We start from the raw sequence: 72,089 nt of genomic DNA, 5'->3' as shown, positions 1-72,089 counted from the left end.
TGCGTAAGTGAGTTTTTTTTTTTTTTTTCATTTAAACCGATTGTCCCAGTTTACTTTGGACATATTAAATGCAAATTGGCTTTTATCGAAATAAAATATTTTTTCGGATTTATCGCGGTTTTTTATAGTATAATCATCAAAGTTTCAAAGACTTTGCAGCCGTCATGGTCAGAGGGGGAACTGAGATGTCGCTCGTCCGAAAAATCAACGTCACATGTTACATTTCACATTTTTTACTTCTTCGTTATTCACTGTACGATATAGGCAGTACCTAGTTTAGAATGTTTTGTTAATTCTGTCTGTATAATGCTGTTATTATGGAAATAATTTATTATTTTGCAACTACATAAACTTTAAAAATTTGCTGTGATGGTCCGATTTACACAGAATGAGCTCAAAATTTCTAGAAGACTGGCAGCTGGTCTTTTGAGTACGCTTTTTATTAGTTACGAGGTACCAATCAGTGGTTACAGCACAGTACTATCCCCAACGAATTGTCCAGATTTAAATATTTCGAAATCCATACTCCAACATGCATTAAAAATTCAAATGAGCCATTATTCGCAAGATTTAAGCCGTCCACTGCTCGAAAATATTCCATCTCCTTTATCCGTGAGGTATGCGGCATCAGAATTCATGTATTCAACTAGATGTTCCATTTGTGCGATTCTTTCTAAACGAACAAATATGTGTGCAATTTTTGGAATTCAGTTTGTTTTAATCGTCCGGATGTTCTTTGTTTGGGTTATGTTTTTTAATCTGTTTATGTATTAATTTAATGAAAAATGCAAGTGTATATTATTCATACTCACACGACAAAGTGACCTTCTGAACCTAAAATATATAAATAGAAGAGACGATGTATTTTTTCATACTTTCATAGCAAAGTGATACCTCTACACCTGAAATATTAAAATAGAATAGACGAAGTCTTCTTTTTCATACTTTCGCAGCAATATGACCCCTTCGCACCTGAAATATGAAAATAGAATAGACGAAGCATTTTTTTTTATTTTACGACAAAGTGACCGTGCACGTGAAAGTAAACGATATCCAGTTAGAATGTTGTCGACGAGAGATATTTAATCATCGCCAGTCGAAACAATTATGCCGGCCTGCTTGAAACCGAATGTGTTAGCGTCTATCAACTACACGACCGAATACCTAATCCCTCTCCACCAGGGCTACTATACTACTGCCAAGAGCACAGTACAGTGTATTAACCTCTTGGTACCTACCCACGGTTTAGGGCCTAAAAACCATAGCAGGCTTTCTTATTTCTCTTCAGATCGTGGGGAAGAAATAGAGATCCTCTCCCTTTTTCATCTGTACACACTAGTGTATAGTGGGGTGGAGTATCTATTTGGTTTAACTCAATCCCAAATGTGTTAAAATGCTTTTCCCCAGTGACATTTCAACAATATTCCAATGAGTACTCGAATATGACAATACAAAATAGACTTTAAACAATTCAGATAAAGCACATTCCCGTTTAATAGACAAAAATAGAATTGATTTTACGAGTCCCAGTTGATACCAAATATAGCACACATTTGCATATCTGTAAGTGTTAGCTTAGACGAAGTTCGTACGTGCCGATATTAGAATTCTAAACTAGATGAGATCTAGACCTACGCAATTCTGGCTATATTGCATAAGATATAACGTATTGTTAGATCTCACATTTAATTAAAAAGATTGTACGGCAAATTTGTAGTCGTTATTTATTTGATTTTCTTATATGACATGAAACCGTCTTATCAAAATTACATTTAATAATTTAATAATAATTATACACTAGAAACATCAAATTTATATTTAAACATGTTAACTACTCATAGTACACACGACAATGAAATCAACAGAGCATCCGCACGCAAGCAATTCTACGATAAGAATGAGCAATGAACATAGTGACAGCCATATTTATAGGAAAATTCAATTACTTCCCATTATATCTACCCTCGTTTTATGGACATTCCAACAATATTACAATTGAATAAAAAATATTTATCAGATTTTATTGTTTATTTTTTACTATTACGTAGTTGTGTAATTGTAAAATGATTGTGAGATTAAACATTCGACCAATACCTTAGTCTCCTTGACTATGAAGGCTGTAAAGTCTTCAATACGTCGTGTGTAAAGGTTAAAAAAAAAGCGATAAAACGATAATCCGGTTTTATATACCTCGAAAATTATACACCCGGAAAAGTAGGAGTTGGACTCGCGTTCCGAGGACTTCTTACAAGCCTGTAGGTAATTTTAAGGGTAAACTGTTCTCATTTAGGCTGGTTGATTCTCCTGCGTGCCCTTGCTCTACACCTGGTTACGAGGTTGAACAATCTGCTCATCACGTACTTTGGGAGTGTGGTCTCTGGCATGAAGAGCGCAACATCATGTTAAACAGTATGCAAATAACATCTGGGGTTGTATACTACATGGACCTTGTTGAGACTAGACGGAATTTCCGTGCTTTCCGGCGTTTTTGCCATGCCTATTGTAATCAAATCTAACAGCTCATGTGATAGGACCCTTTCATTTAATTTTATCCGTGGTGCTTTATAACTAGCTTATCTAGTTGTAAACGTCCCTATCCTTGAGGTTAAATCGCCTCCCTTACATCATGATTTTGTCACCCGCATTGCTCTGGAGGGAAGTGGACAATTAATATTTCCAACTCCTCCCTATTTTTCTATTTGATTAATTTCGTTGCGGGATAATGACATATTAGTTTTCCCTGAGACTCGCCGAGCTTCACTGCTCGGTGTCACAAAATGCGTGCCACTGCTGATCCTGGCTTACAGGAGTTGTAGTGGTGGGTGTGAGGGCGGGAAAGTCTCTAAGCCTGTAGGTAAGGAATCTAAGTACAAATTCAAACCTGAAAAGCTTAACTTTCTCGTCCGATCCCTGATCCGAAACGGTTATTGCTCAAACCGTAAATAATAAGTTTGTAACAGTAAATTCAATGATTTTTTGTTATTTAAATAAATATTTACAGTTTTCAGATTTTCCATTGCATGTGCGGCAAAACATTGCTTCTTCATAAATTTCATGATTCTAGATCAACGACAATAACCTTATAAGATTTGACAGTGACGAAGCGTCTACATAACCCAGTTCCTGTCGGCTTCTCTTTCGTAACACATGTAAAATTTATCATTAAAAAGAATTCCAAACAGTATTTATGCATATTATTAGTACTTGTATGTTGCGTCGGGTTCCTTTTCGGAAAAATTTACCCTTCGTCACTGAGATTTGATTCCTTTGTGATATCTCAAATTATGCGACATCAAAAGTCATATCTTTGAATCGCGTTGACCAAGTATTTGCCATACATTTTTATTTGACAGCCTTACGCGTACCTAAGAAAAAGGGTCCTGAGAGACGGACATCAAAATTATCTTTTAAGAGTTCTGTTTGAGGCGTGGAACCCTAAAAAATCACCAAACAGTAGTAACTACCTACCCCTAGTCACTATCCTCCACATTAAGCAAATTCAGGCATTTCAAAGTTACTAAATCCACCAATTCCGAGCACTTATGCTCATATAAATTTCAATTGGCACAATGGTAGCGTGCATTAAATTCGTCCGCTGCACGCGAATATCTTCGACAGCCCTGGTTTCAACTGATTTATTAAACCAAATTATAGTTTGATCATGGCTCAGTGACATGCAATGGTGAGTTTAAATCCTGTAGCGCTGACATTACATGCGCCGCGCAGACGCTGTTGTGATAAACAGTTCGTTACTATGAATAGGTTTTTTTTTATTGCTTTGAATGACGAGATGAGCTTGCCGTCCGCCTGACAGTAAACGATACGACCAATCATAAACAGTAGAAACACCAACACCTTGAATTACAAAGTATTGTTTGGTATTCCACTGCGCTCGCCATTCTGAGACGTGAGATGTTAAGTCTCATTATGTCCAGATACACTGGCTATATTGTCCTTTAAACCGGGACACAACAGTGACTACACACTGCTGTTTGGACGCAAAAATAGACATTGCGGTGGTACCTACCCAGGCGGACTCTCAGACATGAGAGTCCTACCACCAGTAATTTGGTTTAGAATTTTTCAATTATCGTTAAATGAACAAGTATAAAAAGTTTTGTATTTTACTTGCACATCCCTATCATTTTGGGATCATTGAAATTTTTCTTAAACATAATGTAGAAGTCTTTTTGGTTGTTACTTCTAGTCTGTCTAACTCCAACCCAGCGTTCTCAAAGCGTTTATACGTTTTCAACGTTTTATACAAAATATCACTAATTTCCATTTTATTTGTTTCAGGTATTTTGAATATTATCACATGTCATAGTTCCCTTGGTGCGGAGGTAAGGGAGTAAAAACGTTCTAGCTAGTATTAAAGGGAGCAAATAGGTCAAGAGGTCCTCTGGGACATGCGAATCCCAGCTCCAATGTCTTTGAGAAGGAAAATAAGACATAACAACGAACATTGAAATGTATACCATTTTTCTGACGCCGCTTGGTGCTAGCAATTTATATAATATTTTGAACATAGACAAATTTATTATTATTGCATATTTATTTATTTATGGCGGATGTCACCTGGATAGATTAATTAAACTTTTCTTTGCTTTGAATGACAATACGACCTTACCGTTCGCCAGTGGTAAGCGATACGACCGCCCATAAACAGTAGAAACACCATCCAACACCTTGAATTACAAAGTATTCTTTGGTATTTCATTGTGCTCGCCATCCTGAGATATGAGACGTTGAGTCTTAATATGTCCAGTAGTTACACTGGCTACAATGTTCTTCAAATTGGAACACAACAGTGACTACACACTGCTGCTTGGCGGCTGAATAGACATTGCGGTGGTACCTACAGACTCTCACATATGAGAGACATAATACCAGTGAAACGAAACTTTATGAAAACCTAAACGAAGTAAGTTTACGCACTCAATTCTTACGACTGGGATACCTATGTAAAAATTGGAGTATTGTTTTATGAAACGAGCTTCTTGTTTTCTAAATGTACTCAATGTAAGGCCCTCGATTATTCTGTCTTTTTTGTGTAGCGCTTTTACTGTCAAAACGTATATTGAATCTAATAATTATGTGTTCCAACTCACACAGTTATAACGATAAGAATCCTACGTATTCACACGACTCAAATTGATGCTTAAAGTGTGAATAGCGAGAGTCTTATTTCGTGTAACGCTGCCAGACACGCTATAAAATGAGATTATAATTCTTTATTACGAACTGGATTATACTGAGACAATCAAATTCACAGTAACATTGAGCAAAATTAACGACAAAATTAAATAAATAGCCTCTTAAGTTTTAGTGTAGAGTCAGTGAAAGGCTTTCGCGACGCTCCTTGGAAGCCTAATTAAGTTGGGGGACTTCACTTACAACTGGTGCATTTAACTGCTGTTATTTCTATCTTCATGCTAATGCTTGTGTCTAAGCAAAGGATAATTATGCTTACATACTCTACATAGAGATAAAGAGCGCCATGTCGTTTTAATTATATTAGGGAATGTGACAAACGGATTTCAAACGTATCATCTGAAGTATAGAATTCAAAATAGAAATATTGATGCGTAGAGTTTAGCTGTGTGTAGAATTGGCATTAAAAATCAATTAATTATTGTTATCGAATAATTTATTATAAAAATATTGTATATAAAGTCGATAAGTATTTATTATTATTGGAATTTGAGCTTCATTTTTATTGAACGTTGGTATAATCCTCTAAAAGTTTATAACACGTAGAAATTACTTCAAATTATTGTTCCATATTTATAGCACTTTAGAGAGACATTCTGATATGCATTATAATGATTAAATTTTGCCTACTTTTCATAAACATAAGTCATAACTATTCTCTGAGGCATTATGTTAATAATAATTATATTGTACTTCATTTTATTTGAATCTATGAAATTTTAAACATTATTTAGATTCCGAAAGTAATAACTCTATCACTAGTTCTATAAATACTTACAATCAGACAAGAACGGACAAGATACTCTAATGGTGCACTTTTTTTGTTATTATTTTACAATACTAAGTTTCATACATATATAAAATCTGTACTTTCTTCTATGATTTTTGAACTAGTTAAAATTTTTCGAATAAAATTGTCGCTAAGTCAATTAGCCTAGTTGGGTGTGGAACGGACTGCCGAGACGAATGTCCGCAGATTCAAATACCAAGGGCACACACCTCTGACTTTTCTAAAATCATGTGTGTATTCTTTGTGAATTTATCGTTCGCTTTAACGGTGAAGGAAAACATCGCGAGGAAACCTGCACATCTGAGAAGTTCTCTATAGGAATTTCGAAGGTGTGTGAAGTCTACCAATCCGCACTAGGCCAGCGTGGTGGACTAAGGCCTAATCCCTCTCAGTAGTAGAGGAGGTCCGTGCTCAGCAGTGGGCAAGTATATAATACAGGGCTGATATTATTATTATTATAAGTCAATTAGCCTTTCAACTGTCTATTTATTTCGTGACGTAGTGGCGAAGGGTGAAATTTTTCATAAGGGAACCCGACATAACAAATAACTAGTATACTTTAAATTAAAGTATACCATAACGCAAAAAAACGTGTTCTCCTTACAAGATCATAACTTACTTACAAAGGTAATACCGCCTCGATTCCTCTCTTCTACCAGCAAACCTTACTTTTTCGTTACCACTATAAACTAGGCAGGAAGGACAGCCATAATAATAAATCAACTTAAATATAACATCACACCACTCTAACTCGTTAAAAAATCACAAACACATCTAAAGTACACTTCGCGCCAACAAACTTAGTCGTTTTTCCGTTGTAAAGTTATTTATAAATGATGTACCGTTATGTTCAGTTGGCACAAGTTGGTTAGTTTCTCTTGAATTTGACTCACGGTGCATGCTTGCGTTTGTTCACTTATTTTGTTTGTTTATTTCGTTACCGACCTGTTTTGGAATGTAACCATGCATTTTGAAAAGGTAGGTAGTGGATTGTCATGTTGGTTGCTGCTGAGAAGTAATTATAATATTTTCTTACGTTTACGCGAATGTTAGTTATCGAAATAAAACTAATTTTCAGATTTGATCGCGGTTTGATGATGATTTTCTCCCGCCGTTTGACAGAAAGACATGCTGAGCTCATTTTACGTAGATCGGACCGTCAACAGCAAAAATTTCAAAAAAGTAAAAATAATGTACTTTGATATTGTAACTTTGATTTTTCTGCCGGTTGCAAAGTCTTAATATAAAAAACCGCAATAATATGTTAAAATATATTTTAATTTTTATGAAATAATTTTATATTACTACTTATTAATGAGTAGAGTTATTCCATTAAACATTTAACCGGTTTTCATTGCCCCACGTGGGAATTGAACCCATAGTTAATAGCTTGAGAACCATAACTAGAATAATCAATCCACTATTATTTGACCGGAAAAAAATATTTAAATCTTGGGTCGTTAAATACCAAAACAATAACTTTTTTGTGTTTAGTACATAAAATAATACAAATATTTTAATGCTTTAAAAATCAAAAATTTTATAAATCTGTTAAAAAAAAATACGTACGGTAAAACCAAGACAATTCAACTAAATATTGCATTTAATCTACTGAACCATTATATAATATTTTGTAAGAGAAATACAAAAATGCAGCGGCGAAAGGTCCATATAACCTCATTCCTGGCGGCTTCTCTTTCATAACTTATGTAAAACTAATTAACATTGAAGCGATTTGCAAACCGCATTTATGAATATCAGCCGTACCTATGTAATATGTCGGATTCCCATTCAGAAAATCTCATCCTTCGCCACTATAAAGATGTCAATAAATTACAATAAACCCCGACTAAGAGTGTGTAGTGCGTACTTGGCCGTGTATAGATAAACCACAACAAAGCTTGTCCTGTTAGTTATTATAAAGCACTAGTTGACCCGACAGACGTTGTCCCGTTTTAATTATGAATTTGCAGCGCGCATTCTGTCAATCGCTGACAGTTATTTCAAACAATTCACAGTTATATAAAATTAATATTTTCGTTAAGTTTTCTTAATTTTTCTAATTTTCCGCTCAATTTTTTGATTTTTTTCTTTCATAAGAACCTTCTACTGACAATAACAAACACAACAAAAAAAATAGTGAATTCGGTCTAGCCGTTCACGCGTGATGGCATGACCAAGGGAAATAGGGATTCATTTATATATATATATATATATATATATATATATATATATATATATATATATATATATATATATAGATGTGCAAGATACCTCAGAGCTAAGACATAATAGAGCATGTAATCTGTCTCAAATTAACAAATAAACAATGTTATATTCTTTTATAAGTCGTTTTCTTCATGACTTCTTCCCGTGCCCGCTTAAGTAAGTCTTGGTAGTGACGCTAACGAGCTGCTTATAGTATTAATAATAACTAGTACTTGATAATAGTAATCTATAATATCTACCATTTCTGTATTATATAGTGTCCCACAGCTGGGCACTGGCCTACTCTACTACTGAGAGGGATTAGATATTAGTCCACCGTGCTGGCATAGTGTGGATTGGTAGACTTCACAAACCCTCAAAATTCCTATAGAGAACTCAGGTATGCAAGTTTCCTCACGATGTTTTCCTTCACCGTTAAAGCAAGCGATACTTCACAAATAATATACATATCATTTAAAAAAGTCAGAGACGTGTGCCCTAGAGTTTGAGCCTGCAAACATTCGTCTTGGCAGTCAGTTTCACGCCTTGCTAGGCTATAACCCCCTTACACTATAATAGTGTTAATAAATTTCGATATTTTTTAAATATAAACACAAAAATTGCTGAATTTCGATGAAATACACAGAGGATCATTTCTGGGATTAACATATCAGATTTAGTACATCACAGGCGAAGGGTCCACAGAACCTGAGTCCCGACGGCTTCTCTTTCCCAATTGTGAAAAATAAAATTATTATTAGCGATAACGATTAACGATTTGCAGACCGGATTTATGCATGTTAGTATATAAGTATATTATGTTGCATCGAATTCCCTTTTAGAAAATTCCATTCTTCACCATTATATATTATTATAGTAATTAATTTATCTCAAGTTTTCACATGAGCAAGGACGTTGGCAAAAGCTAGTATATAAACCACAGTAGCCTGTCTTCCTATTTAACATAAAGCAAGTTCTTAGAGATATTCGACGGTCTTAGTCAAAAGACGCAGATTGGCTTGGCATCGGTTTCAATAATATAGATATTCAGAAATTGGTGGGAATACAGCAGTTCAAATATAAAAAATATATTATCCAGTAAATTGAATAAAAGTCTGCAGAATTGACGTTTATTGAAGAATGATAACTTAAATGATGAAGTTGGAACGAAGGAAACTGAATTTTACGAAGCTGTGCCCTAATAAGACGTTTCGATAGTCAAGTTAAATATAAGGGTAAACTGTAATCTAAAGAGTTATGCTGCATTGAATTTTGAAGAAATCAAAATATATCTTTTGTTCTAAAACCACTTCCAACGCACTAGTATTCACAGAATGGAAAAAAATGTACACAATCTACGTAACCGGAGACAAAATCTAGCTTGCTTACTTTACGAGAACCCAGTTTCAAACTTTAGCGGCGTTTCGTTGAACGAGTTTGTCGTCCGCTGACGATAAATGTAACCGCAAGTAAATACAGCAAACATTTCGCAACCGAACAAAGCAAATACGACAACTTTCAATATGCACTACGCGCACGACTACGGGCGTAGTAATGCTACGCCGCGTAGGAATCTGCTACGCTCGTAGCCACACGTCAAAGCGATCTATCAAAGCTTTGTATTGTGTTTCTTTTGACAATTTCTCGTTCTTTTTAAAATGGAATATTCTCGTAGTTCATTAATAATATTGAATAAAACTAAAGAGTTAAGTTCTACGTAAAGATAATAAATATTTTTGCTTATATCGAACAGTGTTTTCGACGGCTTATCCTTTTCTGAGAAGTAGGTAGTATTTACGTTTTAGTAGATTGTTTGCCAGCCACTACTAATCATAGATTTTTTGTTTTGTTATATATCTAACAATAAATAATATTAATTTTCATTATTAGGATGTTGATAATATTTTCTTAGTAAGCCCATTAAAATGAACGTAATAAAGAAAATCGTCTCTCTTTGAAAACAAGATAAGACTTAAAAATAGGCTCGAGATTAGTACTTCAAAAGCGAACTTGTTGGACATAACTTAGTTTATCACTTGACATGCAAAAGCTAAGTTAGTCGCTGTTCAAACTGAATTTCAGCTTTGATAAATACTGTAGCTGGCGTAGTCCACCATGAGCTCCGAAAGTTTCAGTCAGAGCCAAATTGACGTGGACTGAAATTGTTTTGAAGTAATTTGTGTGAAAATATAATTGTTTTGGTCATGTTGAAATTTCTAATTATAACGGCGTTTGCCGTTCAAACAGCGTACAGCCTTGGGTGACGTCTGAGTTAAATTGGGGCTACATTCCTAGACTTTAAATTAGTTTTGAATGAGAACTTATATTGGTATATACAAGTTCATTGACATTACGTTAGTAAATGAAACATATTCGTTTTTATATCTGCTAACATTGTGACAAAAATCATCCATGAATGAGGAACACTCACCTAAAATCTCAGTTTTACTTTTCTGATATTTTTATATTTTCTTATTTTTAGAATAAACGTGTGATGTCGCTGATGTTGCAGCGTTTTCTCTTAGAATAATAGTAGTGGCATTCATATTGAATTACTTTTTAATAATATGTATTATGTGCGAACGAGGTCGCTAGATGCGGACTGCGTCCAATAGGTCGACCTGAAAATCTTTGGGGGAGGCCGTATTCAATAGTGGCCATCCTGCGGCTGATGATGATGATGTGCAAAACTTCCATTTTCTTTTTTTACATCTAACGTTCGAGTACCTAATTGTTTTTTTTTTTACTTAATAACGCAACGTCAAAATGACCCTGTATAGTTCTTACTTCTCGAACCTTTACGAATCAAAGCATTTAAAATGACAAAGATTGATTTAAAAAAAAACTTAATTACATGAAATTTAATTAGTGATTTGGATTATTTTGATACATGAAGGAGAAATAAGGCAAACATGCCTAACCATTGTGCCTAACCTAGTACATTCCATATATGTCTCTCACTATATTATACTATACTTCATAAGCTGCAAAATGTACTGCAAAATAGCCACTATACTATGCTGAGATATAGAATGTTATTTAACAGCTCTCAGCACGAAACCTATCATCTTAAAATTCCACTCTCACAGAATCACCGTTTATAATATCCGAGAAAACTCAAATCGCATCTGCAGAAGATAAAAGCAGAATTATTTCACTCGACACATTGCCCGACGTAAGCAGATCTCGTAATTCAAAGCTGCAGTGTCTTGCGGTGTTGCAGACACGGCGCATGTCTAGAGACTCCACACGCTCTCCGCATATTATTATGACGTATTTGCTAGACAATGTTAGAAGAGTTAGGGCCTGTTTCACAAGCTTCAAGTAAATTTGATTGTTATCCTTTTAAACAACATATTTGCTGGTGTTTTATATCCGTCCGGATAGTAACCATCGTACACAACATGTTAAAACCCGTCATAGTGGTCCACGTTTCGTATAGTAAACATTAAAAATAATTTTGATATTTAATTCATTAGTATTAGCTCGGTGTCTAATTAGTTCTTGATCAGATTCTCTCTAAGTATTGAATCTCGTCTAAATCACGCGATTTATGCGTTTTTCGCATATAGAATTATAAACTTTGGTATTTACAATAATTAAGGAATTTATGATTTAAACTTTCTCTACTATTTTTAAACCTTTAATATATAGCTTGAATTTCCAAAGTAACTTTATTTAATTTTCAATTTATAATTCAATCGTCTTTTATAATTAAAAACGTTGTATGAATGCATGCATATTTTATATCGCATTATGCTAATGGACGGCAGCTTATATTGGGGATTACTTGAGAAATCATGAGTCCCGGTAACACTGAATAAGATTAAATGTTGCATTAAAGGGATTTTAAGACCATCAAACAAAAAGTAAAAAAAAAATCGCACTACCCTCGAAGACATATACAGGATCATTTTCACATTGCGTTACTAAATGAAACCACATACTTATCTATTTGAAAATAACATTTCACAATAACTTACTTGGGCCGTAGATGTAAAACAAAAAAGTGTAAGTTTCGAACAAAATAAATATTAATAAAAAGCCATTTTAATTTTACGCACCCTAATGCCACTACTACTATTCTAAGAGAATAAGTCGCCGCGGCAACATCAATCTTTCAGTCAGAAATACACTCACGCACACGCCATATTCACATTTAACTACAAAATGATAAAAAAAAAAAAACCAGAATACTAAAACCAAGATTTTTGGTGAAAATATTCATTATTAATGTATGATTTTTGGCACAATGTCAGCAAAGGTGAAGTCGAGTAGCTTTCAATTACTAACGCAATGTCAAAATGACCGCGTATATCTTCTTATTCTTCCAGCTGTCGTTATCCCAGTATAGTATCAAGGTGTTCAACAACACCGTCATTTCTGTTATAATGCACTATAAGTTTGTTACTAAGCGTAGAAGCTCTATCGATGTTTCAAACTTCTCTCCTTGCGGCGCTATGCACAAATTGAACGCAAATATTATAAAGAGATAGTTTATGAGGACGTAGGAAGTAATCTATTAATCCATTTGCTGTACTTTGAAAATTTCTTGTTGATAGTGAGGTTTAGTGGCGAAAGGTGATGTAGAAAGTATTTTTAATCTTGGTCGTAATTTCAGGACCATGTCGCTCCATACGTCCGCTGCAGAGGTAACTTATGCCACTATAAACATACATTATTATAACCACACTAGTTGACCCGACAGACGTTGTCCCGTCTTAACTATGAATTTGCAGCGCGCATTCTGTCAATCGCTGAAATTAACTTTTCTTAAATTTTCTAACGTTCCACTCAACATCTTTAATTTTTTCTTTCATAAAATCCTTCTCCTGACAATAACAAACACAACAAAATAAAATAGTGAAATCGGTTCAGCCGTTCACGCGTGATGGCGTGACCGAGGGAAATAGGGATTCATTTTTATATATATTGATTATGCAACGATTTTCACTGTAACATATTAAAAATACTTCATATTAGATAAATAAATTATTCAATTAACGTATATAAAGGATTTGAACTTTTGAATTTGTTCAGATATTTTTGTGCCTGACTGTACTTCACAGTATTCTACGAGATAAATTTTACACTATACCTAACCAACAGCTGATACTGCATTTCCCCATACATAAATTGTAGGCAACAAAGGACTCGACATCAAAATGAAGTAAGGTATATTGGAGATGTGATGATTTATGCGAGATAGCTTGAGATCCTCTCAGCTTTGAGGCTAACCGAAAGCTTTAGATAGTGACTGCATCAAAGTGACTTCATATGTTTGATAATTGGGTATAAAAAATTAAACCTACACATCACGCTTCATGTGTAGGTTTAATTTTTTATACCCAATTATCAAACATCATCAGTTCGTTATAGATATCTTTGATTCTCCCAAAGGCGTCCGCCTATGTTCAGTAACAGACCTCCTGCGGCTAAAATTAAAACTTATAAATGCAAAAATAAATCGATTCCTTTCTTACGTATCACGGATTGTCATTTTTTTTTTTTTGGTATATAAATGAGCAGGTGAAAGATATGGCTTTTTCATCTTAGTTCCCGTGGGATGATTTTTATATTTTTTTAGGCAGTCGTGACGCTTACCGACAGGCGACCACCTTGCTCGTCCCGAAATAGCTTGGCAAAAAAACAAAGTACCTAATTAGGAAATCTGTAGCGAATACACGGCTTTCGTCTCTAGAGTCCGTTCCATTATACAGGTAATAAAAACACAAAAAATAAAAATATTTTTATTACAAAAAATAATTACATAATATGAATTACACTATCATCACTTTTTCTTTGGCAAGAACAATGCAATTGTTGTCACACCTGTAACAAAATAGTACCAAAAATTGTCAACAGATCTCGTTGTTAACAAATAGCACGAATCATATTTGATTCATAGGAAATACGAAATACCGACATCTCCCAATATCAAGTTACAAAAATACATTAACTGGCAAATAAATATTTCTACACGAGGAAAATAAATCTCGAGCAGGAAATGTTCTAAAGAGAATGCCAGAAAAGTCGTGGTTACAAGATCAATAATCATGGAAATCAAAGATAAATCAAAAGATACTTGTATTTATTACATTTGAAAAGACAAATGTAATAAATACAAATAAATACAAAAATTGATGGTTGCCATATAGCAGTCATAAATGGAAAATTAGTTGAGAAGGCTAAACCTTATAAATGCGTTGCGAATGCATGATCGTTCTCCTATCAAAACGGCGCCCTAACCGTATTTTTAGAAGCTACCTATTCCAAATTTATAATAGATATAGAAAAAATAATTACAGATCATATTTTTTATATGTTATCTTTGACTACTTCAAATTTTTCATAATATCATAATGAAAATACCAATAAAATTGTTGATTCTATGTATATCCTAAAGAACACATCATATTAATTGGCAACAAAGACTATTAGATAGAAAATCTAATAAGGAACATTTTGGTAGTTTAAAATTTATATTTTAAAGCATTATTCATTTATCTTTGCATATTCCTGTTTGTGCTAAATTTATGGAACGAATGCTAAAGGCCATTGGCAAAAGAGCGGGCCTTAAGACGATGAAATTTTTTTAAGAAGGTTTTTCCAAACCTATTAAACACGCGCTACATAATTCTTAATTTCTAAGAAGACTTTCAGAGTAATATACGTGTTGCTGAACTAAACAGAAATATAGGTCATTTCATTCACGAAGACGCGTCTCACCACCTTTTGAGCAGACGTGTTGTGGGAAGTCGCGGTGTGAGGGAACTGATTTATTTTATTTAATTACTTGTTGGAAGGCTTACAGACTAATAACAATCTCATAAATATAAAAATAATGATAACTTAATTTGCTACTTACAAGCCTCCACCTATAAACCTATAAAACCGAGCACTTTCCCCGACGCAACCCATTAAAGTGTGCGTGTGCACTCATGCTGCTTGCGCATACGTACTCGATTAGGTAAAATAGTGGGGCGCGTCTTCGTGGATGAAATAATTTATATGTTATTAATATAAAATTAGTAAATCAAGATCTAACTCACATATCATCATTCCAGTCATGGTGTAGAAAGGTATGACGCATCCTTTATCTAGAAGTACGGGAAACGCGATGTTCCCGATCAAAGTCCCGATACGACCGGTCATCATTATCGTAGATATTGCTAACGTCCTGCAATAGAGTTATCTAATAAATTTTACAATTTCCTTATTATTAAACTTTGTATATATCAAAAAAATCACCAAATCTATTCCAATGTAGGTTAATTAAAAAATCAACCCTATCTATTTCAATGATTTTTTTTGTGAGAGTTTAGTAAGTTTAAGATTGAATCATAGGATAATAATGGACCCGATAGGTGGCACTATTATCGATACCTAAAAGATGAAAAGTAGTTTACATAAAACGCGGCCTGTGGCAGGACAACTTTTTTTATGCGGGCAAAGTGACTCCACTTCCCATGATGGTAAGTAGAGTGGGGTCCAATGGTATCGACTGACGAAAGATGATTACCCCCTCGACGGTCCACACAATTATGCCGGCCTGTTGGAACCGGATACACAAAGACTGATCCTGGAACGCGACACACTTAGGGCCACTATATCGGGTTTTAATGCCTTGTGTACGGTGGTCGCTATCCGAGCGGATATAAAATATATCCTACCAAACAAACGTCTACCATCAACACTTTTTCAAATAATACATTAAAATCCCTACTTTCGAATTATTATTAAAATTAACTATCAGTAAACGCTCAAACCAAAGAAAATTGAAGTGACGTAATTTAATTAAGGTGAATAATAACGAATCAATATAATCTTATCTGTAGACCTTGCGAAGACAAAGCCGGCCAGCATCAATAGAGCTATTGTCACTCCGTCACGGTTTATGAACCGTTCGTGTTATGGTGTTATATTTTTACTTTTGTTCTCGTAACACTGACCTATTTCTGAGACAGCTTTGTCTTCTATGATTTCTGAGGTACATTTTTCATGTTTTAAGGGTTTGTAAAATGTTTTTACAATGAAATAAATAGGATATAAGTATTGTTTATAATAATAATATCAGCCTTGTATTGTATAATGTCACACTGCTGGTCACGGACCTCCTCTACTACTGAGAGAGATTAGGCCTTAGTCCACCACGCTGGCCTAATGCGGATCGATGGACTTCACACACACCCTCAAAATGCCTATAGAGAACTTCTCAGGTATGCAGGTCTCCTCACCGTTAAAGCAAGCTATAATGTACAAATGTGAATGAAACAATGATTACGTAAAATTTAAATTCCCTATCACTAGACTACAATTCATTTTTTATAAAAATATTGAGTAGCAAAAGTAAATCTTCCAGTATTTTATTATATTTCAAATTCCCCTTAAACTGGTAGGCATTATGTCTATAATTATATTGCTTGTTACTATATTGTTACCTTTCCAAACTCCGATTGATGGGAAATCAACATGATAGTACTACCTTTCGTGGTTTCTTAAAATAAAACGATATTGCTATCTATAAATAACTTACAATAATGCATATTACCTGAACGCAATGTAACTAAATTATATATTGTGATTGCCACTCAAAGTATATTTGCGTACCCGCCCACGCTGCGTGGGCCACCCTTTCGTCTACACTTGTATTTTTATTATGATTGTCCAACACGTTTGAAATTTACATCTTATTTTCATAGATTGACAAATTTATCAATGTACGAACACTGATGTAATAAAATTGCAATCCGCGCGCGAGCTCCAAGGAATCTCATGTAATGGTGACATACTGAGTTAATGCAGTGATTTTCTCGATACTGCGATGTTGATGTAATAAATATATTTTGCGTTTTAACCTTAACTACATCAATAGTGTAATATCAAAATCACAATATTAAATCATTACGTCGACATTTCATTGAATTTCTCGGAGCTCGCTCGCGGACTGTATTTACCAAAATCAGTTTCGGTAAATTGATGTATCAAGAAATAACATGCGGAATATTCATTATCATTTTCAATTTTATATTCACACAGGGCTCACAAAGTTATAGAGTACATCTTTCGTTTGCTTAAATTATTAGTATATCCGTTAGAACATACATTTTATAGCATTTTGTTGGAACAATTCGTCTTAATTTGTATAACCAGTTGGATATCAAACTTAATACAAAAGATCCACTTTTAAAGATTCAAGCTAATAATATAAAGCTATAGTTACTATAGCTACTCACTGCCACTTTCAGTTATAAGACATAATCCTTTAAAGACCCTTTCAAACCGTTCACGGGCAGGTATTAATTAACTTGTCAGTAAGCAATAATGGACCCTACTATAGTTTATCTAAAGCATTTAATGAGTCGGTGTACGCTTCACGGCTTTATCGGATAGTGGAAGGCTCATATCCGTCCTCTATACCTTCCCTCAAAGGTGGAAATGCATTATGATTTCTATCGTATCGTGTTTATGGTTTACTATCAAGTGATAATTGCTTGTTTGCTTTATCTTAGGATTATAAATGTCATTAGAAATATGTTTTGATGTACGTAACCTATTAAATGTATTGTACGATCAGCCATAAAAATAGGAAATTCAAAATTTAAAATCCTCTACGCGAGTTAAGTATAACATTTTTTTTTTCTTTGTGTAAGAACGCAAAAATGTAAATTTAAAGTTTTTTTTTAGTTTATGTATAAGCCAACCAAGTACAAAATTCACTGTCTAATGTATGCTCCGAAATAAATAGTACTGTTTACATTAGGTGTATTATAACTGTCAAAATTTACTTTTTTGCTGGTAGTAGGATATGTTTTATATCCGCCCAGATAGCGACCATCGAACACAAGATGTTCAAACCGGCCATAATGGTCCACGTAAGTGTGTCGCATTCTGGGATCAGCCAGTTCCAACAGGCTGACATAATTGTGTCGACTGTTGAGAAGTAATCATCTCTCGTCAGTCGACATTCTATTGGACCCTACTTACCATCAGGTGCAATATGAAATGAAATGATTTATTTGAATCTGTAAAATGTTATACATTATTTAGATTCCGTCAATATTAACTCTACCACCAGTTCGGAAAGCAGTTTTCACCAGAGAAGAACGGGCAAGAAACTCTGGTGTTGCTCTTTTCAATCAGTTTAGGGTAAAGACTACAGTACATGATAAAGTGAGAAGAGGAAAAAAAAAAAAGTTTAGAGCAGTTCATTTATAGGCTCGTGAAATAAGGAATAAATTATTTAAATTTTTATATGACTGCACAACCCTCTCAGGAATCATGAAATTTCTCTATTATCCTTATAATTATTTCCTCTCAGCACCTCTAGCAATTAGAAATTAGAAATGTAAGCGAAATGGGCAGAATAAGGTTCACTTTGCCGTGCACAAATAAAAAACAAAAGTAAAACTGGCCCTTATTATAACTAACTCTAACAGACACAAGAATGTAAAATAATGTAATTGCTATTCTTATTCCAAGCAGATTTTCATGGAAATATTTCGAACTAAACTTGAACTGCTGTTTAAAGTTTTCTCATAATCTGTCCAATGTTAGCTTAGCATTCCGCATAAAGTTGGTAGTATTGATTGAACTATTCAAACCACTCCGTTTAAAAATGGCGTCGCGATCAACTTACTGCGCGTTTATTATTTTTTATGTACTTTCTTGAATTTGGAATGTAGTGAGTAAATTGACACCTTTTAGTCTGAAGCCGCCTTTATCTTACTAATATTTTTTTGTGTAAAAATGAAGCTGTTGGTGCTTGTTAAAAATTAAATCAGATTGATATATGAATTGAAATCTAACTAGTTGTTGCGAGCGGCTTTACGCGCACAGGTAATGAAGTGAAATATGTAATCATTTATTTAAACCTGTATATATTATTTAGATTCCGTTACTTTATATCAGTTCAGAAAGCAGTACTCACCAGAGAAAACAAGCAACGTACTCTAATGTTGCTCTTTTCAAAGTATGTTTAAGATACTAACCAGAGTATGTGATGCAGAAAAAAAAATACAATTAGTTTTCTAATTATTCTTTCGAGCAATTCATTCATATACTCGCAAAATAATATAAATACATTTTAATTTCTATATGACTGCCCAACTCTCTCAAGAATCATGAAATAATTAAATCTGAAATTCTCCAATATATACCCCTAGCCTTTAAACGAAATGGGCAGACTAGGTTCCTATAAACATAAATATGGCTAACGATTTTTTTTATACTTGAGAATTTACGATTGTTTTTCTATAAAAACGGTCATTCACGCAAAAGCCATGAATAAAATCTAGTATAGAATCTGTGGTCCACGACTACACTCAATGTGGCATCTGATTCGCACTTCTACTCATCAAAAGCAGTTGAACTGAATAGATAACCAAATCCCTGATGAATAAAACAAATTCACATTTTATTGGGTTCAACGCTTTTATTGAAATTTTACAACTCACGAGGGTCAGTGAAGACTTATCGACGTGAAGTGAAATGTTTGATGACATTTCGTCGCCTCAATGCTTTTTGTCCAATCGAGCAATTTTTATTGGTATCATATTTTACAAAATTGGTGCTTGTAATGTAATGATAGGCTACCCGTTTAGGGATCAGGATTTGAATCGAAGATTGAGTCACGATTTCATGATTTTTCTAGTATGTATTTTACGATTGCATTTCAGACAGCATTTTAGCAGAAATTGGTCAAAATTGAGTTCAATCCCAATACCGTGTTCACAAAGGTTACTTAGATAAGTACGAATGAATGCTATGATCACAATTCGTTTTCTAAGCTTGACAATATTGTGATACTGTCATGCAGTGACTAAGCATAAGGGCACTGTGATATACTAAATATATTCTATATTCTAAAGCTAAACACTAAAGACAACTATGAAATTGCCAAAATTATGCGTTCGGGTGCACTGAGCATCGTCACAGTATTGTTTGTGAATACGGTTGCAACTGTATTGTAGAATACAGAGTTACGATCTCATAGAAGTGTAATAAGCAATTAAAACTCACCTTATAGTCGTAGGAAAATACTCCATAATCAATGCTTGGTTCAAACTCATCATGACCTGCGCCACAGCAACATTAGTGGCGAATAGTGATACCATTACGGTCTTCGAATTAGCCCATCTCAACCCCAAGGTCATTATAATGCAAATAAGACCAGCTGTGATGAGCATATTCTTCTTCCCAACCTTGTTGATCAAGACCCCGCTGATAAAGTAAGGGAGAAGGCACACGCAGCCAATGATGATACTGTTGATGTAGGTTTCAGCGCCACTGAGATTCTGGAATTGTTTTTTAAAATTTGTTAGTTAAACCAATATGTAATAGGCCATAAATTTTATATATCATATCGAGGTGATGAGGAATTGAAATCAGTTTTAAGACCAATGTGTTTGAGCAACAAAGAAGTACTACGAATATATTCGCGAGTAAAGCCTGACCAGGAAAATAAAAAACTACGGTACGTTACGGTAAAATATGAAACTAGACTAGACTAAACGAAAGTAGAAACACCATCCCAAGACTTTGATTTACAAAGTATTGTTTGGTATTCTACTGCGCTTGTCATCCTGAGACATGAGATGTTAAGTCTTATTATTTCCAGTAGTTACACTGGCTATGGTATCTAATATTGTATCTCCTTCTCTACTATTAAATTTAATTTCAGAACCTTTCCCTTAATTAATTACGTACTGCCTCATAATAAATATTTTAAAATATTAACGTGGTACGGTCAGTTGTCGTTCGTCACACGATACGGCTTAAACGCCTGACCTAATTCGTTAGTATTGGGAAGTTTCATAAATAATTCTACATTCAACACATTTCGGAAAAAATACGGGTCAAATGAAAAAAGCACTCTCGCACTGGTATATTTATAGTTTACGTTTCAATACAGTTGATTGGTATTTTGGTAGTCACGCAGTTGGTATGTGGTATAGAATGAACTGTAGATATAAATCTATAGTAGATTGTGAATTCTAGACATTAATTTCTAATACTATAGTGTAATAAGATTTACCGCTTCTTTTGTGTATAGCATAATGATATGTTTGCATGTCGACTGTCCGTTTTAATATCAGTAATAATGATGAAATATTCCAGCTCGAAATTAAGGCTAGGCAAGATTTTGTTAAATTTTAATACCATTTACTCGAAATTTTGTTTTCAAAAGAAGATTTACTATAGAATAGTAAGCAGATAAACAAGGTCCTCAACCATGTAGAACACATCTTAACTATACATAAGATATAACCATACATAGGGAGGGTATACGACTGTATTCCTTCCCAAATCTACCACTACAACTCCTATAAGATCAATAGATACAATTTTATGATACCGTTGTCATGTGAGCATTAATCACTCGCGCAACGAAATTAAAATGGTTAGTAGACTAGCATATAAAGTGTATCCTAGTTGCTCTTCTGCCTATCCTTCGATGATAAAAGGGTGATTGTACTTCATTTCCAACACGGGCTTTCTTTACTAGAATGCCTATTGGGTGTATGGGCAGGAAGACTGAATAAAGATCGTGTTCAAGCACTTACCGGAATACAAACATCAGATGATGATGCATTATGACTAGCCGCCTTCAAATCATTTGTATACAAATCAAGCATAACACATAGATCCTTGTCACTACTCAGGTTGTAATGTTCAACTATAGTTGACAGTTGAGGGAACCACAGTCTTAATATGTTATACCTGAAAGAATTGAATTTTACGTATTGACGATATTTTTATACTTTTTTTCGTGGGGAAAAACCGCGTTACCGCTACCGCCATCTGGGGGGTAGTGGAACGGTTATGTTGGTTTCACCGGTCTTACGGCCCAATGTCGACACTCGGGAGTATATACATAACCCTAACCGGATATCTGTACTATTGACAATATATTTACAGAATACGTGTATAAATCTTTTTTAATTTTGATCGATTCGCCTGATCTCTTCAGTCATGTAACATTACCTATGTTGCTAACTCTGTAAATTCACTCAGAGCATAACTGAATATTCGTGTTGAACAATGATTCATTGATAAGTTTTCCATATTAATTTTTAAGTGTGAATATTACGGCTTTTACTGTTAAACTATAGATCCAAATTAATGAAATTAGTGTAACAGGCTTAGACGTCAAGACCAATAGCCAAATTTAATTCCATACGAGTAAAGTCAAGCAAAACTACACTTTTGCTGACGGTAGGATATATTTAATATCCGTCCGGATAGCGACCACTGTGCACAAGGTGTCAGAACCCGCCATAGTACTGTATATATCCAGTCTCAACAGGCCGGCATAATTGTGTCAACTGCCGAGAGGTAATTATGTCTCATCAGTCGACATTTCATTAGACCCCTTCACTTACCATCAGGAGCAGTTGTCACTTTGGCACACTGTAAAAAATACTTACAATGCCATGATAAGGAAGTTATTAAGGCTGATCAGCAGTAAATAAATAACTAGCGGCTTCCTAAACATCGGCTTTATATTATGCAAGCCGACTACGATCTGATGTCTGATGTTTTTTGGTTGTTCCTCATCTACTTCTGGTAAACGCTTGGCTTTGTCTTTCCATAGATTTATGTACTGAAAAAGAGATTACATTGAAATAAGAATATAATATTATATCAGCTCTGAATTATAATATACTGTCCCACTGCTGGGCGCGGTCCTCCTCTACCATTGAGAGAGATTAGGCCTTAGTCCACCACGCTGGCCTAGTGCGGATTGATAGACTTCACACACCCTTAAAATTTCTATAGAGAAGTTCCTCACGCAGGTTTCCTCACAATGTTTTCCTTCACCGTTAAAGCAAGCGATAATTTACAAAGAATTCACACATAACTTTAGAAAGGTCAGAGGTGTGTGTCCTTAGGATTTGAATCTGCGGATATTGGTCTCGACAAACCGTTCCATACCCAACTGCTTCAATAAGGTTACATGATAATAATCATCGTAATGGTCATCTGCCACATGAAATCTGCTGAACAGATCTTCCCTGAAGATTTCCACTCAGACCTATCAAAAGCGGCTTGATAATGGCTTGCTTAAAATATCATAATGCTTCGGAATAATAATGAATTTAGATGACTATAATAATCATCATAATTGTCATCAGACACATGAAGTCTACTACTGAACACGCCTCTTGTAAAGATTTCCACTCAAAGCTGTCAAAAAGTGGCTTAGGATATCATAACGCTTAAAAATGACAATGAAGATGAAAATATATTACGTAGAAATAATTGCTGTCTACAATTTGATGTACCTACCTATATCACTACATAGTATAAAACAAAGTCGCTTTCTCTGTCCCTATGTCCCTTTGTATGCTTAAATCTTTAAAACTACGCAACGGATTTCGATGCGCTTTTTTTTAATAGATAGAGTGATTCAAGAGGAAGGTTTATATGTAAAATATCATCCATTAAATAGTGGAGAAATACTGTTATTTTGTTATGTTATACCCGTGCGAAGCCAGAGCGGGCCGCTATGTTTTTATATACAACGTTCACAGTTTTTCTGTAGTGTATTTACTATCAGCATTGCACCCGTGCGAAGCCGGGGCGAGTCGCTAGTTATTAATAAGCAGTTGATCTACCAATATGCCAAATTTCATCCAAATACATACAGCGGTTTCTGTATTTATTTTATACTCCGTCGGTATGAAAATATTTTTCTGGGATAAAAAGTAGCCTATGTACTCTCCAGGGTCTCAAACTATCTTCATATTACATTTCATCAAAATTGGTTCACTGGTTCAGATATGATAGCGTGACACAGAGTGACATGTAATTACTTTCGCATTTATAAGTATGAAAGTACTTATTTAAGTTTCCTGCGCCACTTCTTGATGTTATGTCATGATCTCTTCAGTCATGTCGGATTGTTGTCTCACCGGACTATAAGAGTGAAGGAACAGAGAGTGGCCCTGCGTATTGCGCACACACTTGTGCACTATCATATCTGCCGCGTACTTGGCTGATTGGCTGCCGTAGTAGAAATTTAGCTAGGAGGAATTCATGGACATACGTCGAGATATCTTAACAAATCCTTCATCTTACAACTAAGTAAATGATTTCAGTTCCAGAAGAACCTCGAAAGGTCCCCGAGCAACATCTAATCATTGTAATAAAATTATAACGATATTCCTGACGAGATGTTCTGTATTTCCCACATATAATAATATCGACACTAATATTAAATTGATAAGCTCTCTGTTCGAAATTAAGCTTTACATACCCATGTTTATTGAAAACAATAGAAAGCAATAATAATTGTTTGGTGGCAAACAATTTTGATATTCATAAAATATAATAGGGAACAATTTGCGATAATAAACAATGGTTTGAAAGGCAATAATGGTATCATTTTGGTAGGTATTGTATGTTGGTGGCTAGATTTGGTCGGAGCAGAGATGTTCTCGGGATGAAAGTACTCATGGATGTTAGTGTTTTAAATAATAATAATGTAAAATTTTAGAATCAGAATAGTAGTTTCAGAGGAGCACGATCAAATAAAAAAATCAGCGTAGTTTTTTAACTAATTGCTTGGTCATAATTACAAGGTCCTGTGTTATATTTTTTGTAACAATTAAATTATATATATTATATAATTCTACGTCTTTTTAGTAAAAAATTACAATAATCCAAAAACTTAAACTAAAATAAGTAACCATAATTTATTGTCTTCTAATATTTAGCAACATAAGAAGTTCTCTATAAGAATTTCGAGGGTATGTGAAGTCTACCAATCTACATTAGGCCAGCGTGGTGAACTAAGGCCTTAGAACTCTCAGTAGTACAGGAGGCCCGTACTCAGCAATAGGCCAGTATATAATACAAGACTAAAATCGTTATTTTACTTTGCTTCAATTTCGAGCTAATAGAACATCATCTACAAACTTTTATGTGGCCCATTTTCATTCAAATTAACTATTTAAAAATATATAACAAGTTTTATGAATTATTAAACTCCTTAAACATACCTTCTGCAAACGGAACTAATGGAGAAATAAACACGGCAAATTAAAAATACGTTTTAATTTCATACAAACACTTTAAACGCTCAAGTATCAAAGAAACGAGCAAAATATTTTCAATGATATTGAAAAAAAACTAAGGGAAACGGTGAAAATGAATAAATTATGGAAATAAAACAAATATTAAGTAAAAGCAACTTATAGTCACAATATTGCTGTTGAATATTTGATATCGCATCTAGTTTATTGCTGAGCAATTGTTTACTCGAACGAAACAATTGGCTAGAGGGAATTCATTACTTTTTAACACGTATACTTTGAGTGTTTTTGACACGTATTCTTGTATTTATATAACATAAAAATATATTATTATTGTTGACAAGTTATTGTGTTTCTTTTCACGAATGCTTTTTGAAGACAAAAGGATTTCTAGAATGATTTATTCATATCGAAAAGCAGTACAAAACTTTGGAACTGGGAGCCTTTTAATAAAGCGGTAGAAAAACTTCATGACTTCAATATATTATTAACTATGTGTTGCTCTCGGCTTTACCCGCGTAAAAATGCATTTCTGCCTCAAAAATAGAAATAGACAGCAGAAGTAGACATTGCGGTGGTACCTACCCAGGCGGACTCTCACATATGAGAGACCTACCACCAGTAAATTACATATTTTTATAACAATATTTTTAAAATATTGCCTACCGAAAATACAAATTCCTATTTCAAAGCCGGCGTAAACATCCCATTTCCACTCAGAAACTTTTTATGGTTGATTAAATTAGTTTTATTACGTTTTTGACTGTTATTAAAATATACCAGTAAAAATAATAAGCCATTCAGAATGATATTTATATTTTATTGAAGGTTTCTAGCGTTCATTTGGCGGTTAATAAAACAACGAATACTTTCTAGTTATTAGCTTTCACTCGGTCTTACATGTGTTAGGGTCCGTTAATCATGACCTACTCGATTTTTATATAAGGAAAAAAATTACATCATAAACATAGAAGGTAAATCCGCTCTGACTTAGTCTAATTTTACCAAAGTTAAAATATTTTTTACATAACATCTAATTACAGCTAATACGTCTTTGAGAATGTATGTTAGTCTCCGAACAAAAAGGTCCAAACTTTTATTGGATATGAATCCTCCTAGCCGAATTTTCGGCCATGGTAGCAAATCTCAACGGAGATCAGCCAAATACGCAGGAGATGTTATAGTGCACAAGTGTGTGCGCAAAACACAGGTGCACTCTCTGTTCCTTCACTGTCATAGTTCGGTGAGACGGCAATCCGACATGATCGGAGAGGAATCAGGCGCAGGACCAACGGCTTTACGTGCTTTCCGAGGAACGGTGATATTATACCGCAAACTTCCTGAATTTGAGCTAATGTTTTTAAGAGGGAAAATCCTAGTCACAATTATTTTGGCCCGACCAGGAATTCGAATCCGGGATCTCAGTCGTACTCGTACCGTGTACAACTTCGCCACCGAGACGGTCAAAATACTTCTATTATCAGTTTAATAAACAAACTATGCAAGTCGCCGGAGTCCGATGGATGAGGGCGGACCAGAACTCGGTCCCTGTGGCGCTCAATGGGGGAGGCCTATGTCCAACAATGGACGATTCCCAGCTGAAATTATGAAACAAACCATTCAATACTTACAGGGTAGGTCTCGGCGGGTTTGCCTGTATTTGTCCTGTACATATGTACTAATATGTCCCTCGCTTCATCATATTTCTTCTGCGTGATCAAATATTTGGGACTTTCTGGTATAAATAAGGTGTAGAGGAGACAAGCTGATAGCGACCATAGTGACATTAGGTAAAGGTAGAAATTCCATGTGTTGAGTTCTGAAATATTGGTAATTATATTTATGATGATAAACGACAAGACAGTAACTAAGCCGACGTGATTGAAGTCGTATTGCGTTATTCAATGGAAAAAATATTTTCTACAACGTTTTTTTCCATTAAATTGTTTGAATAAATATTTTGATGCCATAAAAAATTATGTATATTTTAACGTGCAAAAGACATTATTTTATCAACCAATAAATAATTATACCACGTGAAAGAGCCTACAACGTACATTGTAAATTCCAATACAGATTTAAGGGGACGAAATATTACTTCATAGTCCAACTGCATCCTCACTTCGCTGGTATTTCTACCCCATTTATGATAGGAGCGAACCTATCGCTTTATCGGATATAAATTCCAATTGGCACAATAGACGCCCACGACCCGAACTTAAGTTCCTCCTTTTATTAGGAAAACTAAAATAGATATTTTTGATACGAAATATACAGAACCGAAAATGAAAATCTATGGAAACAATCTGGAAGTACATTCTTTTGATAAAAAAATAATGATAAGACAGTGACTCGACATTGATCCCATTAATTCATCTATTCCTTACATTTACTTGGTTTAGGCCCGTAATGTGGTGTTAAGTAGCCTTGAGTTAGATAAGTATCCGTGATAATAAAATAATAATAATTTTAATGTCTGAGTATTGAGGTAACAAACTTAAAAAAAGGAGAAAATACACTTCGTAGTGATAACCTTCCTTTTTATTGCCTTAGTAGACAAACGAGCGAGCGGTCGCCTGATGTTAAACAGTATCCGCCGCTCATGGACTAAAGCAATGCCAGAGACCCAGCCAAGCCATTGCCTACCGAGTTGCCTCCTTTCTGAAGTCTATTAATAATATACGCGTTACTCTAAAAGGTCAAGCAGAAGCAACTAAAGCATCCATGATTCATCGAATCTCAAAATGTTGAGTAGAGGCAATAAATATCGTCGTCGAGTTTTTTGGTCCCAAAACATGATAGAACTCCAGTATGTGCCGTAATCTTTATCAAACCTCAATACCAATTCTAGGAAAACCAGATGTTTTCGAATCAGTAACCACAACATTTTAGCAGTTCAATTTAGATACCAGTTGGAGATTGAATCCAGCGAACTTTGTATGCCTCTAAAGATTTGTTGCCTCAAAATATTTTAATCCATGAATCTTTTAAAAAAAAATATTGCTTTTGCTCGCGGCTTTTCCTGCGTGACGGCTTTTTCCGGGATAAAAATCCTGATATATATTTTCCGGGGATATAAGGATAGTTTAGAAGACATTTAGATTTAAAATGTTTAGGTACATATTATGATTTGATATAATGCAACGCATTATTTTATGAGCCTTAATGTACATTATACCAACCAGGTTTCTAGGCTGGTTATATTCCCGATTATGCCTTTAAAATGTGATATTACTAGCTTTTGCTCGCGGCTTCGCCCGCGTGAAGGGGTTTTCCGGGATAAAAATTCTACTATATATTTTCCCGGGATAGAAAGTAGCCTATAACCCTCCCAGGGTCTTAAACTATTGCCATACCAAATTTCATAAAAATTCGTTTAGTAGATTTTGAGAAATCGATAACATACAGACGGACGGAAAAGGAGACATTGTTTTATAATATGTATAAATAGATAAGGCAATTTGAAATGTTCTTTTTTATCGCGTCTATTAAGTAAACAGAACTATTTGTATCAACAGCTTCAATTTATTCAATTGATCCAAACTTTTCATATTTACCATTGTAATTAAAAAGCCATCAACATAGCATATTAATATGTTTGTGATGTTCCCAGAACTAGTATTAGTTTGTAGTTTGGCTGTATTGAAGAAATTGCTCGCCGACAACGTTACACTGAATATAATATAGAAAACATTTCAAGTTTGTCTTAAGATTGAAAATTAAGATTAACCTGGGGTAACAAGCGTAGCGTTCCTTGATAGTTGCTAGAATTATGCTAGGACATAAATATTAATGGGTTGTAATAGAACTATTTTAAGGGTTTCATCGGGATTTTTTGTGTTAATATTTTTTCTCGACGTTTCGAAGACCTTGAAACCTTCATGGTCACGTGGAAAACTGAGGTGTTGGTCGTCCGAAAAGTCAAGGTTACATATCTTGCTATATTTTACAAATATACAATATTTTTAATTGTTTTGGCTATTGTATTGTTTGCTATGGAGAGAAGTGGACATTTAATATTTCGAACTCCTCCCTATCTTTCTATTTGATTAATTTCGTTGCGGGATAATGACATATTAGTTTTCCATGAGACTCGCCGAGCTTCACTGCTCGGTGTCATAAAATGCGTGCCACTGCTGATCCTAGCTTACAGGAGTTGTAGTGGTGGGTGTGAGGGCGGGAAAGTCTCGTTTATTGTATTGTCTTGAAGTCAGGCAGCCGGTCTTTTGGGTTCGGATTTTATTAAATGATGAAGAACAGGACCCTAGGCTTCTGCAAGCTTCCAACCATACTTTCTATTGAAATTCGGATGATTTTTAATTTTAATATCGTGGCAAATCATTCTAGATGGGAATCGGTGTTCTTTGGCAAGGATTCGTATATTATGGAGTCACAGATAATGATTGGAGCCTCCTTTAGTGTTCAGCGACTGCAGACTTTGCAGAGAGTCGCTGTTTTACGACAACTAATGTTCTTTTACGCGGGTCTAAACTATAACTTAATCATTAAACTATTGGATGTAAATTGGTTGCCGATACAACGAGACTTTAGCGAATGATCCACTATTGTGACCTTTCCACCATGTGAGCCTAGTCACTATTTAATCAATTATTTATGCACAACGTAGGGAGATTTGCATTTGCTTACTAAGGGAAAATCCTAAATCATACCCACGGAAACACGCAGCCTTTCCTTATGCATCGAAGGTAGATTAGGTTACTAGTTAGTTCTAAAAGGTTATGTTTCATCATGAACTCAGCCAAGCGATGCTGCTTACCATTTCTACGAGCTTACCTTTTAATCATAAAATCTGTGACCGTAATACTACCTGTCGCTCCTACATTAGCACGCAAAATGCATTAGTGGTTATGTGCTTTTCTTGTGAAAGCAAAAACTCATACAATACATGCAGTATCCTCCGAATTCTTTCAAAGATAGTTTTTTTTTTAATACCTTAATAGGCAAACGAGCAAGTGGTCGGTCTGATGGTTAGCAGTATCCTTCGCCCATGGACTTTGCAATGCCAGAGGCACAGTAAGCCCCATTTAAAGAAGGTCAAGTCATAGCATTCGAGGAACACCGATGCAGGGAGTTTATTCCAAAGTTTGCACGTTCGCGGTAAGAAGGAGCGATCAAAACGCACCAAATCGTCGATCAAATCTTACCAAATCTTCCTTCGAAGATGGTTAACTTCCAGTCCTGCATCAGTATCGCCCAAGACATCCCGGGAATCACGATCTGTGCCGATCCCGCGAACGAGGACTGGCACAGTATCACTCTATCTCTTATTTCATGGTAACAGAACTCTGATGTTAACGTCACCACTGCGCTGAAGGATGTCGCGAATCTGGAAGGAAGAAACATAGAAGGAGAGTTAGTAAATTTGGTAGCTATAGATAGATTTATAATATTAATATCAGCCCTGTATTATAACTTGCTCACTGCTGAGCACGGTCCTCCTCTACTACTGAGTCCCTCTCAGTTAGTAGTTAGTAGTAGTTACGCCTTAGTCCACCACGCTGACCTAGTGCGGATTGGTAGACTTCACACACCTTCGAAATTCCTATAGAGAACTTCTCAGATGTGCAGGTTTCCTCACGATGTTTTCCTTCACCGTTAAAGCGAACAATAAATTCACAAAGAATACACAAACGATTTTAGATAAGTCAGAGGTTGGGATTTGAACCTGCAGACATTCGTCTTAGCAGTCCGTTCCACACCCAACTAGGCTATCGCCGCTTAGATAAATTTAACTGTAGTTAAAAAGCAGAATCGATGACGTAGTTATATCGTGTATGACTCCTCTCTGAGGTCCCTGGTTCGAAGCCCGGATCGGGCAAAGTGATACTGGTTTTTTCTTCTCATTATTAGCCCGGAGTCTGTATGCCTGATATTGCGATAGATTCGCCCTCTATCACATGGAGCTGAGCACACTTTAAATGGGTACCCTGGTTGCGAGTTGCAACCGCCTACCCCTTCAGGAATAAAGACGTAATGTGTGTTGGCGTGAGGTTGTTTCAAAGGAACAGGCCACAGACGCTTTCACTTTGTTACCAGAGGCTCCGGACTGCTATGAAACTGACATTTGCTGAAGTTGCTAAAGTAATTGTTTGTTTCAAGGCGGGTATTGTAGTGTTTGTACATAAATTATAATTTGATACTATTAAGAGTCTACATTTGGTACACGAGTTGACTACCTTCATACCCACAGCAATAAAATACGTGTATTACAAAATGTTTTAATAAACACTATTTTTATTGAGCAGTTGATAAATAATAGCCAAAATGATATTCAAAATTCACTATCTTATATGAGGTGAAAAATTTGTTCTGACAAGCCAAATATGGGCGTAAGCCAGTAAAGAGTAGGTACGACATAATTTTAGCTATTTTTAATGGGTCATCTCATTCACAGAAATTATTTCTACTACATTGCACCATCAGATCCAATGCAGTAAATCTAGCTTTAACAAAACCGTCAATGTAACGCTGCAAGTATCGTCTAATACCCCCATACTCACAAAATTCCCTCAAAGAATTTAGCTGTTATGAGCACCTCGAATGTCTGGCTGGACCCAGCTATGAACAAAAACAGGAACATGCCGCCATATCCAAATACCACGAAGATCTTCCTTCCGAAGGTGTCTGTTAGGAATCCAGCGATCACTGTTGAGAACAGCATACCTGGAAAGAAAAAATAATCAATAACCAAAAATACCCATCCTTCTATCCATATTTATCTCCGAATTTAGAAAGAGATGCAACCAGGGTGCGGACTTTTCGCCATGCGTGTTCCGATCCATGGATTTATGGGGGCGAACCTAACACTATGTCTGGCACAAATTCCAAACTCCAGGCTGAACTCAGCAGAAAAATTTAATATCTCTGTCCGATACGGGATTCAAACCGAGGACCTCAGGGTGGCACCTCTTACTGCGCATGCAATATAAACGATGCTACCGAGGCAGTCCAAAAGACGTTGAAGAAACAATATTCACATCTAGAAAAGACTGTGTAGATGCTATTAATTTGTGCCTAGAGTTTACACTGATGACAATATCCTCAGGTCCCTCTGGAGATTAAGGATCCAGTTCCAGTCAAATACTATTGGAAAAAATTACTGTTACCTGACTTTAGAATTCGGGACCTCCCCTATAATACTTCTATGCTAATCTACAAAATAATTTGTATTTATCCTTCTATTAACTAACAGATTCGAAATCGAGATAAATGTTTCTGCCATTTCCAACAGCATCTCACAATCAGATACCCATTAAGTAATATTAAATACGCATAATTACTTAATGGAGACAATAAATTAACTTTTCTCGGAAGTCCGCATTTTGGATTTAGCGAAATGACTGGGTCCTTAAAAGTGGCAATTTTACCCTCCATTTTAGTAGTTAAATTACGTAAGGCGATTGGACGGGGCTTTGCACGGTCCCATTTAATATTCTAGTTAAAGATTTAACGTGCCTCATATTAATAAAAATTGCAGCTTTTATTTAAGGTTTTAGCTCTGTGAATATTTAGAAGTCTTAAGTAGTAAATATTTTACGTGTATAGTTAATGTTGGGCCATTCATTGCGACTTTGAAATATGAATTTCTTAATTTAAGTTTTTCGTTTTATTACTCAACTACGTTTTGTTTGTGTCACCGCCCTCCTGCTTTTTTCTGGGAGAAGGATTTCCCCGAGATAAAAAGTAGCCTATAACACTCAGTAGTAATGGCTTTGTATTTGTAAAAGAAAATCTAAATCAGTTTATTAGTTTCTGTGATTAACCCGTTCAAACAAACTCTTTAGCTTCATATATTCGTATAAATTAGATTTACACGCGACTTCGCGTGGAGATATTTCCCGGAATAAGTCTTACTATATAATTTAAAAGAACAAATATAATGAAATCATGACTTGATCCATCTATATGTCAAATAATAGTCAAATTACTTATCAATTATATTGTAAACTAGTTGACCCGACAGAGGTTGCCCCGTCTTAACTATGAATTTGCAGCGCGTATTCTGTCAATCGCTGACAGTATTTCAAACAATTGACAGTTGTATAAAATTAATGTTTTCGTAAAGTTTTCTTAATTTATGTAATTTTTCGCGCAATTTTTTTGATTTTTTCCTTCATAAGAACCTTCTCCTGACAATAATTAATACAACAAAAAAAAGAATTAGCGAAATTGTTCCTCCCGTTCACGCGTGATGCGATGACCAAGGGAAATAGAGATTAATTTTTTATATATATAGATACACAAAAACAAAACATACACGCGTGCAGCAAAAGGACTCCACTACACCTGATGCTAAAGATTTACGAGTCATTAGGTTGGTATTTACAGCATTATACAAAGCATCTAGCTACTCAGATTGTTTTTTTTTTATTCTCCATAGCAGGAATATGCTGGCTCGACTATTGCAATGTTGTATTGATATTATGCTAGCATATTGCATATTGCGGTTGCTTTTTCAGAGACTCCAAATATCCATTTAGTTTACTAAAACTACAGGTGATTAAGCGATGGACTTCACTTAACATTACTGCTTCCTTCAGCGACAAATGTTAAAAAATAATGGATATAATAGGCAGACAGATTTAATATCTCAACTGACTCAGGCATATCAAGTGTAATTATTGACAATTAACGTAGTTTTAACCTCCTCTGATACGACTTATTAGGATTGTCAAAATTGTTGGTATTTATTTTTCAACTGTCGCATTTAAACAACTTAAATTTGTGTCAAAAAACTTTATTTTATACCGTTAAATGCTGAAGTAGGTATTGCTTAATTGATCCTAGGGAAAAAGATCATTAGACGAGTTGCTAACGTGTCCTCACCATTCATTTGCAAAAACTCTCACATACAACAGACACTTTCTAGAAAAATATGAATACAAAATTTAATAGAGATAATATATTAATACAACAAAATACTCACCCAAATAAGGCATAGCATTTAACAAGCCCTTTTGCACCAAGCTCATTTTGAGATCGCATTCAGCGCTCGGCAACAAGTAAGCAGTTGTATTGCTGACCGCAACTCCCGCTACGAATCCAACAAACGTAATCACAAGTAATTTCACGTGGAATAAGCCGAATTTGCATGCTTTATACGCCTCGTTTATCTCCTGCATCGCCACTGGCGTCTTCTGGACATGGCTCTTGTCTGTAAAAAAAGAACAATGGTATAATATATTGCCAATTTTATAGCAACTGAATTAGACCGGTTTTAGAAAATTTTGATGCGCAACAAAAATTTGCGAAGTACAAAGATTTCTTAGAGTTTGAATTCGTAGTTTTATTCATTGTCGTCATAGACAACATGGGAGCTGCAAGTTAACTCAAATTATCATAATGTAAATAATAATATGCCTGCCTCGGTGGCGTAGTTGTACTGCATGCGCGGTACGGCAGCGCTCTGAGGTCCTGGGTTCGAATCCCGGGTCGGGCAAAGTGATATTTGGGTTTTTCTGCTTAGTATCAGCCCGGAGTCTGGAATTTGTGCCCGATATGGCGATAGGCTCGCCCCCTATCACATCATGGGACGGTACACACTTGGCGAAAAGTGGGTGCCATGGTTGCGCCTCTGCATACCCCTACGGGGATAAAATGCGTGATGTTGTGTGTAAATAATAATATATAACACACGCACGCGCGCACGCACGTGTAAAACAAATCCTTATATAAGGTGTGCAAACCAGGCTGTCAGAGCATTCAATCATAAGCCGTGCGCCAGTGAATATTATCTAAGATATTTAGTATTCTCGTAATCATCTGTAACCATTTTTTTTTGTAAAATTATTTCTATCAAAATATACTATAATATTTTATATAATATAATATTTGGGTTATGTTTTAAGTAAAATTTAACGAACATCCTAACATTATGTAATACTAAATTAATTCACTGGCCAGTAGATTTAATTGACTCATTAACATAGAATAATGGTACTCAAACTCCTCGTAATATAAAGTTTGAGAACTTGGTAAATTCCATGCTTACATAAACTGAACTTGCAACTCCTATAAGCTAAAATGAACAGCTGTAATAATTTAAATGAGCATTGAATGTAGGTAATTAAAGATTTTTCCAACATAATATATATCTATACCTATATGATTTAATAAAATTTTATTTCGTATACATCCCATGTGTTAACAGAGGTAAAACAATTAATTCTTATGGGAAATAAAATAGATTAGCTATCTCTCAAACTAAAGCTTGTATATTAAGACAGATAAATATTATATTTATTTAGGTTACGGTCCATTAATTATATACCTATAATAAAATATCGAAGAGTTTCCGTATCTGAACATTAAATATTTCAATCCAAGACTTGATCTGTCTTTGTCTTCTAACTAAAGATATGCAAAGATTTATGTGCCTGAAACATCTGATTAGGATTTAAAAAACAATGTTTTTACATGGCTCCTCTCGCATGGACGTTTCTTTATAAAATATAAGTAATCAATTTATAATCACTATCCCTTATTTGCTGATCATATTTCTCTAAAAATTAAAATATTCATGGTGTCCATTAAAAATTTATATATATAGCATTTAAATTTATAAAATTTCCACAGATTTTACCTCATAATAATCATGAATATACAATCTTTTGCTATGTTTGGTATGAATGAAGATAAACACCCGAGAACTATTTACACAGCTTAGAACATTTACTTGTTACAGTTATCAAAAACTTCGGTACGACGAAGATTATATGAGTACACAATATAAATCATATTACTGATAACTCTGTGAACACAAGTCATATTATTTTCATTGCTTTAAATAAAGTTAATCCTATTTCCAAATATACATATATTTTTAGTAAATTAAATATTACAACGCATTGGCCATACAAGAAATTTCATATATTATATTGTTTCAAAATACATAAAATTACTGCCGTATTCACAAACAATACTATGAAGGCGCATGGTGCACTTGAACGGTGAGTAACGGTAATTTCATAGTGTTCTTTGCCTTTATTCAGCTTTGTTTATCTGACAGCCAACTGAAGTTAAGTTGTATCTCAAGATACAGGCTTTGTTTGCCTAGTTTAGGTACCCTAGAACATTGACGTATGTTCTACAGAAATGAACGTCCATATACACTAAGTATTTGTTCAAAATCTGAACTAAAATGGCGACCAAAACGTCACTGTTATAATCTATTTATTCACTTGTACAGCAAATTATTTTACTTATTTGACTAATATTTTTTATTCACATACAGGTTTTCACTTAGACTCGCGTTTTTATGTTATAAGCGCCACTCCGTACACAACCAAAAGCATCAATATTGACACCATGCTAAAATCAGTTTGAATGGATTACAGTTCAATTCTGTTGAACACAATGAATGTTCGAAACGCCAAATCTAGTACGTAGTACATATATATCGATGCTCTTGAAATTCTAGTTTTAAGGTTCTCATATTTTGATATACATTTATTTTAAGTAAAATTAAGTCTCTGTAAGTCTGTTTTTTAATAAACGATTTCCTTTTCATTTTCAATGTTAGCTCATCAAAGAGCTCCTATACCTACGCATTACAAAGGTTGGTATGACGTAAGCACTGAGAAACAAACTTATTATTACAGCATTGTTTCGTACTTAGCTAAGTATCGTTGGTAAATTTGGACATACGTTTATTAGTTTACAAACTCTTTGTACGTAACGTCAAAAATACGTTGTCAACTTCAAAACTGATGCAACGACTGCCAATAATCACGAAAGATAATAGTAGTGCTTACAAAAGATACAGACAATGGATATAAACTATACAGACCGTGACCTGAACGAGGAAACGACGCTCCAATTGAAACAAACATTGAACAGGTTGATAGAAACTTTGATCAAGCCCGAACACTTGAAGCGAGATCTGTTCTTTGCCGTTTTACTGTACGCGATGAAGCAAAGTGATTTTATATTGATCAAAAAACTCGGCAAACCTACTACAATACAGGACAATATTCTAGAGGAAAGAATACGCGATGACGTTTACGAAGCTATGTTTGTCTTGACTGAATTCGAAGCAACTGCTGTGAAACTCATCGCTTGCTTTTTACAAGATGTAGTTTTGACCATCGCTACTATACCGCAGATCAAAGAAGCCACATATTCCACGTGTTTTACAACAAACAGATACGTCTTAACATCAAATATTGGCATTCCAATGGACTTTGCAAATCTAAACGAGCTATTCTTTTGTTTCAAAGAGAAAATTGTGATGCCCCTCAAAAGTTCGATATTAAATCACCACAGATTCTCGAGCGGCAGCCTATCTGGTTTGCCAGATGACATATTACATCAAATACTTCTGAGTTTACCCTTAAGAGACGTCTTGAATTTGTCAGAGACTTGCAAAAGGATTTACAAGGTTACAATAGAGGAAAGTCTTTGGTGTAGACTTTATAGGCGGGACTATTCGAATGAATGTAAAAGTGGTGAAAAAAGTTGGCACGACATGTACAGAGATATATATGTTATGAAACAAGCCGAGAAATTCAAACTCGCGAGGAACGTAGGTGCGGAAACTTTTGAAGAATTTGGCGAGTTGGCGGATTACATAAGACGCGTGGATTCTCGATGGGAGGTTATTTTGTGAGATTTTTTATCTTTAAAAACGATTTTTTATATAATAAATTAGTATTTTGTTGTAATTATATGTCTGTGTAAAGATATTTTGTATTTCAATGGTCATTTCTCTCATTCAAGCAGACAAAGCCTCTTGCTCGAAGAGAACATTAAGCCCTCAATTAGACTGTCATTGAGCCAAACTTGTGGCTAGAATCGTTACGTTTTATTTGTTGTCCAAAGGCAATTACGATTAAGAACTTTATAAATTGTTCCATAATTTATCTTAAGCGCCATTAGAGCGATTAGAAACTTGGCATATCAGTAGCTATTTAGCTTATCGCTTTAGAAATCTCAGGTATCTGATTCAGTTATGCACTAAGACCGTTAAAGATGACTTTGCTTGGTTAATCGACTTATCTTAGACGGTGTTTCAGATAATTTTGGTGATATAAGCAAGGTGGGTAACATTTATTAGGTATTATGAAATTTAGGTTATTTCACAATGACTGATAAACTTAACTGACTGCCTCGGTGGCGTAGTTGTATTATGATACGATTGCAGTTCTAGATGTTTGATCCTGGGTCAGGCAAAGTGATTTTGAGTTTTTGTACTCGGTTTCAGCCCGGAGTTCAGTTAGGCAATAGACTCGCCCCCTATCACATCTTGGGACGGAATACACGGCGGACAGTAGGTGCACCAGTTGGACTTCTGCCTACCCCTTCGGGGATAAAAGGCATGATGTGCAATAAAACATTAATAGACAATTATAATTACCGAGCTAATTTAGATAATACTAAATTGAGAATTAATTATTAAAGGCATAGTAAATGATGGTGATTTTGTAATATATTTTGATAAGTACGAGTCGCTTAAGGACGTATTAATAACCCAATCTCACCTATGAATAAGACTTTGGGTAGAAATTTAAGGTATTGAACTATTTTATAAACGTATAGAAGAGGCGATAGCCTAGTTTGGTGTGGAACGGACTGCCGAAACGAATGTCCGCCGGTTCAAAACCCAAGGACACACATCTCTGACTCTTCTTATACTAGGTGTGTATTATTTGTGAATTATCGCTTGCTCTAACGGTGAAGGAAAATATTGTGAGGAAACCTGCATACCTGAGAAATTCTCTATGGGAATATTGAAAGTGTGTGAAGTCTACCAATCCGCACTAGGCCAGCGTGGCGTACTAAGGCTTAATCCCTATCAGAAGTAGAAGAGGCGCGGTGGGACAATATATAATACGGGGCTAATATTATTATTATTTACATTATAAACGAAATTTGAACTGTTATTTAATAACCCGCTATCAGCTGTGTCGGCGCCGTTTAATTGACAAATCTAAGCTGTCAAAAGTCATCGTAGATGTGACTTGAGATATAATTTGAGATGTTAATATCAAAGCGACGATATTAAGATGCTGATTGTAACTTGATAACGTGTCCGTTGATATCGCACTTGAGAATGATATTGAATATTTTTTAATACAGCCCTTAGACTTGGTGATAAAGTCACTTACTGATTTCTTATGTTTACGCAAATGTTAGACATTAAAATTAAACTACTTTTGGGATTTTATCGCGGTTTTTTAAAACTGCAAAGTCTTCGAAACGTCGCGAGAAAACTAAAATATAAAAAACCGCGATAAAATCCGAAAAGCAGTTTAATTTTAAAGTCACTTACTTTTATTTTATTAAGTAAACCGCCATATGTGAGCTTAGTTTTGTTTATCCTCTCCAAATTAAATTAATGTTTGGGGTAATTAAAACACTTATTCATTATCTATTCATTTTATAAAAAAGTCCCCTTTTCTGTCTGTCTGTATTCTGTATGTTATCGATTTTCTCAAAATTTACTGAACGGATGTTTAAGAAATGTGCTACGGGGATAGTACAAGACACTAGGGAGGTTATAGGCTAAATTTTATCCCATAAACTGCTTCACGCGGCTGAAGCCACGAGCAAAATCTAGTTTCCAATAACTCGTAAAATATCTTAATACATCAATTATTGTTCAGTATCCTAATAATAATAATAATATCGGCCCTGTATTATATACTTGCCCACTGCTGAGCACAGGCCTCCTCTACTACTGAGAGGGATTAGGCCTTAGTCCTCAATGCTGGTCTAGTGCGGATTGGTAGACTTCACACACCTTCGAAAGTCCTATAGAGAACTTCTCAGCTGTGCAGGTTTCCTCACGATGTTTTCCTTCACTGTTAAAGCGAACGATAAATTCACAAAGAATACACACATGATTTTTTAGAAAAGTCAGAGGTGTGTGCCCTTGGGATTTGAACCTACGGGCATTCGTCTTGGCAGACCGTTCCACACCCAACTAGGCTATTGCCGCTTCAATACGATAATAGCGTATCCTAATACGATAAGTATAATGTTTGTAGAATTATTTTTCTGAATCACTTGGTCAGGGATGGCGGACTAGCATGCATGGCAATGGCGGCACGCGACAAAATAATTCGGGCACGCCAATAATGATTGCAATAAACATAAATTAAATTTTCAATATTACTATTAATCGCAATTCACAGGACATATATATCTAGTTGGAACCTAGAACGATGCCAGAAAAAAGGGTGTCAATAACTAGGGATGGTACGGGACGTTGGATGGTTTTTGCGGAATTATTTTACAATTTTAAATTAATTAATCACAATATTATATTGTAGATTGTTCACGCAAACGAGGTTTCGGAAGGTGGAAGATTCAGCTGTTTGATATGCAGCTTGCCCCTCCCCCCGACCCTGGATGGTTTGATACAAGCGTATAATTATTTTTTTTCATAAATTATACCATTAAAAAACAAAGGTTTGAAATACCTTTACCCTAAAACGAAAAAAAACTAACGTAACGATTTCTAATTTATTTTCTTCACTTACATAGCAACAGTTATTATTCTGTCAACTGTCAGCATCAAAATTAATTAAATTATGATTAATAGAATATATTATATACAGTTTTTATATATTTACTACGATTTTATATGTATGTATTTGTAGTTCTTTTATATACCTAATTATATTAAGCTACATGTTTCAAAAACTATGCTACAGTCATATGTGGATAACGGTGTAGGTCATTCATTTGACTGTATTCAGCATTATATTTTATTGTTTTTTTTTTTTTTAAATGTATAACCGTTTGTTTTCACTAATAAATAAAAAAAAAAAACCTCCTGTAAAATACTCATCTTCCTCCAAAACTTCGTCATGGCCTACTTGATTTTCACGTGCAAACGAAATACGACCCATTAGTATACATTATAAAAGCCATTTCCCAGAATTTCGCATTCATAATAAAGTAAAAAGTATTTTAATGTTTCCTCGGCATTGCATTTGAGAAGGAAAGAGGTAACATTGTAATTTCCGACAGATCCCGGGAGCTTTGGGTGCTGCCGCAAATATTAATATTTAATCTGCCTTAAGAGGGACCATTGCGCGAGCACTGTGACTCTTCGTTCTATTATCATAATGTCGAATATTCTTTCTTATTTTAATGGAGTGCAGCAAATGTCTCTAATGGCTAGTGTCGACTTGCTACGAATTGAATTGCATTATTTTGTCTGATATTGCATGTATTTACCTATATAAAAAAAATTGTAAACCTGAAATCCACAAACCTCTAAAAATATAATTAAATATTTTGTTCTTTAACTTTATTCAAAGTACCTGGGTACCTTTTTTTAAACAAGGACCTCACGTCGGGGCATAGCTAAAGAAGTATTATATCCGTTCGGTTCGGGGTTCAATTGTATTTTTTACATTCGACATTCGTGTAGGTAAGTACTTATAAATTGCTTACATCGTAATTAGTAATTTTAATAATTCACACTAAAGAATCTTATGATCGGTGTAATGACTTATCATTTTAATCTCTTCCAGATAACTTCAAGGGTATTTAGCGTATTGTCTATGAATACTTTAGCAATAAACATAATGATTGCTTATGTTTACGTGAATCTTAGACATCGCAATAAAACTAGTTTTTAGATTTTATGCCAGTTTTTTTATATTTTATTATTCTTCAGACGTTTTTGTTTTTTTTTTTCAAAGTATGCTGCAACCTGACTAATTTTAAAAATCTTAATATAGTTATTTTGTGGTTATTTTTATTCAAGAAAACTCACGTGGATGAAGTCGCCAGTAAGATATAGTTTTATATACTTTTAATAACGCCAATATTATTGTAATACATGATTTTGATTTGCAAGACGTAAACTTGAAACCATCTAAACGGATTTCCACAAAATAAGGCACACTAATAGACCATGTCCTCGTTAAACTTAAATTAAAAATCCATAAGTTTTCCTTATATTAAACACGGAATACACTCTGTATAAACTTACTAAACAAATCTGGAAATAATAGATAGGTTTTTCTCGTGTAAAATCACAGGAGAAGTCGCGAGCAGAAGCTAGTTTTGAATAAAAAAATATATACAAATTCATATATGCTCTTCCGGTCATGCCATCTGCGAGTAAATGAGTCTCATTGCGCACCATTTCAAGACACGCGGTAAACATCATATCAAATAGCATGAGCAAACACTGATAACATGTCTGTTACGAGATAGTTAAACTTGTGGAATAATTTTACTAAATCATCATCTTCAAATCTTTCAAACATAATGCATATTTAAATTAGACGTTTCATAATAGATGTCCCAACCAACAATGCCAAGGTTAAGGCAAACTGTGTCAGTAGTCTACAAAAGTGTAATCTTCTGTTCTTCTAAATGTCTATATTTTAATTGATTTCAGTCTTCTTTGTTAATGTTCTCTCCACTACCTTCTCTCGTTGTGTACAAGAATGCCTTCGGCATTAAGTCCGCCTTTTATACTCTTTGTATATAAAGTGTAATAAATAAATAAATATATTTCACTTCAACATAGGTTTGGAACAAAATACTTAACACTTGGAAAAACTGATTTTGTTTTTGAACTGGCCGTCTTTCTGACACTAGCCGTATCCGAGTTATTAGAACCTGGGTAAATGGAAATTAAGGACCAACGTAAGTTGAACCTTATCTCGGAATCGAACCGTAAGGCCATACCCATGATCATTAGATTACTCAGTATTTTGAACTATGACAAATTTAAAAGGTTTAGAATGTTTACATCGCTCTTCTGGAAAGTTGTGTTTTTGCACTTATATTAGTATACAAAGGATCCGTCGGTATAATTATACTTCTTACTAATATTATAAATGCGAAAGTTTTGTAAAATATTTGGATGTTCGTTAGAAGTAAAGGCAAAAACAGCTGAACGGATTTGGATGAAATTTGGCACATGGATATGTACTATACCCTGAATGAATTCATAGGCTAATTTTTATCCCGGTAATTTGCTCCCAAAGCTTATAGTTTTTTTTTTTTTTAATAGACGGTGCTGGCATCGATGAATGACTCTATGAATAGCTCCAGTATTTTAAGGACTTTTGTAGGGTGAAAGACTGCATATGGACGAAACCACGAGCAACACCTAGTCCTAAAATATATCTCACAATTCCCATCTCAAAATCTAGATCATAAAAGCCTATTACACGTAGTAATACAATTTTACAGAATATATTAAGAGGCAATTTATTTTTAATAACACCTTTAAGAGCGCGGCCTGATAAGTCGTTCCAGTAAGCAGCTTTAGTGTCGTGAAGATTTTCAGCTTTCGGCACATTTGCCCGAAACGATACAAGACACCCTCTCAAGAATGCAATGCAATTCAGGCGGGATCGTTGTTTAATAATGCAAAAGTAATTTAGGGTGAAGTCGTCTCAAGTTTGAGCTAGAATAACAAGTTGGCATTTGAATTTGTCGACAAGAGGGGTCGGGAAATGAAGGGTCGCGGGTTCTATTTCCGTAACGAATGTATGGGAGATTTGCATTAATATTATTTCGGGCTGAATGTGGATAGTTTCTTTTGGACTTGAATAGAACAAATTCTTTCCGTAATTGTGTTAAGTTTTGCAAAAACTCTTTATTTAAATTTAGTAGATTCATAAGATTTATTGTACAAGTATAATAATTAAACTAAATAATAATTTCACGTATTTTCTGTTAACATTATTTACAAACAACCCTTTTCACCCTATTTATCAAAGAGCCCTAAGTTTTCGGCAAAATGGGACTTTCGGTCACAATTTTAACAACACGACACTAAGCCCGAATATCATTATGCGTTATTTAATCAGAACTTCTCGTTTCACATACTAATTCAGACTTAGCCGTGATAAAACTTAATATGGACTGTAAAGTTGTATGTTTTAGGATGAAAGTTGCTCACAGTAATCTTCTATTTAACATAATAGTACGAATGTTAAGATGGCAGACTAATATGGACTCGCAAATTGCTTTATTTAGTTAGGGATGTTTTGATGAAGTTATTTTTAAGGTTATAAAAGGATTTTTTAAAAAACATGAACTCCGTCGATAAATAGCGAAGATCTTAATATACTCGTAATTACAACAATCCATGATAGGAAAGACTATGCAATTTACATCCAAGCATTACAAACAGTTATAGTAATGACACACTTAATACAAATATAAAAAAATGCTTTAGATTACCGCTTTCAAACAAAATCTTCAGCTTTATAATTTAGAATAGGTTCGTATTCTTCTATGGATTCATATCGGTGACTCTGTTTTATGTTAAATCGACATTACACTAAATGTATGTATCAAAAATAATTAATGTTTATAACATTTTTTTAGGATTTGCGGACAACGCCCTACGTGACTATCAATATGACATAATTTCTCCAATTTATTTTCACTTCTGTCCTTTTCAATACTAAACAATATGCTACCACCACGCTAGTTTACTCAAGCAAACACTGGTTTATTTCAAATTCAATCTTAAATTATCCAAAAATAAAATCGAAATTCAGTTATAACTTACCCGCCTCCGCCAAAGCCGGTAAATTCACGTCACTCATTTTTTTAACTAATTACTGTCGCAAATATTTTTTCACAATCTAAACGCACTGGCATATCAGCTGTTAACACACTAACGGAATCTCACGACGGTGTTGTGACAAAATTAATTTATCTTTATACGGCCTTCGGGCGACCAGAATATGTTGTTCCCTAGTGTCTCGTAGATGCGTTTTGAATATGATAATGAAAGCGTGTCAATAAAGTTGTGTATTCGCATAACTGTGAAATTAAGGTTTAGTTTATTTTAATAATTATTATATAATTCAGTTTAATCATTTTAACCTTCTAATTTAAATTTCTTTCTAAAGTCCTGTAAGTCTTTTTTTTATATAATTTTAAGTTTCTATGTAAGTCTGATTTGTAATAAACTAATTTGAATTTCGTATTAAAAAATTTAATTAAGTATAATTTTTTTAACGCCTATTTGCAATGAACTGCAAATTGTGTCTAATAGTTAGAAAGGCCTATATGACCTACTGGGATGTAATTCAGTAAGCCATCGGTGCAATATTTGCAGTTTTGTCTTTATTGCTTCAGGAAATCTATGAAACGACTGACCCCATTCTGGGAATTCTTTCACTAAAAGGAAGGTACATTATCTCTAAGCTATATTTGAATTTTTATTCCTCCATTGTAATATATTAGTGGAAGAAAATCCTCGGACATTACTACAAGTAATAACATTTAGTTATTTTAGTTGTAGTATAACATATTTATTCAATGATACTTTAGAAATTATGTTTTTAATTTCAAATATAATTGTTCCCATTTTATTTTATTAGAGCATTGTATAAAGTAATAAATTTAGTAAGTATGGTAATTAAGTTTTAAGTGCAGAATTTATCTACTATTTACGAGCATTTGGTTGAATAACGACTACCAATTCCAATGATCTATAAACTATGGCCATACATATCTAAATTCGCCTACGAATACAAAGTATCTAAGTGAACTGGATAATCCAAGGCTTCCAGCATGCAAAACGACTTCACACGAGTAACGTAGCTGCCATAAATTCCAACATTAGTGTCATTTAGGTAGAATCACACATAAAATTTGTGACATATAAATTCCGCATGAAATCGGCCCCTTCGACTTTAAGAACTATTTCACTCAACGTTTACTATTTTACGATAAAATATTTTCCATCTCGCTCTAGCGGCTTTATTACGTCATACGAGGAAAACGGACAGATTTAACGGTACGTTTAATTATGGTATAGCGGAGGGGTCAAGTTATGTTGGTTGAGTTTTGGCCCATGTAAACTTGCGATAAAATATCAATGGAACAGTTTCCTCTCCTAATAAAGACGTTACGTAGCTAATTAGTAATAGCATATTATTGTTATGAAATCTTTTATAGTCCTACTTAGTCTGACGCGATACTAATACAATCCGATGGCTTATAGAAGGTTCTGTGGCATAGTTTTTGTACAAAGTCAGTTATATATCTCACATAATTCTATGCCTTTTTAGTTAAAACTTCCAATAACCCCGAAAGATTAATAAAGGGGGCCGTTTTAACTTACTCACTGTCAAAATAATGTGCAGCAAAAGATTAAGGTAGGTCATGAGCTGCTTATCACTTTCTTCCTTACGTTAAATCATTTAAGGTACCTTTTTAGGTAGAAGATTCCAGAGACCAAAATACATTCTTAATCCGTATTCTTGTCTTTAAAGCTTGTACTCGCCTTTGAAAATATGTGTAGATAAGGGTGGTGTTGGTTGTGTGTGGGAAGGGAACAGGAAAAGAGGAAGACAAAGCAAGAAATGGGAGGATAAACTAAAACTGAAAGCGGGTCCGAATTGGAGAAGGTTTGCTAGAGACTGAACACAATGGAAATGGTTGGAAGAGGTCATTGCCAAGAGGCACACTGAACTTAGATATCTTATAATTAAAGAAATAACACAAAAAAGAAAGCAGTTCAGGATATAGAGCTTATTATATTTATAGCTATAATAGTATTTAGTTATAGTTGTATGTTTTTGTTGTTCTTAATAGTCCCGCTAGTTCGATTTGGGTGTACCCTGTAATGGCTGGGTGTGTGTATTGTTGAATAAAGAAATAAATATTATATACTGTATATAAAACTTAATAACAGGATATCACAGTACCAAAATAAACTTTTCAATCGTCCTTGAAGTTAAAAGAAGTACACTTTATCCACGAAAAAATGGCAGTTTAGGCTTTCCGTTGACGTCGGTGAACTCTCATCTAATACAAATTCATTTTCAAAGGTCGGCGTACCATTTGTCTGGTGAATAACCTAAACATGAAATTTAACATTGACGAACAAAATTGGTGATTACTAAATTTAAAAAATAAAAAAAAAACTGAGATTTTAATAACGATATATTTATAGTTTTTGTTTTGGATTATTATCTTAGTTATCGATCTAGATGCTGTTTCACAACTCATATTTTCTGATACAATGAATTTCTGAATTTGAGTGTGACTAATTGCAGCAACTTTGAATCGATTTTAATGAGATTTTGCATGCTTGTAGATAACCACGTCCTTAATGAACATATTTATTTATTTTTATTATTATCTGAATAGTCTTTTTATTTAAGGTAAGAGGTTTTACGCAGGTGAAAGCGCGTCTGACGATCGGTTAAGCATAAGCAAAAGATAGAGTTGAAGGCAATCATTAGCTGCATTAAATCCTAATGTAATCCTATTTATAAACAACCTTAAAGTTCAATAATCTCTTAACCTCCAAAATTAACAATTCATAACGCAACGTTAACAATTATTAATTATAATTAAAATAGATTTTTTAAAGTTATTACACATAAATCTGTATATTCCCGCCCGTAACTTGCGCCGTGAGTGTATGGAACGGATACTCAAAGCCATTTGCTCGGGGGAGGAATTTATATGTTAAAAAATTGCTCCTTTGTAAAAAGTTTTCTATTTTTAAAATTATTTTTTCGGTTATTGTAATCATTATGTAGAAAAATTAGATTTCAGTAATGTTTATATAAAAATAAAACTATGTAATTCTTTGGTTTTAGTTTTTATTAATTATTGCAATTTTCACTTCTTAATTCTCTTGTCTGTATGACATTCTATCTTCTTACTTGGTAGAAATATGGACAATATTGTTATACCTAAAAATAAAATATCAAATTAAAAGAAATAAATAAACCTTTTAATAAATATACAATGTTATTTTATTTACTTTATTCAAGCAGGATTCCATAAAATACAATAAAATGATATCTTTTTAGAAATATCTATAAGTTACAAGCTCAGGGATAACTTAGCAAATAGGAATTCTTTGAATTCTTATACGATGTGGGCACGGCGTTTCTTTCCACGCAATATATTTTATCTGTCACATTTCAAAAGAAATAATGCAAGTAACAATACAAATATACACCGCAAACATTTATTTATATAATGGAATAATAAAAGAAAGTTACTTACAAATCATTACTCCGGACAAAGAAAAGAATAAAATCATACATCCCATGTCCAGTAAAATGGGTAGTAATATATTTGCTAATAGAGTACCCATTCTTGCTGACAGCATAATTATTGACATCGCAAGAGTCCTGGAAAAGGCAATTAACAATATAGACTGTCATTACGTACCAAAAGTATGAAAAAGGGACTACATAGGACTATAGTGTTAGATGTTAAAATTAACCAAATTAATAAAAGGAGCCCCAATCTAGACAATTCCGTAGTTCTGACCCAATATGATGCCAGAGATGCTAGGAATTAAGATATATTGGAAAAATCTAAAATAAAATTGGCTCATATCAAGGATTGAATACGAGACCTCTAGTTTCACAGCTAATTGTGTTGTTAAGATTATTCAACAATTATTATGATATTAACATATTATACTTCAGCATCGTATTATATACTGTCCTACTGTTAGGCACGGGTCTACTCTACTACTGAGAGGGATTAGGCCTTATTCCACGCTGATCTAGTGCTAATTGGTAGACTGAACATACCCTCAGTATTCCTATAGAGAACTTTTTAGGCATACAGCTTTCTCATGATGTTTTCCTTCACCGTTAAAGCAATCGAGAATAGCCGAATAAAATTTACTTAAAACTTCTGAAACAGGACCTCAGGTCGAGTGAAATTCCATACAGTGCTTTGCAATTCGAAGTTCATCATCATAAGTAAGTGTTCATCACTTATTATAAGACGAATGGCTCGCTCATATGGTCTTGAGTGTAACTTAAAGAAAAAGATAATACTTCACCTAACAGCAGTCGGAAAGAATTCAACAGCTTGAACTTGTATTAAGCCTTTCATGCATTGAGAAACTGCTATATCCAGAGAAAACAAGGCCACTATAGTAGATTTTGAATCAGCCCACCGCAATCCAAGATTGGCTCCCACGCATATCAAGCTGGATGATATGAAGAGACTCTTCTTCCCCACTCTGTTTACCAGGGCTCCACTTATAAAGAAAGGTAGAATACAAACGCAACCTATGATAATAGTGTTCACGTATGTTTCTGTACCGCTTTTGGTCTGAAATTAAATGTTGATGATAGTAGAATAGGGTTTGAAGCCACTCGGATAGCGACCACCGTACACAATATTTTAAAACCCCCCATAATGACCAACGTTAGTGCCTCACGTCCCAAGATCACCATATTTCAAACAGGCCGACATTATTGTGTCGACTGGCGTGGCGTAATCATCTTTCGTCAGTCATCATTTTATCTGGATTCAACTCCATTTACTTTGTTCTACTCGTATAAATAAAATGTAAATAAAGTGAAAATAACTTGAAGTGTGTTTTTTAATTAATTTAAAATGGCAAAAACCTCGTGAAACAACATGTTTAAGTTTACTTTAAAATTTAATCATGTTTCAGATAATTCAAATTTTAAACGTATTCAGCGAACTTCGCAAAAGGCCTCGCGAAATCATTTATAAGTAATGAGAAGCAAAATTAACCAATGAATGAATGTAATGAACGATTCATACAGATAAAACGAATAGTGAACAAATAAATAAAATATAAGTGAATGAATGGAATCAATAAGTATCATGTTACCATACTTTTTTATCAGAATGAGATATAGTTCTTTTTATTACTTATTTATGTAGAAGGTAAGTTAATTACTTCATTAGCCTCTATGAAACATCTATTACTAATATTTTTACCAACAAGCAATAATTTGAGAACAATTAATAGCTAATATATTCTATTTTTAGAATATTATATCAAATAATAATTATGAGACTTATGTCCTAAAAAGAACAAAGACTTCTCGCTTCTTCTCTACAATTCTGTTAACATGTAGACATGGTCATAGTGCCTTTGGCAGTATGCTCATTGTTTGATGACATACCAGTTCATTTAATAATTGAAACAAAATACTTAGTCACCTTTTAGGTGATAGTTCTATCGTATAGTAGAATTTATTTAGAAAGGTCCATCGCGACGTCTGTTTCTTCATAAATTTGAAGGACATTTCTGACATAAGTAATTTGAAACTCGTGTGGTTGTCTTTAATAGATGCAATTAACAAGATGGACAGACAACCTGGCAAAGGTCGCAGGAACACGCTGGATGCAGGCCGCTGCTAACAGGGACATCTGGAAATCTTTAGTGGAGGCCTATGTTCAGCAGTGGACTTCCAAAAGTTGAATAAGATGATGAAGATGGTATTTATGGGCACTCCTAACCGTGACACTCAGCTAAGCGGTCTGCTCGTTTCATTATAAAAAAAGTAACTTACGGGCACACATTCATACATTGTCAAGTTACTCTTCAGCCTCAAATCTTCGGTATATTTATCTAGCAAGACACATAAATCCACTCCAGAAATGTCGCCGTGCTCGATGATGGTGGATATTTGTGGGTACCAAAGCCGGACCATGTTGTACCTGAATAATAATTTGTTACAAATATCAATACATTGCTAGTGGTAATATACGTATCCATTTAGATAGCAACTACCGTAGACTAGGTGTAAACCCGACATGGTAGCTCACGTGTGGCGCGTTCCGAGATCAGCCTGGGTATATCTGGTTTCAAACAGGCCGACATAATTGTGTCAACTGGCCAGGGGCGATCCCTCGTTAGTCCCCATTCAATCTGGACCTCACTTTGCTTACCATCATAATATGTCACTACATCTACTCCACCAAGTCAGTTCGTGCCCGTTTAAAATCAGTAGATTAGTGAAGACATTCAGATCTTAGTTAGAAGTTATTGCTAGATTGCTAAATGGGTTTGGATGAAATTTTTCACACAGATAGACGTTCTCATTAATGAAATAAAGTATACTTTTAATGCGGAAAAATCGGATTTATACCAGGAAATATGTTCCATGTGGGTTTGGATGAAATTTGTCACACAGGTAGACGTTATCATTAATATAATAAAGTATACTTTTAATCCCGGAAAATTGGGTCCTTTCTACCAGGAAATATGTTCTACACGGGCAGAGCCACAACCAACACGCAGTTATTAATATTGTAATAGAGAAATGTAGATTGTAATTGCATCTGCGGGTGGCACGATTTTAATAGCAACCATTTTGAAATCCAAATTGCACATCGTATTTATTTCGCTTTATAATTCTATATAAACCTAATTTTCAAATACTAACAAAATAGGATTTACAACTAGTCAGTTATCACAATTTAAGTGAGTAATTGAAATTGTAACTAATCCCAAAGGAGGTCACAGAGAAAACTATTCTTTAAAATATTGTTCTGATGCAGTCAGTAAAGAAAAACTATACTACGTTATATCACGATATTTGGGTTCGGATCATTACATGTTACTAGATAAGTATATTTCGAACTGAAGAAATTAATAAGCAAAACTTGTAGATAGTTTAAAAAACGAGTAGTTATTTCATCAGATTAATAAAATTCAAATAATCTTGCGTCAGGTTTCAGTAGATTTACTACGTAAATATCCGACTAAACTAATAGAAACACAAAAACATCAGTAAACAATATAAAATATAAGATAAAGGTAACATGAAATATTTTATTAGTTTATCACTTTATTGTCATTACACCTTTAGTCATTAATCAAATATTGCACATTATCTTTACCAAATGTCTTCAACACTTACTTGCCCATAGTCAAGAAGTTCATAATGCTCAACGTGATGAGGTATAGTAACAAAGGATTCCGGAACAAGACCTTTACAGTCTGCAGCCCAACGACGATCTGATGCGATATCGATTTAGTTATCGGTGTGTCTTTTAACTTTTGATCTTTCTCTTCATTTTTCCATAAATCAGGATACTGCAAATGATAAGCGACAGTAATATCTCGTAGATTGCATTTTAATATCTTGCTCTAAAGTCTAAATTTGTATAATTATTACCATGTGTAGTAAAATAACTAAGCTCAATTTATTGCAGTTTCCAGAATATTCCAATGTAAACGAACTTTCGAGCAAATTTCATCAATCATTTCGCGGTTGCATTTCAAAATCCCTAGACATTTCAACATTTGATATTTTAAACTTCTAAAACCGAACTTAATCCGACACAGAATTTGCATGCATAATCCAATTCATGGCGTAGGTATCGAGTTTTAATTCCTCCGCTCTGTCAGAAGTTGGTCGCGATAAAATATATTCGGACGTGGCCGTCTGTTTTGAGCTGAGATGATTTATTGGCTCCGTACTCCTCGCGCTGGATTTTTCGCCAGATGTCACATAAATTGATCAATGGATCCATGTTTTATTTAAAATTTTCCAACAAATTTGAGATCTGAGGTTAAAAATTTTTACACGTCTCGAATTTACCAAACCGGCATAGTTATAAGAACTATGAGAAACAATAGCTTCTATTGATGACATTCTTAATGAGGTTCATTTTACATTTCGTTCCTGCCTGTAGCTTCTCTATATAAGGTTATTAAATGTAAATTTAATTTCAAAGAAAGCACTAACTGTGCAAGTACTCCAATGTACATTTTCCATCATAAATCTTCAAATTTCGCTGGGATTGGCTATTCATGACTATGTATCAGTCAAATCCACTATCTGACTTCATCATCATCATCATCATTGTCCACTGCTGTACATAGGCCTCTCCCAAGTTGCGCCACTTCCTTTCTGACTTGTCAACGGTTAATAAAAATGCGATCATCGTGTTCAAAGCCATTACAGGACAAGTAGTCACGTATTCCCATAAATAGATCTACGCCTTTAAACTTAAAATGGCGTAATCTAGATGACTGATGATAACAGATTTCTATACAACTAGCCGACGAAGAACCGTTGTGATGGTTATTACGAAAAATTGTACTCTATCTCATCGAGTTAGAGTCTACATTGTGTTGGTCCTTCACTCAATGCCGTTCGGATAGCGTGATTGTAGATTCGCGATGGAGGAAACTTCATACTTCATTCTTTCATTCTTTCTAAGTCATCGCAATAATACAAAAGTTTTAAGATATGATATTTTTACTTACTGGGAATGTTGTTCTCGCGTTTCCAGTATTTTCGACGTATATTTTGATGATTATTTCCCTCGCTTCCGCATATTTCTTTTTGGTTATCAAATATTTGGGGCTTTCTGGTATAAATGCGTACATTATAAAGGAAGCTAATGACCACAGTGACATTGCGTAGAGGTAGAAATTCCAAGTGTTAAGAACTGAAAATAAATGTATAAATAATTATTATTATTTCTTTAATGTTGATAATTAATCGTTCCACACTCATTGATCATAGTAGCTTCCCTCACGTGAATGAGTTTTTCTAGGATAAAAGTCCCGCTGCATATTTTTCCGAGATAAAAGTAGCCTTTATCTTTCCCAGGGCTTCAAATTACTTCCACACGAAATTTCACCGAAATAAGACGGGGCGGGGGAATTTGATTTATGTTATGTTTTTTATTACTGCTTTGAATATTGAGACGAGCTTGCCGTTCGCTTAATGGTAAACGATATGATTGCCCATGAACAGTAGAAACATCATTCAACACTTTGAATTACAAAGTATTATTTTCATATTCCACTGCGCTCGCCATCCTGAGACGTGAGATGTTATGTCCAGTAGTTACACTGGCTACAATGTCCTTCAAACAGGGACACAACAGTGACTACCCACTGCTGCTTGGCGGCAGAAATAGACATTGCGGTGGTACGTACCCCGATAGACTCTCACATATGAGAGACCTAACCTACCACCAGTCATTAGGTTTAAAATAACTAATATCTATATCTTACCAACATATCCATCAAAGAAACTGTACCTCCAATCTCTTATTAAAATACCCCAAGCCATAGCTGGTATTATGGTCTGGCCAACTGCTGCAAACGACGACTGACAGAGCATCACTCTGTCCCTTATATCTTTGTGGCAAAACTCCGATGTTACAGTTACCAATGCTGACACTGCTGTTGCAAATCTGTTGACAATTTTTATTATGTCATAGCGCCGAGATGAAACTCGTGTGATGTTTGCTGGTGGTAGAATATATTTTATATCCACCCGGACACCGAACACCGTACACAAGGTGTTAAAAACAGGCGAAAGTGACCCTCATAAGTGTGTTGGTTTTTGGGATCACAACACAACATCACGCATTTTATCCCCGAAGGGGCATGCAGAGGCGCAACCATGGCACCCACTTTTCGCCAAGTGTGTTCCATCCCATGATGTGATAGGGGGCGAACCTATCGCCATATCGGGCACAAATTCCAGACTCCGGGCTGATACTGAGCAGAAAAACCCAAATATCACTTTGCCCGACCCGGGATTCGAACCCAGGACCTCAGAGCGCTGCCGTACCGCGCATGCAGTACAACTACGCCACCGAAGCAGTCAGTCAGTTTTTGGGATCAACTTATGTATATCCGATTCCAACAGACCGGCATGTGGCGACTACCGTAGGGTAATCATCTCTCGTTAGGCGACATTCTTTTAGATCCCACTCTATTAACCATCAAGTGCAGTAGGGTGACGTTATGTGCTGGTATAAAAAAAATCGTACTTTACTGAATATGCTAAATTCTGATTAGTCTTCTCGTCACATAAATGTATAAGCCAACCAAAAACAAAAGTTAAATAATAAACGGTAGTAAAATGGGCACTATCCACATTAGCTGTTTAATACGATAACTGTCAAATAAAACGTACTTGAAATTTGCGAAACGAAATGTGTTATTGTTTCAGGTAACTTACAATATGCCTTCAAAGAACTTCGCGGCAACCAACATATTGTAACTCTGACTAGATCCGCCTAGCACTGTGAATACGAAGATTCCTGCGAAGCCTAATTTAAGGAAGAACTTGCGTCCAAACGTATCAGTTAGAAAACCTGCTATGACTGACGACACTATCATACCTGAAAACATTTTAAAATTACTGTAATTATTTTTTTCATTGCAAGGAAAAATTTTGATAAGCGATTCGACAGCGAGGGTTTCACTGGTATTATTTTAATGTATATTTCTACCACCAGGCACAATGGCGCAACCACTTTTATGATTAGAAGACCATTATGGCCAGAGTATTATTTGCTGGTGGTAGGATATATTTTATATCCGCCCGGATAGCGACCACCGTACACTAGGTGTTACAACCCGTCATAGTGGCCCACATAAGTGTGTCGCGTTCCAGGATCAGCTTGTTTATATCCGGTTCCAACAGGCCGGCATTATTATGTCGACTATCAAGAGGTAGTCATCTCTCGTCAGTCAACATTCTATTGGACCTCACTCCACTTACTACAGCTACAGTGGGATCACTGCCGTTCCCGTTTAATAAAGGAGTTTACTGGGTATTATAAGTCGTAACATCTCACGTATCAGATTGACAAGTCCAATATGGCACAATACTTTGTTCTTTGAATTGCTATTTATAGTCTGTCGTTCAATAGGCGAGCGGCTTGCTTATATCACATACCGAAATACGGCGATGCGTTCAACAGGCCTTTCTCTAACAGGCTCATATTATTCAAGTCACACTCAGCAGTCGGCAGCAGGTATGAGGTGGTGCAAGTGACAAGGATGCTCGCTACCGTCCCAACAAACGCCGCAGCCAACAATTTTATATGAAACCAGCCGAATTTGCAGCATTTGTACGCTTCGTTAATCTGCTGCATTGGGGTCGGCGCTTTATCTGTGAATTTAATTTGTGATTATGTTTACAAAACAAACAAATGTCAAACACACATCATGATTTTATCCCCAAAGGGGTAGTACAGGGTAGTAGGTAAAGGTGCAATTAGTCACCCATTGTACACCATATGTGTTGCGTCCTACGATGTGAATCGGGGCAAGCCTATTGATATATCTGAAATTTCAGACTCCGAGCTAATACTAAGCAGAAATGCCTGATACGGAATCAAACCCAAGACTTCAGACGGGTGTCGTACGGCATACGCAATACAACTACGGCACCGAAGAAACCTAGTTTATGCTTACAAATGATTACTTACATCATTTCTAAGCATAAACACCTTACTTTTTACTAATATTATAAATGCGAAAGTTTGTGAAAATGTTCGGATGTTTGTTAGAAGTAAACGCAGGAACCGGTAAACAGATTTGGAGCATTTATGGAACATTGCTAGATCATGTCCTGGATATGTCCATGCTTTGAGAAAGTGATAGAAGGGCTAATAATGGTAACCTTTTTAGCTATGAAATATAACTTAAAAATTATAGTAGATATTTAACAAGGAACTTAATTCAGTGAATTTAGTCACACCATCCTTTCATAGTTTTTAAATACTACGTTAATTAATATTAAATAACACAAATCTTCCAAATTGCTACAATAAGTCGTAAAATACTCTAATTAAATTTAATGAAATGGCCAAAAGCCACTTACAGGAGATTGGCACTAAAAGAGAAAAATAAAGTTCGTCTACCATCTACAGAGGCAGTAACTTGATTGCAAATTTTAAAGCGAAGAAATCAGTACGAGTAATCTCATTAGTATTAACTTCTTTTCCACCTCGCCTGACTATAAGACTTGATGAATGTATAAAATAAAACGGCATTAAAAGCATTCCGCTATTTGCTAGCTATAAGTTTCCAACTCCCGAAAAACTTGGCTCAGAACGGATTTGGAACGCTACGTTTATTTCGTACGTGCGAGAATCAAATGATGTCGCTGCTAAATTCAAAACTAGAGTAAATATTTTTTTTATTATATAAATTGTCGAAATAAAGTCTAAAAATATACATCGAACACCCATTAGCTTGAAGCAAAAGAATTACACAACATTTGCTATATTTTTCTTCATACTCAGATATGGGATTAGCACAAAAAAGTGTTGCGGAAAGATTTCGAATTTTTAATTTGTCCGGCAAATGGAACCTTAAACCTTACGGTTTAAGCTGCTAATCTTCCTGCACCATTTCAAATACTAGTATTTACAAAAGCATTAACAAGCACCGCATCAATAAGCCTACGTATCTTTTGTTTCGTAAATAAAACTGCGTCGCTTCAGCGAGCTGGCGTCTCAACACCGCTCGTATCCATTCCGGTTGGAGTTTTATCAATATGCTCGGCTACAGGTGACATGCTGCATTATCTTTTCCTTTTGTGCTGGAGACGGATTTAGATTCAGTCAAAACTTGAATAGTATCGGTTTTGAAATTTGCTTTATATTATATATTTACTAGGATGTAAACTGAAGATCTAATCTCTGTTAATGAAAATGTTTCTTTGTCGTCTACCACAATATTAATAGAATAGGCTTGTTTTATAGTAGAAATAGGCATTGTATGTTGGCTTTACATCAATCATTACATCAAGAGATATTTCTTTTTTTTTCTTTCTTATTTGTACGATTCTAGAAAATGTTATTTTTTTTACAAAATACCAGACAGAGTTAATAAAAACGTCGTTTAATAAGAAATGTGAAATCAAAGGATATTATAACGATCAAGTAATTCTAATAACGAAAATGCTAAAAGATATTGAAATAAAATGATTGCCGTCATATTAAAACTGTTTTTGCTTCGTCAGCATGTATGAGACATTTGCTTAGACCTAATAATGATTAATATAGAGTCAAATTTAATAGCAACTGAATCGACACAAACCTTTGCTTTAGACATTTGTATGGAATATTAAGTACAAAGATACATATCGACAGTTAAAATGTTAATTAACTTAAGCGACATTACATTACATATTTAAAATCAGCACTTTTTTATTTTATTTTTTTAATTAAGTTATGAAATAAAAAATAATCACCGCGATAAAGTTCAAAAACTAGTCTTATTTAGAAATAAGCAAAACTTGAACTAAAAATACCGACATACCCATTCCAGTTGAGTCCATACTGAAGAATATTTAAGGAAGTTCTCTCACGTTCCACCTGTTTGTAGTTAAACTACACACTGAACGCGTAAGATATAATCAATCATATATAACAAAAATACCTTAGAGGAAATACCATTTATGAAGATCTACGATAGCATACCTATTGTTAATTACGAGAGATCAACATAAATTGGGTTTATGTTCGCAAAACAAAATCTTAATGCAAATATAGATTGCGCTGAATTGTTTGATGTTGCATTATATGTTTATTTTCTTAGATTTCGATTGAGTTGATAATTTTGAATTATACGATTGTACATTACATAGTTTTTTTAGGGAAAATTGTAATAGACCGCCCCGGTTTCCTATAAGCATGTGCATATGCAGTACGACTTCTGCTTTAACGTCTCGGGTTTGAATCCCGGTTCTGGCAAAGTGATATTAAGTTTTTCTTCGCAGTATCAGCCGGGGTTCTGCAATTTTTGAGTATATGGTATTGTGAAAATAATATTATAACATTATACTTAAAAATTTCTAGACCGTGTGTATTTATGTAATAATATTAATTATAATAAGAATATCAGCCCTGTATTATATAGTATATACTGTCCAACTGCTGGGCACTGGCCTCCTGTACTACTTAGAATGATTACGCCTTAGTCAACTACGCTGGCCTAGTGCAGATTAGTAGAAATACCCTCAAATTCCCATAGAGAACTCAGGTATGCTGGTTTTCTTTCAATGTTTTCCTTCACCGTTAAAGCAAGCGATAATTCACCAAGAATACATGTACCCACAATTTTCGAAATATCAGTGGTGTGTGCCCTTAGGTTTTAAACCTGCAGACATTAGTCTCGACTATCCGTTCCACATATAAAATATAATTAAAAAAAATGATTTTCCTTTCAAATCCGGGGATACGCATTCAGTAAAACGCATAAATCCGCACCGACGATATCAACTCAACGATAGTAGAATTTTGCGGAAACCAAAGCCGCACCACACTGTACCTGACCGTAAATTATAATTAATAAACCATTGCACGTATAATTAATGATATAATTCGTGCATGTGGATTGCATTGCGTCTGTGGGTGATAATGCGGATTTTTACTGCCATTTTCATGTTTGGTTTGTTTGTTTAATTATAAAGGTTAAATAACTAGGATTTGGTAAGATGTTTAGAAAAAGGGAATTAAATAGTTGATGATGATTTTGCCAATGCCGATGCCGTCCATTACGATATATAGGATATATTCTACCTAATCCATTGTATCATCTAGGGATGATACAATGGATTAGGTAGAATGTGATATAATTATCTGACATAATGACATAATATTTCGACGCTTGGAAGGCAATCAATATGCGACAATCAGTAAATTTTTGAAGACTAAACATTTGTTTTTTAAATTTAAAATGATTACAATTAACTTTTTACTTTATCAAAATATAGTTTAAGAATTAAAATTGTCCTAGAGCTACAATAACTAGATCAAATGGCGGAAATCTGGCGATTCCCAATATTTATGTAATTAATTTTAGGTATATTAGTCGCTTAGATATGATTGCCTTAAAATCGTCGATTTAACACCTCAAGGTGAAAAGCTTGATAATACAGTACGGTGCAAACAAAATTGGGGCGGTGTTCCTACTGTTTATGATAAGGTGTGTATAAGTTGACTGGTTCATCGTTTCATTAGAGCTGGGTAAGGAGAAGTTGAAGCAGAAAAAAAATAAACATATAATTAATCAAATTTTAAATCCAGTTGTTTCAAACCATTTGTAAATGATAATTAATCCTATATAGCCATTGTTTCAGAAATACATACATTTGTAATGTTTGATTGATTGACATGTAAATTCATTAATTTAATCCTGCACAAGCATTATGAAATTGGTTGGAAACTTCTATTTAATAGTACATGGAACGAATATTCAAAAGTGTATTTTGAATTCAGTTTGCTACATGATATAATATTGAAATTGAAACCAAATTTCTCACTACGTTTGTTATTTTAAAATTACAAAACAGAATTTAATCCGTCAGAAATTTAAATGCATAATCCAATTCCTGGCGAGGTATCGCGTTTTAATACCTCCGCTCTGTCAGAAGTTGGTTGCGATAAAATATATTCGGACGTGGCCGTCTGTTTTGAACCGAGATGATTTATTGGCTTTGACCACCTCGCGCTGGATTTTTCACTAGATGTCACACAAATTGATGAATGAAGCCGTGTCGGTTCGTTTGTCTGTTTTGTTTCATAGTTTTAACTGGCTGTGTCCACGTTTTTAAATCTTTACTTAAGAAGCTGGTGGCCCTTCACTTCAAGTATTACGTAACGCAATTTTTGAAGATTTTTAACCTCCCCACCCCCATGTAACGCGCCGTAATGTTTTCCTGTACGCCTCCGTCCCCTCAAAAAGTTATGTAACTCTAAAGTGACAATTTTTTTTCTAATAGTCACAATTATGTTACGCAAAATACCGGAAAGTTGCTAAAATACCTTTGTTATTATTTTAAAATAAAAAAACAATGTTACGTAACTCGTAAGAAAACCCCCTCCCGCCCCTGTAACTCATCGTAACATGCAAGACACCCCCTCCTCTCCAAATTGCGTTACGTAATACTTGAACGGCCTCTAGGTCGTAATTTTACGACCATGTCGTTCCATACGACACAAGGTATACAGGCGGACTTAATGCCATTCTTTCTCAGTCAACCATGGGTGTTGTAGGTGCTTTGAGGAGTTCACTCACTTTCACGAATTGAAAATATATTTAATAAAACTAGCCCTTCCGACGCAGGAACCGACAAAAACTATTTACAATGCCCACATTGGAACTTAAACTTCAAAGTATGAGGTGTCATCTGCGTTGACTTAAATCTATCTCATTTCTTCCCGATACACCTTTCATAACACAGAAAATATGCGACGCAGCATGGTATTATGAGATATCAAACTATGCTAAAATAATATTTTTTGATTGAATGGATTGATTTTGATCAGAATTCAATACAACTGAAGATACTTATTTCGCTGTGTGCTCGGAATGAAGCTGAGAGTACACTTTTTTAATTGAAAGCAGTCATAATGTTCGAAGTAAGCACTTTTAGTAGTACTACTCGTTGTCATAATATATCATTTATTAGATAATATATTTATGTGTCCTTGTATTATACCATTTCTCATGCTACTCCGTGGGCGCAATGCTAAAAAATAGGTACCATTTTTTTCTTCACATATTAATATATGGATTATAGAGACACATTACGCCTTTGTTCTCGAAAGGGTAGGCAGAGGTCGACCTCTGATCACGGGGCATACTGCCATGAACATGAAGGCTGCAATATTCGAAACGTCCGGAGAAAAATAAAGGCCAAAAATATCCGAATACTTGTTTAATTTCGATATCTAACTTTCGCGTTAACGTATGAAATTATTATTAGCTGTCCTTTTCTTCCTATTTGTTTTAATGCGTCATCTCTATCACACGACATGTCAATGTAGAGAAATATAAAAGAACTAGCTTTTGCCCGCGGCTCCGCCCGCGTTATAAAGTTTTTCAGGCTAAAGTTTTCCGTTATAAAAGTAGTAGTTTCCCGAGAGCCTATGTTCTTCTCAGGGTCTCAAACTGTCTCCATACCAAATTTCATCTTAATACGTTGGGTAGTTTTTGAGTTTAACACGTTCAGACAGACAGATGCAGCGGGGGACTTTGTTTTATAATATATTTTTTAAAACTTTTAAAGGGAAACAATCCCGTCATACATCATTGTTGCATAACTTTAACCGTTTACGCAGCGCAGACAACGGAATCTCTCAAAACTAATAATTTACCCCGTTTATGCAACATGTTTCATTACTGCTCCGCTCCTATTGGCCTATAGCACTCCAGGAACAAATGGCTATCCAACACAAAAAGATTTTTTTAAGTTCAAACCGGTAGTTCCTGAGATTAGCCATTACTGCTCCGCTCCTATTGGTCATAGCGTGTTGATATATAACTTTGAAAACTCCACAAACAAAGGACTATTCAAAACAAAAATAATTTTTCATTTCGAATCGGTAGTTCCTGAGATTAGCCATTACTGCTCCGCTCTTATTGAATATAGCGTGATGATATATAGCCTATAGCACTCCACGAACAAAGGGCTATTCAACGCAAAAAGAATTTTTCAGTTTGGACCGGTAGTTCCTGAGATTAGCCATTACTGCTCCGCTTCTATTGGGTATAGCGTGATGATATATAGCCTATAGCACTCCACGAACAAAGGGCTATCCAACGCAAAAAGATTTTTTCGGTTTGGACCGGTAGTTCCTGAGATTAGCGCGTTCAAACAAACAAACTCTTCAGCTTTATATAATAGTATAGATATGTACGAGTGCAGAACACTTTCTTCAACTTCGCACAGTTTCTTTGGTTTGATTTGTTTCGGCTATCTATAGAATATAGAATAATCAAAATAAAGTTATCATGCTTGTACATGACTAATTAAATTTATTTACACTTGGGATAAAGTAGGTTAGTAATTCAGAGTCATTTATTAAAGAAGTAACCGATATATTGTTATTAATTTACTTGTTTCAGGTAAATTGCATGTTGCCTTCAAAGTACTTCAGTGTAATCAACAAACCGTAAGTCAAGAAATATTGTAATATGAAAATACCTACTAATCCTATCTTATATCTATTATAGCTGACTATATCATCCCAAAGAACATTTTAAATGGTCCTTTGCCTTATCCTAATAATAATACTGAAACTTCAATACTCCTCGTATTAAAGTTTTTAATATTCTCTTTTTTTGATATTAAATATTTTCTCACAATCTATCACACTTTTTTGTGTTTACATTAAATATTTTCTTCCATACTCTATCACGATTTTTATCTCCGAAAGAGTAGGCAGAGGCGCAACTGGTCCACCCGCTTCCCGCCGAGTGTATGTCATTATCTCATGATAGGATAGTGGGCGAACCTATCACTATATCAAGTACAAATTCCAGACTCCGGACTGATACTAAACACAAATACCAACATTACTTTGACCGACTCGGGGATCAAACTCAAGACCTCAGCACTGCAGCCGTACCATAATAGAACTACACTACCGAGACAGTCAAAGTAGTATTTAAAGTATTACTACTTAAACCAATATAAGGTGCGTTGGGGTTAAATCGGACGCTTTTTCGACGTGTTAAACAGTCTTCTCGAATTATTTTTTTACAATAATTCTATAGGAGCTATCATAATAAATCATTAACTTAGCTACATGTTATTAAATATACTAAATGGTATATATTTTTTCAATCCCTTATATATAACAGTCAATGTTTTATAGGGCTTTAAAAAAGTACCATACTTTTAGAAATGTGTGAGAAAGATAGGACCTTCACAGGTATAGTTCGGACTACTATCTAAAATCGTCTATGATACAGGGATTCTAAAATCCATAAAAAGAGCATATTCTGATCTAGATATTTATTTATAAAAATTCAAAAAAATTTATAAATTTCATAAGATATTTTTAGAAGCGAACTTTGTTTTTTTAATAGTTCTAGGCATACGATCATACCCCACATGAGTGACACTGTAGATATTTTTAAAAATATTCGAAGAAATAATACATACACGTGTAAATAAACAATAAATAAACCAAATCGACCATTCATCTGAGCTAAAAAAAAATACACAATTAGTGAGTTCAGACGTTTTCATGTATAAATTTTGATAAAAACTTGCAATATTTTATAAGTGCTAGATCGAACGATTTTTATCCGTTCTTTAACGACAAATAATTGTATGTGTATAGATCGGATCTCAGGGAATATACGTGTTTCGACAAATTTGAATAAAGAAGTCACAAGATTTATTTTCTTTATGATAGTATATACCTACAAAATTAATTGAAAATAGTAAATACTCAATTAAAATTAGGCAAATTCTTGCATGGGGTTAATCCGGATCTGCCATGGAACGACAAAACACCGATATTCTGTTTGTTAGCACCGTAAACATTATTTACTTGACGGATTCACTCATGTGAACTAGTGGAACGTAGGGTACAAGATGGGGTCGCAGGTAGTGTTGTCCGAAAACAAAAATTATAACACAATTACGAGTTATTTGATTTATACGATGTTATACCTCCTACGATCTTACCCCAACGCGCCTTAACTACGTCTAAGCTATTAATGGAGTTTTTTATTGCTTTGACGAGAGACGAGCTTACCGTACCGTCTGGTGGTAAGTAACACGACTGCCCATAAAGGGTAGAAACAACATCCAACACCTTGAATGATAAAGTATTGTTTAGTATTCCACTGCGCTCGCCATCCTGAGACATGAGATGTTAAGTCTCATTATGTCCAGTAGTTACATTGTCTAAAATGTCCTTCCGAAACAAAACAGTGACTACACATTGTTGCTTGGCGGCTATAGACATTGCAGTGGTACCTACACCGACGAACATTCACATATGAGAGATCTGCCATCAGTAAACCTATCACTATATCAGGCAGAAATTCCCGAGTCCCGGCTGATACTCAGCATTGCAGCCGTACCGTAGTACAACTGCGCTACCAAGGCAGACAGTGTAATAGTTAAAGTAATAAGTATTTAAACCGTTATAATTGTGTCTAAGCCATTAATGCATCCATGTTTTATTTGTAATTATTTATGAGAATTTAAACATTTCTAACCCTGATCCTGCCCGTTTCACATACAATGCCACTTCTCAGTGTTATTACCAACTCGAATACCTTATGTGTTTTGTTTTGCAAATAAAATACCTTCGCTTCGTACAGTGAGCGGATGCCGCTCGACACCGCTCGTATCCATTCCGGCTGGAGTTTTATCAATATGCTCGACTACGTGTGACATGCTGCATTCTCTTCCTTTTGTGCTAGAGTCGGATTTCGCTTCACTCAAAAATCGCCGGACTTGAAATGTCTTTGTTTGAAGTTCGTTTGTCGGTTTGTATAGCTTTGGTGTTAATTTAGCGTGTCAGTATTTTGGCTTCATCATGGTTTAAATATCAGTTGTAATAAAATTATTTATATTTCCTATTCATTTCGTCAAAGAACTTATGCTAGAAAAACCTCTATGTAAAAATAATGCTTTCAATGTATTCCTGTCTTCAAAATAAAACGAACCTGTTAATAATAATTCTACTAAAATATTTTATTAAATCACCAGACCAAGGTAATGATAGTAGGCTTGTTCTCTAAAGAAATAGGAACGTATTTTTGTATCAAAATTTAACTTACAAAATGCCAACAATTCCTGAGAGACACTTGTATTAAAGGACAAGAAGTGCCGTTTCCACATTAAATACTACCAAATATTTATTTTCAGACTTCTTATACGTAGATTCACACAACTTTTACATAAAAAATATGTTATATTAGGTTTTGCTCACGGCTTCGCCCGCATGAAGGATTCTTCCGGGATAAAAGACCCACTATAAATTTTCCCAGGATAGAAAATAGCCAATAACCTTCCCAGGATCTTAAACTATCTCCACACCAAATTTCATAAAAATCCATTCAGACATCATACAGACAGACAGAAAAGGGGATTTTCTTTTATAATATTATGTAAAGATAATATGAATATTAATTATAATATTTATTGGGACTTTAAACCCCAGAAATCTCATGAGCAGAGTTTCGATTAACACTTAGTAGTCTGTCAGTGAAGGAGCATAATTTTTCAACTCTTTGGAAACAAATTCTATTTTAAAGCTTCTTTTAGTATTCTCAATTGAATGAGAAGAACTTTTAACACCTTTATGTATGCGAGACTCCATTTGAAGTCCCACTGATGTTATATTTAAAAAAAAAAGATTACCCAATTACCTTATTCTAATTGGCTAAAGTTTTATATATCCCTACCAAAAACCTTCCTCGTTCAATCTAATCTCGTGTGAGGTAACATCATACTTTTGAAACATCTTACTACTTACTTACACAATTAACTTCATATATACAATGCCGGGCATCAGAACCCATCTCCTATCTCAATAACCCACTCAAAATGCAGTAAGTAAATCACGTACTACGTAACACCTAAACACATTCGTGAAATAACCACAAGTTCCGCTGAGCTGAATTAACTTCTGTTATATACGGTGCTTGCAACAGCCCCTTAATTGTTGGTTGTGCATCTGTGACTTATATTATGAACTAGATGTTGCTCGCTGCTCGTGTGAAATACCTATAATAATGTTTGTATTTCTGCAAGCCAGGATTGTTGGTGGTAGTAATTTATATCCGCCCAGATAGCGACCACCGTACATAAGGTGCTAAAATCCGTCATAGTGGCCCACGTATGTCGCGTTCCGGGATCAGCCCGTATACTAGTTCCATCAGGCCAGCATAATTATGTCGACTGTCGAGGGGTAATCATCTCTCGTCAGTCGTCATTCTATTGAGCCCCTTTCCAGTTAACATCAGGTCAAAAAAACAATAAAGTATTGTTGTTCTGTCAAGTTGTACTTTGTTTGATTACAAGTGATTATTATTAATCCACTTATATTTAAAATGATTTCGTTCGATTATCGTTGCTATTGTTTCAAGGTTATGGTTCTTACAAACACACTTCATCTTTTCAATTTTACCAAAAGAAAGGCAAAAAACAACCTTACAATGTTCATATATACAAAATAATATCAGTCCTATATTTATACACTGTCACACTGCTCGGCACGGGCCTCCTCTACTTCTCAGAGGGAATGGTCCACCACGCTGACTTGGTGTGGATTGGCAGACTTCACATACCTTCGAAGTTCTTTTAGAGAAACTCCTCAGGCAGACAGGTTTCCTCTAGAAGTTTTCTTTGACCATCAAACCAAGAGAAAATTCACAAAGAATACTCACATTACTTTAGCTGAGTCAGAACTGGCATTAGGTTTTGAACCTTCGAACATTCATCTCAGCAGACCGTTCCACTTCAAACTAGATTATCGCCGTTTACTAGTATAGCTCGATAAAAACATAATCCACAAACGTATAGGTAATTCCCAATGCACTGCACAGAATCGTAAATTGCAAAATTAATCATTCGTTAATGGCCGTAGAATTATAGAGTGCGTTCTATCCACCTGGGTCTTCGCTTCTCAAATAGCAGTAGATCTCGTCCGAAACGTTCCTAGATTAGCAAATTCAATTTAGCGTCAACACGAACCCAGCTGGAATTGTAAATGTTGCTTTGTAATTAAATCTAAACATGAACCGCAAACGCAATACTCAGATGCACAGAAGTCAAGAATATTGTGCTTGATGAAAGAGAACTGGTATTAAGGTTTTGTGAATAGATGATGTACAGTTCGTACACTTGAATGACGTTAGATGTTGGAGTGCGTAAACAAAAATCACCGAAGACGGAATAGTATCGTTTATTTATATTGTTACGTTATAAGATAAAGTTGGCAATTCCGATCTTCTATAGTTGTGTATTTGATACCGCGGTTGTAGCAGCATTGAGGGTCAATTATTGGCAAAAGTATTATATATTGATATTTTAAAATTTATGAAGATTTTGGAGTTCAATCAGATAAAGATACACTTTAAATGAATATAGATAAAAGACGTGGAAAATATGAGGTTTGGATTAATATTTAAATTTTAACGGTCGCATCGGATTTATTGGTAAAGAATTGACGCAAACGAAGCTAGGAGTAAAAGGTTTATTATCAATATATAAAAATTGCTTGCGTCCTTAGATTTAAGGCAATCTTATTTGATCTCACAACTCAGAATGATCATAATGCTTATAAGGGCCTTAGTTAACCTAAAAAAACACTGCCCCATACTGTCATTACTGCAAATAAACCTTCAGTCCCAAATTCAGTCTATAAAGTCAAGCAAGATAAAAACGTAGTTTAAAAACCTTTTAAGTTCTTAAAGAATCATTGAATGTTTCAAAAGAAAACCGATTTTTAAGAAAAGCGACTGAAAAACACAATGCAGTCAAAAAAATTGTCAGTCGAAAGAAACGTCTAATGGCCGACTATTTTTCGCCTCTTAATTGCTCCTTCACTCGCTTAAAGGATATTGCAGTAACCTAAAAACAGCTGCAAATATGGCGCAGTGGATTTAATGTTTAAGCCTTTAATTTACTTAAAACAATCACTGGAAGGGATTGGGGTTGATGGGTTTTCGATCTTGTATAGCTTGTTATAGTGTTGTATTTGCATTAAAGATATTTGTTTTATATACTATTGGTTAGAATGGATTTTTATCACTTGCCTTTTTAGATATATGTCTTGTATCAGTAAGAATTAGAATATAAATAAAAATAAAGAATCACAGAAAAGGACAAACTATAACTAACAAGTATCGTTATTTAATTATCAGGTCGTGTGTGATTCTAATTACAATAAGGCACCGAGCAGATGCTGTTGAGAAATACTACAGTATTTATCCTAATATATAAAGCTGAAGAATTTGTTTGTTTGAACGCGCTAATCTCAGTACCTACTAAATCGGTTTTGATTTTTTTTGCACTAATAGGAAACATTACTCCTAAGTGCTATTGGTGACTTTCTGTCCAGGCAAATATTTATCCCCGAAAAATTTTGAGACGACCAAAAGCTAGTCTAACAGCAACTATGAGAATTGTTTTTTGTCCTTCATTAGATACGTAAATTTTGTCGTAAATCTAACTCATTTTGTACACACGCACACCGTTGAAATACTTTCAACAAATACCAATAAATAAAACCGTATTCAGAACTAATGAAATAAAAGAAATCTTTTCTATACAAAATCTACAGCAGTCTTAAAGAAAATCACATTAACAAGATTCATATCGAAAGTAAATTAACACACAATAGATAGGAATCAAACATCACGCACAAACACCATAATTCGTTTTATTCGCTCTCCCAGATGCCGAATATAAAAAGTTGGACCAACTTTTTGGATCAATGGCATTTATTTGCTATTGGTACAAGTTCTGAGACCAACAGATTTCTTGGCGAAGTTAGAAAGCCGAGTTACAACTTTATGAAATATAAAATAGTTTAGTCGTTATTTGGGGTACGTGCGTGGTAAATACGTGAAAAAAATATTTCGCGCGTGAACTTTTTATAGTTGGCTGTAGGTATTATCTAGATGTTTAAAACCATTTATAATTATTTCATCAACATAATATCTATATAGTCACGACTTATTTCGATAATTGCTTATTGCTTTTGACATTTCACGGGCGGACTAACATAAGGTTCATTTTTAATTAATGTAAATTGTCATGTTTGTAAATTTAAAAAAAGACATTAATCTTGATTCTCTCTTTATTTATTTTTCGAGATTATTGGATTATTTTACTGAAAAAGACATAGAATCATGTGAAATACATAATTAAATTTGTGCGAAATAAATAAAGAACTTTGTAATCGTGAGCCAGCGATTTGTCACCGATTTATATTTCATCAGTCATGGTAATTTAACTCTGATTGCTGATATCACCCTTCGTGTAGCCTTAGTATAACGAAATACTAAATGGCAATGCTGCATCTTCAATGAACTGATCTATGCAGCATTCTTAAAGCTCTAAACATCTGTATTCTATACTATTCTAAAATAAATATTATCAAAATTTTCTTAAAAATATACGAAATCTAGATACGAATTCATGCCATAAGCCGATAAGCATCAGAGAATATTCAACAAACCGTGAATGCTTTACGTGCACTACCCCGCCGATCTTACTCGTATCCTCGTATACTCGTATACAAAGATTTTCATATCGAACACGCATCATTAACTTTACATCCGCGTCCAAACCCATCCACAAAAAAGGCAAATTAAGACATAAAACCAAGAGATAACCGCTCAGACAATGGCTCGGGTTGGGGCGATATTTTTCAGTAATTTAATACGTTTTTACGTCAAAACCTGGCAGCTGGATGTAATTAGCAGAGGTGCCTTTGTTCAACGTGTTAAAGTACACTTAATTAAAGGGACTTCTGCGCAAACATATCGTTCGCGATGGTTTTGAGTTTATGACGAAAAGGTTCTCCGAAATTGTTTCTTTGATTAAATGTTTGTTTTCGTTTTAATAATACTTCAGTTAATTTTGCAGTAAATGTATTATATTTTGAATTTTGAATTTTTTCTACATTCAATTATGTTGATACATTAATAAAATAAAAATCGTTTAGTGATAATAACGTGTCATATTTATAATTGTTTTTAGATTTTCCTAAAACATCCTTGAAGTATCGAGTACTATTAAGATATGTATTCTACGATCCTTGTCAATAAGTTCGATTGTCAACAAAAGGCCACCGTTTAAAACTAAGGTATTCATGATCTCTAACAAAGAATATTTTTTATTTCCACTAAGTTGAATCTTTAACCTAGATTCTAGGTGCATTTAAGTATCGTTGTACTACAACTGCTTAATAGAGCACTGAAAAAGGCTTTGCATTTGTGGAAAATCTATTGTCAACCAATAGATATTTATTTTGGTTTTACCATTATTATATGAGAAATATAAAGTTGCTCTCCAGTATTATTTCATTGTTTAGTCGAATTGATTATTGTTATATTTAAATCTATGATTCTTCTGTGTGCAAATTATGCGCCATATCTCGTTAAAAATGTATAAATATATATTTTTCTATTCCACTGAATGACGAGACGAGCTTGCCGTTCGCCTGATGGTAAGCGATACGACCTTCCATACAGTAGAAACACCATTCAACACCTTGAATTACTAAGTATTGTTTGGTATTTCACTGCGCTCGCCATCCTAAGACATGAGATGTTAAGTTTTATTATGTCCAGTAGTTACACTGGCTAAAATGTCCTTCAAACTGGAACACAACAGTGACTACACACTACTCCTGGGCAACAGTATGAATATATGTACACGTAACCTCTATTTTATCTTTTAAACTAGTTGACCCGACAGACGTTGTCTTGTCTTAACTATGTATGCACGCGAGCATTCTGTCTATCGCTGACAGTTATTTCAAACCACTAACAATTATGTAAAATGAATATTACCGTTAAGTTTTCTTAAATTTTCTAATTTTCAGCGCATTTTTTTTGAATTTTTTCTTTCATAAGAACCTTCTCCTGACAGTAACAAACACAACAAAAAAAATTAGTGCAATCAGTCCAGCCGTTCACGCGTGATGGCGTGGCCAAGGGAAATAGGGATTTATTTTTATATAATAATATAGATGATTTTAAAAAGAGCAACACTATAGCTTCTAATTTTTCTCTAACGGCACCAGCTCCTCAAACTGACAGTAAGTTTAATTGTCAACGGAATCTATATAACACGTGTGTATGTCTGTATCAGTGTGTATATAACAATACTGTTATAGCATCTAAATAACACAGACCACGCTTTTATGCATGGTTAAATATAAACCACTCGAAACCTCTGGGGTATGTTGTGCCCCAGCAGCGCCGAATAACTAAACTGGATTAAATGTAAACCGTTTATTGCACTAAATAACCCAACTAAGTTAATTCCTTTGATGTTCTGTTAAAATAGCGAGTAAACTGACCGTTTGGCTCGAAAGTTGTTATTCAGTCAGTTTTTATGGATAGTTAAGGTAAAAATTAATATGTATTCTGTGTGGATTATCGCTTGCTTTAACGGTGAAGGAAAACATCGTGAGGAAACCTGCATACCTGAGAAGTTCTCTATAGGAATTTTGAGGGTGTGTAAAGTTTACCAATCCGCACGAGGCCAGCGTGGTGGACTCAGGCCTAATCCCTCTCAGTAGTAGAGGAGGCCAGTACCAAGCAGTGGGACAGTATATAAAACAAGGTTGATATTATTTTTATTTTATATAGTATAAGGTAAACAGTAATGGAGTTATTTTCGCCTATCGCTTACTAGCTCATAAGCGATGTTTATCCTAAAGCAGGCCTAACCTTGCCTTCTATCACATCATGGGACGGAATACACACGAAGTAGGTACTCCAGTTGCGTTCCTGCCTACCCGTCGAGGACAAAGATTTATTAACATTATGCAATCAAATTAAACTTGCAACGTCTATAATG

At 34.6% G+C, this 72,089-nt stretch overlaps 3 protein-coding genes across 3 annotated transcripts; 1 reads left to right on the top strand and 2 right to left on the bottom strand.

Annotated features, from left to right (window-relative positions):
- Window positions 1-13,946: 13,946 nt before the first annotated feature.
- On the bottom strand, window positions 13,947-44,980 carry LOC115449111 (synaptic vesicle glycoprotein 2B). Its single transcript, XM_030176823.2, has 10 exons — window positions 44,771-44,980; window positions 34,199-34,426; window positions 31,773-31,935; window positions 30,417-30,598; window positions 26,883-27,070; window positions 22,642-22,817; window positions 21,778-21,934; window positions 20,234-20,508; window positions 15,265-15,392; window positions 13,947-14,044 (listed from the first exon to the last, which is right to left on the bottom strand). Exons 1-10 carry the CDS (start codon window positions 44,805-44,807, stop codon window positions 14,004-14,006), a joined length of 1,575 nt encoding a protein of 524 aa, XP_030032683.1. The 5' UTR covers window positions 44,808-44,980; the 3' UTR covers window positions 13,947-14,003.
- LOC115449112 lies at window positions 36,685-37,993 on the top strand. The gene has a single exon (XM_030176824.2). It carries the CDS (start codon window positions 37,040-37,042, stop codon window positions 37,877-37,879), a length of 840 nt encoding a protein of 279 aa, XP_030032684.1. The 5' UTR covers window positions 36,685-37,039; the 3' UTR covers window positions 37,880-37,993.
- Window positions 44,981-47,811: 2,831 nt separating the features above from the next.
- Window positions 47,812-58,168, bottom strand: LOC115449109 (solute carrier family 22 member 21). The gene is made up of 10 exons (XM_030176821.2): window positions 58,055-58,168; window positions 55,680-55,895; window positions 54,957-55,119; window positions 53,999-54,180; window positions 53,240-53,424; window positions 51,885-52,060; window positions 50,532-50,679; window positions 49,037-49,311; window positions 48,241-48,368; window positions 47,812-47,921 (listed from the first exon to the last, which is right to left on the bottom strand). The coding sequence occupies exons 1-10, from the start codon at window positions 58,071-58,073 to the stop codon at window positions 47,848-47,850; spliced, it is 1,566 nt and encodes a 521-aa protein (XP_030032681.1). The 5' UTR covers window positions 58,074-58,168; the 3' UTR covers window positions 47,812-47,847.
- Between the last annotated feature and the right edge of the window lie 13,921 nt (window positions 58,169-72,089).

The sequence above is a fragment of the Manduca sexta genome, chromosome 16 (genome assembly GCF_014839805.1).
Source record: "Manduca sexta isolate Smith_Timp_Sample1 chromosome 16, JHU_Msex_v1.0, whole genome shotgun sequence".
Classification (NCBI taxonomy): Eukaryota; Metazoa; Arthropoda; class Insecta; order Lepidoptera; family Sphingidae; genus Manduca; species Manduca sexta.
This window is presented reverse-complemented; position numbering and strand designations above follow the sequence as displayed.

Coding starts and splice junctions, on each gene's coding strand:
- LOC115449112 (XM_030176824.2), top strand. CDS start 37,040: ATGGATATAAACTATACAGACCGTGACCTGAACGAGGAAACGACGCTC.
- LOC115449111 (XM_030176823.2), bottom strand. CDS start 44,807: ATGAGTGACGTGAATTTACCGGCTTTGGCGGAGGCGG. Junction 21,935..22,641: donor AACTTCCTTATCATGGCATT/GTAAGTATTTTT, acceptor CAATTCTTTCAG/GTATAACATATTAAGACTGT. Junction 14,045..15,264: donor CATGACTGGAATGATGATAT/GTGAGTTAGATC, acceptor ATTTTGTTACAG/GTGTGACAACAATTGCATTG.
- LOC115449109 (XM_030176821.2), bottom strand. Junction 54,181..54,956: donor AAGTTCTTTGAAGGCATATT/GTAAGTTACCTG, acceptor AATTGTCAACAG/ATTTGCAACAGCAGTGTCAG. Junction 47,922..48,240: donor TTTGTCCGGAGTAATGATTT/GTAAGTAACTTT, acceptor TTTTATTTTTAG/GTATAACAATATTGTCCATA.